We start from the raw sequence: 72,089 nt of genomic DNA, 5'->3' as shown, positions 1-72,089 counted from the left end.
AAAGATGTCTTGCTAATAACATATGAAAATTTTATTACTTTTTATAAATAAGTTATACATATGCATTCAGCATTTTCAAATTTATGATCTCACCCTCCATATTATTTTAATAAAAAGGAAAATATTTTATTTGAATTATAGTTCATTCACAACATATATGTAACGGTACATTTCTGTCAGTTAAGATTGTAATGCTTTGAAAATTTTTCATTAATTATTTCACGGCTGTGTCTATTGGTTCTTCAATGATCAGCCGATGATTGAACCAAAACTGAATTATGTTAATTTTTTTTTTCTTTCTTGGAATACAGCAATTGCTAATGAGAAGCGTTGAAACTTATCCAGACGCGTTTTTTAATATATTCTGATATTCAAGCTTTGTTTTTGGAAGAAGAGAGAACCATGTTTCAAGCACAAGTCATTGGTCACTTCAGAGATGGGTTCCTGAGCTTCTTATGTTTCGATAAATTTCTTAATATCATATCTCAATATGATTTTACCTCCCCCACCCCAAGAATTTTTTTTTTCTTTTTTTAGACACTAGAAAGGAAAATGGATACCCTAACGTCCAAAACTATGAGGAAATGGGAGGAGAAGGTAAGCTAAATGTACTAAAAATTTAAAGATAATTTAAAATATTCAATAATGCCACTGGGGTTTTATCTTGTCAATTGTCATCATCGATCGTTCAAATGGTAAGACTCTCAAAATATATTGAATTTATATATTGAGTGATGGTAGTTATATATTGTACGCATGTATGAGATACACATTGTAAAATCATGTTTTGAAAACACAATTTCATCATTTCACATTTGTAATTGAAATGGCGTTTTTAATATATGATTTAGCTTATATTGTGTAGGACAATGTATAAGTTAATGTGTGCAATAATAATTAACACTATATCTCCGCCGACAATCAAACATTGGTTGCATTACATACAACCTATTTATAAGATAATTCTCTTCAAACGAGGGGTCTATTCCCACTCATGTGAGCTCATAAGCTTTTGTTTGTCTTACTCTTATGTGTATCAGCCACCACCACAATTTAATGTTATCATATGAACCCTGATATCTTTTCAAAGAAATCTCAAAACACTTTCACATAAAATAAAATAAATAAATAAAAAAGAAATCTCAAAACAGAAATCCCATACCACTACGAAATCAATTATGCATGCAGTGCAGAGTCGTCCTTTTATGTCTGCTTTGCTCATGTACGGCTGACATCCTGATGCACACGTATGCAAAGTGCTAAAACCATAAAAAAAAAATTATACATTTTTGTCGCTACATAATGAGTTAGTAAGTTATAAGTAGTGAAGGTATAGACTCATATAAACCGATAAATTTTTCTTTGCCACTCATAACTTATCACGTTACAAATTATGAAAAAAAATTACGTAATTTTGTATGGTCCGTCATTGTTCTTGCCTTAAATTGAATCAACAAAATTTTGGTATTTTTATTGTGAACTCCATAGTGGAATTAGGAATTTAGGCATGATTATTATAATCCCAACTCCTAAGTGGGCCAAGTCCTGAAGTACAATGTTAGGGTGAGAAGAAACACAGAAGTAATGAAAATTTATCTTTGTTCCCTTAGTGGTTGCCTGATTGGATCTCTCTCAATGGAACTTTTCCATTTCACGCGGCTCATTTGGATTTAGATGCGTTAATGTTGTGTCTGTTTCTGAGTCTTGTAGCCGACATTTGGATGCACAATTCAAGTCTTTTAGGAATTTGTCCCCACTCGAATAAGCCCCATCAATTTCTGGGTTAGACCCATTGGTCCCATATCCATATCACACGTGCAATTCCTCTCATTGTTAGGGTGATTTCCCCTTGCAATTATTTTGGTAGGGACCAATATGATTCAAAGTCCTTTCATGTTTTTACTTGGGATTAAAGCCTAGAGGCCAACAATATAGGATCTAGATGAATTTTTATTTGTTTTCACATGGCAATAAAATCATAACTTAACAAAGTTGCCATTGGGGCTTGTAAAACTCAATTATATTGTCTGATTTTTCAGTAAAGAAAATCTAGAATCGAATCTCTCCCTCTCAGTTGTTATTATAAAAAGAAAACAAAAAACAAAAAAATGGGTCTCGATTTATAGTGATTGTGATCATAATATTCTTTCCACACAGAAAAAGGGAGGAAAGAAAACGATAGTTTACTTGTAATGTAATAACTGGAAACTGAAGTGATTCTTTGTTAGTAAGCTGTAAAAGCGCACTGAAATGGCATATGATGCTGAATCAGAAAATTCATGATGAATCATAAGTTGCCGGATATGTAATCTTCTGTCAAGCTCTAAACCATTAACAAAAAGATGATATGTGTCCATCATGTACAATGCACACGACTCACTTGACTGATTAAGATAAGAACAATTGTCATCTTTTTATTGGTGGTTAGAGCCTCAAACTCTAAGATTAAGATTTCAACGGATGAGAAATATGTTTGAAACCAAACTTGATCCAATATAAGATTTCAACGGATGAAAAATTTCCTGGAACCTTCTCCTATAGTGATTAGGTGATCACTGTTTAACATTTCTTTAATACCAGGGAAATGAGCATATAAATGTTAGGTTTATCCCGTATCAAGACTGGACTTTGAGAGTCCACGGGGCACTGTAGATTGTAAGACTTTCATGATTCATCGTCGGTAAAGTCAGAGAGGACGGTGATGACGGCTTTCATAATATCATACTTTCACGGAAGCATAAATTTCTCTTTCAAGAACCGTTTTACTGCAATAAATTGCTTTCATCAAATCTTGCCCTCTATCTCTAACTGCGATAATGATGGTGGAGATGGACCAGAGAAAGTTGAGGCTATTTGTCTCTCAACTTTTCTTGTCGTCACATAATTGTCCTCAGCCGCAAGCAACACTGTCTCCCAAGAACTAATTTCTCTCATCATCACGGAGTCTCAAAGAAAACCATGTACCAATGGAGGATGACAAGCAGAAACCAACAAGAAGACCACCAAGTGGTCCCAAAAAAATAATAATAATGCTTAATCTTAAAGGAGATGAATTGCTATTATGCTTTCAAATAAGGGTTGGGACTTGGGATTGAGTCCTGTGCATTGTCAATTGCACAAGACACGTAAAGATGTGGACATGTGTCCAATTTTAGACACGTGTCCATATCCCAACATATTCAGTGCACTAATATATTGGACACAAGCTGTGTCCTTCAAATAATTCCCAAGAAATTTGAAAAGGAATACTTCATTCATTTTCATTACATTAAATTCATTTATGAACTCCCAAATATAGAATAAAATATAAATATAAGCAAAGTGCCCCAAAAGGAAAACCCAATTTACCAAAAATTACAGTATACATGATCTTGATACTTATTGACTAAATAATAGGATACTCGTAACTTTATCAAATTACCATATCATTCTTGTTCCTTTTTTTCAATGAGAAAATTACCATATCATTAACAACTCAGGACTTCAAAATCTCCTTGAAGCACCATAATAAGGTCGGCACAAGTGAGGACCTCTAGTATGTAGCAGGGGTGGGGAAAAAATGTGGCTCTCAAGATTAGGTATGAGTGCCCGGCTCCTGAATTTGGAGTGATGTATTTGATAAGCTTGCTTCCAACTCATTTAATTCATCCATGTCCAGTTCATCATCGTCATCGTTGTCTTCAGCATCACCACAGGCTTTTGCTGAGCTACTTGGTCCATCTCCAGCAGAATTATCATTGACCTGAAGTTAAATCCAATTAAAAATAAGCAAAACAAGATGTTAACATGCATATTTATTTTATGCTTCAGCAGGCATGTGAACAAAAGAAAAAAGGAAAAAAGTTTTTTTTTTTTTTTTTGCCTTTTGTTTTAAACAGAAAAGTCATCCCAGCTTCCTGGATTCAGCAAATGATGCAATTTAGTATTGTATGACCTCAATGCATACATGTTCTTCACTGCTTGATTTAAATTTATGGGAAAAATTTGTGGCAAATAATACAATTTTCTAAATTCTTTGTGGAGTTTTCTCAATAGTTCAACCTTCATTTCTAGCATATGGATTAAAAAATATACAAAAGTATATAGCTTTAATTAATTACAAAATGAAAGTACTAAAAAATCATTTACAATATTTCCACAACCAAAATGTGACAAAATTTGATGTGATATTTGCTAAATATACACAACTATGATATTTGCATACCATGATCAAAATAAAGTACATGGTTGAATCAAAAGATACCCAAAATGCAAATACCAAAAAGCATTAGAATGGTATGTAGTGACTTTTACGCCTAACACAAGCAGTGCAAGGCACTGCAACCCTCATCATCTTACTCATTGACTTCATCTTAATTAATAGCCACTCCCTCATTAGGAATATGTTGTGAAATAGAACTTAAATCTGATGCCCTCCCTAGTGAAATTGCTCTTAAATCTCACATCAAATCTTTCTTCTTTTTGATAAGTCTCACATTAAATCTTTCTTCTCTAGCAACATTACGTTAAGTAATCATCATCAACAACAAGATCAGCTTCAACGCTGTTCATTGGGTTCTTCTTCTATTTTCCCAGTCAACCAGTCATTGCTAACATCTTTCAAAGAAATTGGACTGTGTGGTCCCTTCGATTTTAATTCCTCTTCTGGAATTTTTACTGAAGGATGGTCTTATGTGTAGTTATCATACCATTAGATTGGTATTTTTATAACAAATCAAGGACTCATATATATTATCCAATGGTAAAATTTAACAACTTATTTACCTTCGGAAAAAAAAAGGCAAACAAGAAAAGCTTTAAAATGTGCTTTGCTTTAAGTAATAAAAAGCACTTCAGGCTTTAGGTGCACTTTTGCCAACATGATGTGATGAGGACATTACACTGAAATCATGCTACATTGGCACCTATATGCTAAATTTCCAATATTTATATCAAAGCACATCATACTTTATCAGTCATGGGTTTCTTTTTTTACTTTTTTTTTCTTGATAAATTACTTAATGTTTTCCAAAAGTATAAGATTACAATCATTCATTCCAACAAGCACAGAGGATAAAACTCATTCTGAAAGATTATAAATTTGAACATGCACACGGCATTGATCAGCATGTATTCCATCATGTATGTCACCGTCCAAGACAACCATGACATGTTTGGTGTTGTGAAAAAGAATTATCTCTAATTGCTTTTGAAATGGAGAGGATCCATTTTAAGATGAAGATTTGGTATTTCATGACTTTAAAGATGAATTTGGTATCATGTCATTTTAAATTCAGTTATCATTTCTTTTTTGGTACAATAAGATTTAAATAATTGGCATCATGTATTCATAAAAATAAATCTTCAACATGAAATGGATCCTCTCCATTTCAAAGCAAATGGAAAGGAATGTGATCCTGTCCATGCCACTTGGGCAGCAACAAGAACAGTTCATTGCTAAACAATTTGGCACATGTGGACTCAATCATGTTCTCACCAGCAATGGTTTCTCTAAATTAATGGAATGAGACATGAATGGACCAAATAATTAGTATACCATTAAGTGTTGCTGATTTGGTCAAATTATACATTTGGTCTGTGTGCACTGTGCATAGAGATAGATAAGAAAAAATCTATATTTCGTCAATGAAATTGGTATCAAATATGTAAAATTCATAACTCAAAGCACCATACCACAGCAAGATCACCAACATGTGCAAAAAAATCATACTAATTCCGGCTTTGTAAAATGTAACCAAACTTTTGCATCTTCACCATTATAGAAGTGTAACTATGACTGCATGTTTGCATTTATGAGCAGAGCTTTATAAAGTGAGTAGAAATTTAAAAGCATAATATCAAAAGATATCATTTTCTTCACAAACAGCTTGTGAAGCTTCAGGAAATCCAGCAAAAAGATAAAGGCTGAGTAATAAGTGAAAGCTTCACCTTTTGTTCAGCGACATCAGATTCTGGTTCTCTTTGGTACTTGTCATATGCCTCAGCATCATCAACAAACAAGCTAGAATCTGAAAGGAATAACTCACGGCCACTGCAATGGAGGCAAGGCAAAAGTAAATGTTTAGTATATAACATAAAACTTACTGATCACCTGCGTTTTTGCCAAGTGGTAACCCTTTCCCTTTGAGGGAGAGGGGGGTGGTGGGGAGATTATACCTCATACGGTCATTCTTAGCCCTATCTGCCTGTTGTGCAGCCAAGCCTGCATCTCTTTCTGATATCTTTTTGTTCTTCCATTGCATAAACAACTCCGGAGTCATAGGAGTTGAAGATGTTAATTTTGCACGCTAAAACCAAAAACAAAATTTTAGTCAGATAAGGTAATCGCAAATAATTTTCATGATAGAATCAATAAAAACTAGATTATCCATAATATACTCAGACTTCTATTGGCCAGAATCATGTACTAAACTAGAAGTACTACTAGAGTGGTGGGGATGACATGGCTTGCTCAAGAAAATTTTATAATCACCTGATTTTCAATCTCCTCCTCAATAGGTATCTTTTCAGTCTCTTCCTCTAAGAGAGCTTTCATCTGAGATTTTAGAACATATCCAGGAGGAAGAGCATGCCTGTAATGGCAGTCTTTACCACCATTTGGGCAGACCCAAAACCAACCATATTGTTTCTTCTCCACTGCTTCCAGAAAGTATTTACAGACCTGCAGGGATGGAGAGAAACCAAAAAGAATCATTTTAAGTTCCAAAGAGCAAATGTGATGTGAAAGGAATGTCACGTATAAAAAAATCTTTGTTAACTACTTAAGATTGCCATAACAGCAGAATGTATATCACCAATCCCACTCAGATTATGGCCATGATTCCAGTTAATTGTAAATGATGAGGTCTCTCCTCGATACTCAAATCACTTTCATTTTCCTCTACTTGAATCCCCCACCACTGTGTGTAGCCCAACACTGGTAGGAAACAAATTTCCAATAACAATGCCCCCTTGCAGGGCAGGGACAGGTCCTCTATAATTAAATTTATAATAGCTTATCACAATGCTTCTAAATCTTTCCACTTAACTTTCTATCTATGGTTCTATGATGTTTCAGAGCTGAAATGTGAAAATTTCTCAATAGGTTGCCTTTTAGCTTTCCTATTATATTTTAAATGGCTTAATGTTTCCAACATTTATTTATTCATTTTCCAAAGAAAATTACATTACTCTGCCTTTTCCATTTCCACCTTCTTTCTGCTATTATGACTAATTACTAAACATGAAGTAGAGAATCAAAGGAATGGCCTTTGAGTGGGTCAACACATCCCCCCCCCCCCCCCTCCCCCCCCCCTCCTCCTCTCAAGAGAGAGAAGAAAATCAATCTCTTTATTTCTCAAAGGTATTTTTCTTTTTTATAGATATCTGAATTAGCTTCAAATAAGTAATGCAAAAATATTCATAATCCCACAATCAACACAAGTTCAACATTAGATTAACTTAGACAATAAATAAAAAGTTCCTTCAAACTTTGAAACCACCAATCTGATCATCCTTGGGCCAAAAACTCTATTCTTGCACCGAAGACCATTCCAACCATCTAGTGGTACTTAATGAAGCCAATTTCCTTGGTGTTGCTGTGGAAGCACTGTCTGCAGCACATGAGACCATACTTCCTGATCAACACATGGGGATTCCAACACACACAGCAGGCATGGGAGACAGGGCCGTAGTTCTTGGGTGGGAATTCCAGACGTTTGAGTGCCTCATGATTGGTTCTTGCTACTTTGTAAGAGCCACAAGGTGAGGCGAGAGAGAAGCAGAGCAAGAGCTAATTGAAAACCTTAGCACTTGTCAAAGGTAATTTTGTAGGCAAGGTTGTTTTATCACTTCTGTGCTTCAAAAAGTCAAACACTTAATCATATTAAAGAATATAAATTCTTTATTTCTAAAGGGTACTGTTTTTCCCAGACTTGTTTCGGACCGGTGCGTACAAGAGCTATAGAAGCAACCAAAACATTTCTGGAAATATTATTTCCCAATAACCAACATATATCTCTGTCTGTCTCTATGTGTGTGTGTGTGTGTGTGTGTATAGGTAAATAGGAAGGGAGGACTGGTAAGGTTCGAACCCCAGTACCCAGCACCACAAGTGGTGCTGGAACTACTAGGGGGTCCTCATACCCTTCCCAACCACCAATATTCTCCAGAATTCCTAATTTTGCTAGAATTATAGATAGAAAGGGGTAGCACAATTGGTGCAAGACCACACCTCATCAAGCAAAGGTCACTAGTTCGAATCTCCCTTCCCCCTCCCCTTGGGACCAAAAGTAACTCATAAAATAAAATAAGTCGAACAGATTTGACAAAAAAAAATTAATTTACAAGCAGTGCAGATAACAAAAGAGAGAAAACTCACAATATCAGTTGGCTTGTTCTGCTTATATTCGGTTTTCTTTGATTCAACAACCTTCTCTAAAGTCTCTTGATCCCAATCATCCATTGTTTCTTCAAAAAGAAAGAAATCACATGACAGTCACAATGAAATTAAACAACTCAAAGCCCATAATTGCGTGAACAAACTTTATCGAAAAAAATGTAACAAAGTCAAATGACCACTTAAGTTAAAAGGATACAATACCTTGGTCACGCTTATCGCTGTAAAGATCAATCTTCTCTCCCTTCCTCTGAATATTCAAATCATGTGAGAACTTGCATTTAAAACCTTTAGCACACTGACCCACTTTATAAAATTCACACAATATGGACTTGGGATCAACACCTGACCACAAACCCAATTAGTACTACATTGCATACAAGCGACAAATCACATATAGCTCAAACTTCCTGGATTAATGACATGGGAAAAACAACCAAAGAAATAAGATGATTACCAACTGGCACTTTGGGCTGACTGACAGCTATCTTGAACAAATCATTCAGCTCCTTATCTTTGGCCTTCTCTTCCTCCTTCTTCTTCTGTTAATTATACAAAGTCTTGTAAGCAGAATTCCACTTTACATAAATTCATAATCTATACTTTTCGCTACTGAGAAATTACATAACGAACACACCAATAATAACCAATTTAATACAACAAAATAAAAAATAAAAAATGAAAGCCTCATCCTAGTGATTTTTTTTTTTGATAAGTCTCATCCCAGTTAATTAAGTGAATGGTCATATTAACAGATGACCTTAGGAAAGTTTTAATACCACTTTCATGGAAAATATAAAAAACAGTCAAAAAAGTCTTCTTCTTTTTCTTTTCTTTTTTTTCATTTTCCATCAAAAGTTTCTAAAAATATTTCCTACGCCAATTTCCACATTCATTAACTTTTCCCTTTAACTTATTGCTTATGCACATCTTTTTAAACACACATGCTTTTGGATTAGCTATTTGCTGCAAGCTTATTCTTTTATTTGTTGAAAGTCGTACCCAGTGCAAAAAACTCCCACTTTTGCGAGGTCTGAAAGAGGCCATGATAGACAGCCTTACCCACCTTAGAAGTATCATACCTTAGTCGAGTTGAAACTTTCCTTAAAACAATGGAAAACTACAATTCAACAGCTTAGTCTCTATTCTATAGTAAATCTATTGACAATACATTTCCATTTTTAGGTCCATCAGCTTAGTGAGCAGTGTGTACAAACTTTTGTCTAAGGTTTTGGCTAACAGATTGAGGCGGGTCCTGGATAAACTTATTTCGGAGTCACAGAATTCTTTTGTTGGTGGCAGACAAATTTTGGATTCTGTGCTTATTGCTAACGAATGTTTAGATAGTAGACTGAAGTGTCATACTCCGAGGGTGGTGTGTAAGTTAGACATTGAGAAAGCGTATGATAATGTGAATTGGGAATCTTTGTTTTATCAGTTGGAGAGGATGGGCTTTGGGGATAGATGGAGGAAATGGCTAAAGACTTGTGTCTCTACCGTTCGCTTCTCTGTCCTGTTTAATGGATCTCCTATTGGTTTCTTTGGTAGCTCTAGAGGCCTTAGACAAGGTGATCCTTTGTCTCCCCTTCTCTTTCTTTTGATCATGGAGGTTTTAAGTCGTATCTTGAAGAAAACCAAGGAAGGTGGTTTCATTCAAGGTTTTTAAGCGGGTCCTATTAACTCTACTGGTATCCGTGTGTCTCATCTGTTATTTGCTGATGATACCATTCTTTTTTCTGATGCCTCTAGAGAGCATATTATTTCTATCAGACTGGTTTTGACTTGTTTTCAAGCCTTTACTAGTTTAAAGGTAAATGTGGGGAAAAGTAAAATTGTCCCTATTAGGGAGGTGCATAATATTCAGTCTTTGGCTAATATTCTCCAATGTAGGGTGGGTAGTTTGCCTATGATTTACTTGGGTATGCCATTGGGAGGTTTGTCCCTATTTATTTGGAACGCATTTAGAGGAACTTCTTGTGGGGTTCATCAGTTGAGTGTTTCAAATATCCTTTGGTGGCTTGGGAAAAGGTTTGCTTACCGCGTGAGTTGCGTGGTTTGGGAATTCGGAATTTGGTGTCTTTTAATTAGTCCCTGTTAGGGAAATGGCTGTGGAGGTATGGCCAAGAAACCACTCATTTGTGGCGAAGGGTCATTGCCATGAAATATGGGGAGAGAAAAGGGGGTTGGTGCACTAAAGCTTGTAGTAAGGCCCATGGTTGTGAGTTATGGCGGAGTATTAGTGAGGGGTGGGAAAATTTCGCTAAGCATTTCTCTTTTGTGGTGGGGGATGGTTCTCGTATTCTTTTTTGGCATGATAAGTGGACTGGGGATGTTGCTCTTAAAATTCTTTATCCTCAATTATTTTTGTGTTCAGCCAATAAGGAGGATTGCATTTCTGATGTGTTAAGCACTTCACTGGGAGATAATGTCAGAGTGTGGAATTTCCGATTTTATAGGGAATTTAATGATTGGGAGTTAGCGGCTTCCTACTTCCTCCTTCGTTTCATCCAAACCCAAATTCCTAGGGGTGGAGGGTGTGATAAGCTTCGTTGGGATCTTAACGGGATTGGGAAGTTTGAGACTCGGTCTTTTTATCATAAGATTCGAAATGCAGCCCCTTCCACTTTTCCTTGGAAGGGCATTTGGAAAGTTAAGGTTCCTAAAAGGGTGGCTTTTTTTATGTGGTCAGTAGCTCATGGTCAGATTCTTACCTTGGATAAACCTTATGCTTCATGGTCGCCCTTTGGCGAATCGTTGTTGTATGTGTTGTTGTAATGCGGAATCGGTGGACCACCTATTACTCTCTTGTCCGATAGCTCATTCCTTGTGGATGTATATGATTCGGTTGTTTGGGATCGATTGGGTCATGCCAGGTTCAGTTATGGACTTATTATTTTGTTGGTATCATTGGCTTGGGAAGCATAGTCCTGATATTTGGAATCTGGTTCCAGGCTATTTAACGTGGACTATATGGACCGAACGGAATCGGCGGTCTTTTGAGGATGAGGGAAAAACTATGGTTCAGTTATTAGAGTTTTGCCAGCGGACCCTCTTTGATTGGTCTCGTTGTTGGGGTCTATCGGATTGTTCTACCCTTACGGATTTTCTTTAGTCTATTAGAATAGATTAGGGGCTACTTCTGTATTTTTGTTTCTATTTTTCTTTTGTTCACTACCGTGAACTCTTTGTTGTTTTTCTTGCTTTTATTTATTTAATAATGTTCTTCTCTTACTTATCAAAAAAAAAAAAAAAGTAATTAGAATCTAATTTTATGTGGGGGTGGGGGTGGGGGTGGGGGTGGGGCCGCTCCCTATGAGATTTGGACTTAATCTCAAATACACTCATGAAACTAGGATGAGCACACAGCCGTAACATGCTAGCTATAAAAGCTCATGTCAACACCTGGATCATTATGTGTGAGCAGTAATACTTTATTTTCCTTAAGTAGTCATAGTTCAAGTCGAAGACCACTACTAACTCTGGAGTAGAGATTGTTGTTTCACTAAGTGAAGGTTCAATGCAGAGCACACCTTCATGATGCATAATAATCCCTCTTTACCCGGTAATCTCTCATTTTCCGAATTTAATATTAAAATGAGTGAGGGAATGTTAGTACATTTTAAATTAAATATGTTGAAACTCAAAATAACTGAAGATGAATAAAGAAATGAGTTACAATTTGTTAAAGAAAGAGTTACTTGTATGTAAGTTAGATTAAATAAATTAAGAGAAGTTTTCTAAATTAATAAATAACATGTAGGTTATGTGAAGGGTTGGAAGACTATATATATGGCTATGCTATGGACTAATTTCATATCAAGAGTGAATGAAGAGAAATAGTTAAAAGAAAAGAGTATTGTGTGAGAGAGTGAATTTAATAATATTCCTAAATATTTGAGAGATTTCGGGTCAAGGAAAAGTGTTCTTCTGGTGGAACTTTGGGCTTGAACACTTTGTACAGAAACTGTTCTAACCATACAACATTTGTTGGACTGTTGTATCTTAGGGGAGACAAGTCAGAAAAGGTCTACACCGGTTACAAGGATTAGCCAACCAAGGGCTTGAATCTCCTTGAAGAGAGCGAATGTTGCGCCTCAGTCCAAATAGTGTTATGTTCATCTCTTCAAATTAATAATATTTAGCGTATTATTCAGTTTCTCTTTGTGTTGTTTCTATTATTATTGTATTTGCACCAACACCATTGACTAATTGTTGATGGATCATTAACTTTATCCTAAGTAACTTTTTTCCTTCCCACAAACCAGTCACTTTACCACTTAATCTTTCAAAACAGATTTCAAATTTGGGGTCTATTTTTGCTTTTTATGCTCCTGATAAGTGGCCCAAAAATTGAAAAATGTTCCCTATTTTGTCTGTTTTTGTGAATGAGAGTTTTGGTTTATATAATTATTTGGAGTTATAAAAAATATTAATGAAATTTAGTGAAAACTAAACAATAAAATTTGTAATCTTGCTCTGTTTTAACCATTATATGGTTTGTTTTGCACCCTTAATTTTTCAAAAATTAAAAGGTAATTTCAAATCCTATAACACCACACACCCAGTTGGCCTCTTTAGTGTTGCATTGTGTTGTTGTTCTTATTCTTGTCACTTTAACGAAGACTGGCAGTGGTAGATTTGGGTTCTATAGCAATGATACCAAATTTTTAGTTTTCGAAAAGAAAACAGAGCACTCTGCCAGGGGACTGCCTCCATTTTGAGGCCTGAAGAAGAAAGGTTTCCCACATCAAAATAGAAATTCTAGTCATTACTAAAACTTAGCTAAAGCAAAAACGTTACCTAGAAAATATTTTCCACCGAAATAAATTGATAGTAAGCAAAGGTTAAAAAGTAAAAAGGATGTATGGAGAATTTTTCCTTTTTCTTTTTTTTTTTTCTTTTTTTTTTTTTATATTTTTTATATATGAAATATGTAGAAAATTTTCAGACTATGGACAAAGTTGCATATCATCAAAGCTAGGAAATGTGTACAGCTTTGAAATGTTTTAGTTGGAGATTATTACAAGTAGGAAGGACCTAATGATAGCAATTTTTAAGAAAGGCTTGACCATTATGGTTTTGCCAAGATGCACTAAGAACTGGATTTCTTTGCTCAATGAAAATTCGAAGAAAGATGTAATGGCAGGATTATGTGCTATTAGACAGAAATATCTTTCGAGTTTAGATGAGCTGATTGCATGCTGCTCAAATTTACCATACAAATGAACTGTACTCAACATTATTTCAATTGTATTTACTAATATCTAGTACCTCAAAATTATTGAGTAAGAACTTTTTCTTATCTATATATTGTTTCCTAACTTGACTTTTTCTTCCATTCTTTTCTAGTATCAAAATGCTACAGGTGTAGAAAGTCTAATCAAAATAGTATAAACAAGGGAGCAAATAAGCACATGGTGAAAAAAGCCTGAGCTCCATTTAATCAATACTGTTCTCAGCCACAAAGAGCAATAAAAACAAGCACAATCTAACAAGTTTATTGACATGAATTGAAAACAGGTCAACAGTAATTGGGTGTGGATAAGCTCGTAGGTCTGAAGTCTAAAGAGACCTTCACTCTTTTCTGTTTCTTCAACAAAAATGATGAGAAATCCACCCAGAATACATAGTAATTCGCAGTACATACATATATATCAAGTGCTACCTATCATATCCTCAAGAAGTTGTCCAATAGAGTTGAACGAAGATCCACCATCCATCAAAGCTTTTCTGGCTATCTCTCCCATCTCCTTCACCTTCTTCCTAACCTCACTATCGTCCATCACATGTCTTACAGCTCTCTCTATCTCATCAGCCATCACAAGATCACCACCACTCTTATAATCCAACCTCAGCTCCACAGCTAACCCCATCTCCTTCACCATTCTAAATGCATTAAGCTGTTGCTCAGCATATATAGGCCATGTTACAATAGGCACACCATACCACAAACTCTCCAATATGGAGTTCCATCCACAATGAGAAACAAACCCTCCTATTGCTTTGTGAGCCAAAATCTCCACCTGTGGTGCCCATCCACTACAAATCATCCCCTTCCCTTTGATCTGATCCAAGAAACCTTCTGGCAAGACATCATTGGAAGTGGGTGACCTCAAGCACCACAAGAACCTACGCCCACTACGCTCTAGCCCAAGAGCCATCTCTTTCACTTGGGTTCCACCAAACCTCCCCATGCTTCCAAAGCATAGAAACACCACGGATAAGGGAGGCTGATCATCAAGCCATTTCATGATGTTGTCACGCTCGGCCTCATCCAAAGCAGGATTAGGTGGACCCTTGAGGTCAAGCACTGGCCCAACCGAGTAGACTGGAGGGGTTTGACCATCTGAAAATGAATCAATAGCATATTGCTCCAATTCTTTGAGCGTATTTACTATAATTCCCTTGGTGTCCCTGAACCTTTGAGCAAACTTCATATAAGCTGTGTAGCCACCATCTTTGTCAAGCACAGCTGCAGGCAGAACACCTGTAGGTAATGGGTTGAGTATCCCTGGGATTAACAATTCAGGATCTGACTCACTAAATTCATTGCCAATTTGGTTATGACGAATTGGAAGGTAGAGCATAAAAGCAAGAAATCCTGCGTTAGAAGTGAAGAACAAATAAGATGGGAGATTAAGTTCTCTGCCCACATCAATCATGGACGTGCAAACGAAATCAAGAATTAACCCAACAACAACTCGGGATGAATCTGAGTTAGAGTTGGAGGAGACAATATTTGTTACAGTATCTTTGACATTAGAAATGTTATTTTCTATGTAGACAGATATATAGTTTAAACGTGATTTCAAAAGCTCTGATGGAGGTGGGTTGACTTGAGGGAGATGTATGAGTTGGATTCGAGGTTGTGAAGCAGTGAGTGATTTGGTGTATGCATCTGCAAAGGGATAAAAGGAAAAGTCGAACTTCATGGAAAGAATAGTGATGAAAAGTCGATCATCTCGATCAATTAGGCGCTTTGCAAATTCAAGTGTCGACACCAAGTGACCAATTCCTGGGGCTGGAATGACGATCAGCTCTGCTTTCTTCATATCGGCAATCTGATCTTTCTTTCTTCTTCTACTTTACCAACTCTCACAGCCTCACAGTCACATTATCCCAAATTTGACTTCCACTCTCCCACATTTAACTCCCATAAAAACTTCTTTTACTCACAACTTTTACAATTTCAGCTGCTCTTAATTTCTTTAGAAAAATTTATTGAAAAAAGAAGGGATCTTTAATGTATTTACTCTTCTTAATTGCGCATTCATGACAGAGAATAATTGAAGCTACTCATTCACTCAACCTACATCAACAATATCAAATCCATCAATTGGTTGGAAGTCACGAATCCAAGGGGTTTTAATGTGATTTTTTAAATGTGTTTAATCATTAATGTTGTTTTGAAAGTCATTGTTATTTACTTATTTTAATACTTTGTGTAGATGAATTTCTTGGTTGAGATGTCCACTCGATTGTGTTGGGACTCAACAATTAAGATCTTTATAAAGTTTTAGGTTTGTTGTTCAAAATTATTAAGGGTAAAATATTATTTTGGTCTTTAAATTTTGTCAGAAGTTTGTTTTTTATCCTTAAATTTAAAAAAAGAAAAATCATTTTTTTAATTTCTAAACTTTGTAAAAAAAAAAATCAATAGTTTAGAAACAAAAATAGGAATGAAAAACAAACTTTTGGTAAAATTTAAGAATATAAATAAAATATTTTTAATAGTTTAAAAACAAAAGATGAATTTTTTAATAATTTAGGGATAAAAAATAAATTTTTTAAAATTTAGGAATAAAAACAAAATTTTTGAGTAAAGTTTAGACACTAAAATAATATTTTACCCTTAAAATTATAAACAAAGTCAAAAGTGTGTTATGTTATATCTTGCTTTAGTCATTGATCTCTCACATTTTGTCTTCATTTTTTTTATTTCCCCCCAAAATCATTGCCTCAAATCCAAGGAATTTTTGCTATGTCACTTTTACTGTGTTTAATCATTACATTGTTTTCCAAATCATAAGTCGAATTTTAGTGAGTCTTTTGGCTAAATATTGCTAAAATTAAAACATATTTGCGTTATAGGTACTATTTGAAGTTATTTGTGGAAATGAGGAGAGAGATTGAATTTCAGCAACAATGTTGCTGAAATTCAACAAAAAGTAGGAGAGAGAATGAGAAAAAGGAGAAAAGAGAAAAGCCTAATGTCAGGAACAGTAAATCTTGAATTTCGGCAACAGTGTTGCCGAAATTCATCTGCCCAAATTTCCTACGCTGCGCGGATGTGTGAGAAGTGCAATAATGAGTGGGTGCCCAAAAAAAAAAAGTAATTGTGGCAATGGTATTGCCGAAAATGGTAAGGGAAAAAAAAAGTGAATGCGAAAGAATTAAAGAAAAATATATAAAGTGTTACGTACACAATATTTTTACAATATTTTCACAACAAATCACAGGTAACTGGTTATTATTAATTCAAATTTAAATTTAACATTGAGATTACTATTTTAATCCAACAATAACAATAAATAATAACCTAACACTTAGAATTTGTTATAAAAATATTGTAAAAATTGTGTGCACTTTATTTCTATAAAAACAAAAAAAAAAAAAATTCAATTGTGACAATGGTATTGCCGAAATACCATTGCCACATTTTTGGAAAAAAAAAACTTCCCACAATTTCGGCAATGGTATTGCTGAAATTGTAGTATTTTTTTTTTTTCAAAAATGTGGCAATGGTATTTCGGCAATACCATTGCCACAATTGAATTTTTTTTTTTTTTTTAAAGAAATGAAGTGCACACAATTTTTACAATATTTTTACAACAAATTCTAAATGTCAGGTTATTACTTATTGTTATTGTTGGATTAAAATAGTAATCTCAATGTTAAATTTAAATTTGAATTAATAATAACCAGTTACCTGTGATTTGTTGTGAAAATATTGTAAAAATATTGTATACGTAACACTATATATATTTTTCTTTAATTCTTCCGCATTCACTTTTTTTTTCCCCTACCATTTTTGGCAATACCATTGCCACAATTACCATTTTTTTTGGCACCCACTCATTATTGCACTTCTCACACGTCCGGGCAGCATAGGAAATTTAGGCAGATGAATTTCGGCAACACTGTTGCCGACATTCAAGATTTACTGTTCCTGACATTAGGCTTTTCTCTTTCCTCATTTTTCTTATTCTCTCTCCTCCTTTTTGTTGAATTTCGGCAACACTGTTGCAGAAATTCAATCTCTCTCCTCATTTCCACAAATAACTTCAAACAGTACCTATAACGCAAATATGTTTTAATTTTGGCAATATTTAGCCAAAAGACTTAATTTTAGTTGTATGCATTATGTTGTTATATTTATGCTTATTGCTGTAGATTTGTTGGTTTAGACATGCTTTTTTCTTTTTTATAAGAAACAAACACACACATAAGAGAGAGAGAGAGAAAAAAAAAATCTCTAACACAAAAATACATCACAACTCCACTCAAAAGTCATGGTAACTTTTAAGGGTGAGTAAGACAAGTTATACTATAGACAATATTCTCTTAAGCAATGTGAAATAATTACCTTTTCTTTTTTTCATTTTTCTTTTTTTAGAACCAAACACACACACACATGAGAGAGAAAGAGAGAAATAGGTTCTAACACAAGGGCAAAGAGATGCTAATGCAGGATATTAATACTTATGTAACAAATCCTCATATGGTTATACACAATACACTTATACCCACTTTCATTTCTCACTTCTCATTCTATTTCTACCCCCTATATTTTTTTCAATAATCTAAACTAATTCAATTTATTGGGTCTGTGAGAAATCAACTTCTAATTTAGAGAGTAAGGGCTTGTTTAGGTGTAAAAAAATAATCACTCCTCACTCCTCACTCAAATATTATCACTCATCACTCTATAACTCATTTTTTTATCACTCAAATATCCCCAAATATCTCCAAAGCTGGTTTGGCACCTAAACCAAGTTCTTTTTCAACCCCAAAAACTCAAAAAATTGGAACCCACACAGACATATACTACCAATGCACCAGAACCCCTACCCACGCTCTTTACTCCACTTACCCCAAAACCAAACGAGTTCTTTATTACAACTTTCTCAGGAAAATGGTCATGAAGAATAGAACGAATAGCATAGGCTTCAACTCCAACATTTTATTGCAAAGTATAAGCAAGGATCGTCCTTTACTTATTTTTGTTAATATTATTCCAAAATATTCAAGACCATATTAAGTCTTAAGATTATGTTGTCGACATTTTTCAGATCAACCTACTTGGGTCAAGTTATAATTTAGGCATCTTTGACATAAAGTAAAGGCATTTTATCTTGCATTTTGGCTGAAATAGTTACAACTGAGAAACTGAGCCAATGCCCAGTACCCACATAAAAATTGCAGAGCAACTGAGCAACAACTCTTTACTCCACAAAGACAAAAAGCACTCTTTGCACAAAGCATATTTTTGTCTTCCCCACTCCAAATCTCATATTATTTTACCTTACCCACAACCCAGATTTGCTCTGTTCCCCACTCCAAATCTCTTTCTTTTTTTTCTTTTTTTTTTCTCTTACCCATAGCCCATATTTCTCTCTTTCCCACTCCAAATTTCAGATTTTCTTCCCTCTTACCCACAACCCAAAAACAACAGATACAAACTCTCTTAAACATACAAACATAAACCCATAGATACCCAACCCGAAACCACGTCTATGTCGCCGAGATGACAACCCACATCCCGGAACCACGAGACCTACTGCCGAGACGGAGATGGAGACGGAGCAGAAGGAAGACTTGAGCATCAGCTGGAGTGGCAGACCGGAACTGTGAGAGTAATGGGTTGTGTTAATGGTAGATGGGTATAGAGAGAAGAGAGTTGTTTGGGAAGAGAAGAGGAAGAGGAAAAAAAAAGAGATGGTCTGGTAGAGGTGAGAGCTGTTGGTAGTCATTGGAGCTGGCAAGGAAAAGATAGGATATAGACAACAGGGCCCACCATATGAATATATTTACAAAAATGTCACCATCACTCTGTTTTTACAACTCAAAAACACCAAAAAGTTTTTTTCAATTTTGTTAATTCATCACTAAAAAATTAGAGAATTAAGTGATGGAAACAAAACTTGAAAACATAGCCAAACAGACTTTCTCTCTATGGGTCCCATCATTTTTGAGTAATGAATGATAAAAACATAGTGATGGGTGATGAAAACACCAAAATTCAAACAACCCCTAACTCACTGGCGAACTCTAGCAGCGGATGTGCAATTGATTTATGGAACAAAGGATTGACTGTTTCAAGTTGATGGGCTGCCACAAATCAGCAATGGAAGTGTTATTGGTATGCCCTTTAACTATAGTTTTGGAGGAATCACTTAATTATTGTTAGATTTTCGTTTTTTGATGTAAAATTTTTAAATACAAAGAGCAATTTATATTTATTTTTTTTTCACCAATGAGTTAATGGTGGAGATGTGTTCCAGTCTACCAATACTGATGCCGCAATACTTAAGAAGTTATTTCATCTCAAGTGATGAAGGGAAGACTTCAGCGAAAAAAGAAAAGAGAGAGAGCATTGGAGGAATGACAACTAAAACATATGCTTTGCTGTTTTGTGACAATGCAATAATAGAGAAGTTTTGTTGAGTCTATGACTCTATATCTATTAATAGTATTGGGGTTGTCATCCACCACATCATGGAATGATCTAGCAGCACTACATGTTTTTTTTCTCCTGTAGGGGTATTGTTGAAAGCATGGATTTGGGTTGTAATGCACATGATAAGTCTTCACGTGTGTGGAGATCTTAGGAAGTTAATCATAAAAGTCACAATAGATCTTTTGTTTTTCTTTTTGTACTTACCATTTGGCCTTTACTACCATTTCTACTCATATCTCTTAAGAGTCATGTTAACAAATCCTCTTAGGAAAATTATTAATAAACCATTTTGGAAAAGTTTTGATACAATTTTTATGATAAATATAAAAAATTGTCAAAAAAATTAATATTTTTTCTTTTTTCATAAAAAAATTCTAAAAATATTTCTTAAACTAATGCACATAGAGCATCCGTTAACTTTTTCTTCAAATTTATAACAAAGTCAAAGTTTAACTTCGTACCAATATAGAGGAACCTCCTCCAGACAACCAATGTGACTATCTATGATACTATCATATATATTATTTAAACAAACACACCATTCATTGAAAATGCTATATAAGTAGAACTATACATGGATGATCATTTCAATTGCTACATAGTGAGTTGGAGAAAAATTATTTTAAATCGGTTTGGAACTAAAGTGTTTACTAAAATAATATCTACATTAGGGAATAGATTGATTAAAGCAAAGTAACTAATACAAAAGACTTAATTAAAAACTAACTCACATGTTCAGAGATTCTTCTATTTTTTTTTAAAATAATAATAATTTTCATTCATCATAATTCAGAGTTGTTACATTTTCCAATAACAAAAATATCTAAGGGTGTGATGAGATATAGCACAAAAACTTTACACCCATAAGCACATAAATCTTATCACACCCTAAGTTTTTCAATAGGACAAAACTTAGGTACAGTACCTTAGATGTTGTTCCACAGATTCCTCTCTTAAGATTCAACCATGTCGCTCTATGTAAATTGAATTCCAAGTGTAAAATGAATGCAAGAGAAAATGAATTCCTGTAAGGAAAATGAAATTCGGGTGTTTGGCTCTACAATGGAAAATAGTCAGGAAAATGATTTTTGATATTTGGTAACATTTTAAAAATGCTATTTTCCCACAAATTTTTCACATTTTCTCAACCATTTTCTTAGTGTAAGGACTCAATTTGAATTGAGTGTTGGGTTTTCCGCCCAACAAGCCCAAACAATACATTTATAGAGAGTGGGCTGACAGGTTTAGGTACTGGCCGTTGATCACCAAGCCCAAACTTGTCTTTAAAAATGGCTAATTATTTTCTTACAAATGAGGGAATGCTCCTCGGCCTGTGGCCGAGGAGGTCTTTTTTCCCCCCCCCCTCCTCTCTTTGCTTTACTAGTTCTTCTTTTATAGTTTTAATCTTCCAATCTTTTGCTTCCATCTGTTGATCGCCTATTCGCCTTTTTCTCTGGTCGTCCATCCCATCAGAAGCTTTATCGATACTCAAGTGGCTCACTCTGATCAACGTTATCCTGCCAAGGGGTTACCTCTCCATTAATGCGGCCAGGGGGGTTAGCTGAGTGCATTAAATGCGAGAGTGACAGACTACCTTGGGATTAGCCACTCCCCGAAATCAATCTTGTCAGGCCGAGGACAAGGTGTCCTCGGCGTGGATTTAAGAGAATAGGCTTTCCCCCTTCTCTTCAGAAATAGCTTGCGCTCCTCGGCATGGGCCTTGGGCCTGCTATATGATGGACTGAGGCTATCAAGCCCACGGACCCCACACTTAGCTTTCAAACAAATTTTATAATAGAAAATTTCAAAATATACACTTTAACATAACTAAAAATCAAAATAGAAACATTTATTTACAACATATACATGATATACTCGGTGAGAGGGGGAAGAAAGAGTGAAAGATTGAGGGAAAGAGAGATAGATCGAGAAAGAGAGAGATCGGAGTGGATGGAGGACGGCGGGGGCCAGATTGGGTGGGTTTGGGGGTGGAGTGGAGTGGGCTGGTGGTCGGTGATAGCCAGATCGGCGACATTAAGTAAGAGGGAGAAGAAGAGTTGAGGAAGAAGAGAGAAAAAAGAGGAAGCTTGGCCAGAACGATCTAGGCAGTGGGGGCAGCACAATCTGAGCTTGGCTGGAGCTTGGCTGGGTGGCAATGGGGGTGGCACAATCTACTCTTTCCTCTCACTCTCTCTCTCTCTCTCTCTCTCTCTCTCTCTCTCTCTCTGGGTGTGTAGGAATGGCAATGGGTCGGGTTCAGGCCGGGTTTTTCCATACCCAGACCCGACCTGCGAGGCAAGACCCTAGCCCGGACCCAGCCTGTTTAGGCTACCGGGTTTTTTTTCCGGGGTTCGGACCCGTCCCAACGGGCCCCGCAGGCCCTGTTTAGGAATTGGGCCCAATTCGTGGCCCAACCAAAAAAAAAAAAAAAATTTTAAGCCCAGATTTTGCCTGCATTAAGTAGCAACACCAATACATTTTCGAATAAACAAAAGCCTTATTGGGGCAAATATTATTTTCTCTTTTGTTCAAATAAACAAGAGCTCATGGGTCTTTCAAAGACAAGGTTGCATCGACTAATACAACACAAACAATTAAAATTTAACCATGCACTCTACTCGCCAACACAATCACATGCTTCGAATTTAATTAGAGAAGAGAACCTAACAACACTGTAGAAACCATACCTAAGTTTTGCACACCATTTCTTATTACCATACCAAAGGCATTGATTCAAACAATTTGTTTTTTGATTAAAAAAAACATAGATCTAAGCAACAATGATCAATGCTATATTAATTGCAAAAATCACAAAACAAAAGAGTAAAATCCATGGTTGTGGCAGAACTCGGCAAAACTGAAATTAAGCGTGCTAATGGGACTGAGCTGTGACTGAGCTGAAATGAGGGAGCGTTGGAGTGAGGCGAGGGAGGCGAGGGACGGACTAAGCTGACTGGTTTATGGGAGGGATAGATTGAGCTGACTGGTTTATGGGAGGCGAGGGAGGCTGAAATGAGGGAGGGAGGCGAGAGATGAAGGGAGGCTGAAATGAGGGAGGGAGGCTGAAGAAAAGAAATGAGGGAGAGGGATTACCAAATTAGGGTTAGATTAGGTATATATATATATATATAGGTTATTTTCATAATTTAGGGTTCCGGGTTTTTTAACGAGCCGGGTTTTGAGCCGGGTCTCAGGTTTTTTGGATAAAACCCAAACCCGACCCGGACTCGCTTTGGGTTTTTTTTTTTTTTTTAAACCCATACCCGACCTTATTCCTAATCAGACCGGGTAAAACCCGGCCCATTAGGGTCGGGCCGGGCTGAGTACCTGCAGGTCGGGCAAAAATTGTCATCCCTATGGGTGTGTAGTCCGAAAATACATTGAAAGTAAAATAAGAGCATAAACAATTTTACAGCCAAAGGAGGGTCTTTTTACAGTCAAAGTGTAAAGCAATTTCTATTTGACCGTATTTACCATTGGAGCCAAACACACACAAGGGTGTAAAACATTTTCCTAAACTAGTTTTCACCTGAAACAAACGCAGCCTAAATGTAGAAAAAGCATGAAAATAATGGCATGTTCATACAAGAAATTAATGTGAACAAAGAATTTCTAGTCTAGACATGTTCATTTAAGCATTTAAAGGAAAACAAAGATTGTCATGTTATTTATCATCAACATAATTGCAAAGAAAATATATATATATATATATATATATTTAGGCATACCAATCATCCAAGCAATTATGAGAAGAACAAAGAAAATCACCCAGACATGTTCATCTAAGCATTATAGAGAAAATCATAATATTATTTAAACATGTTTATCTAAGCATTTTAGAAAAGAGAGTAAAACAACTACCTAGACATGTCCATCTAAGCGTTTAAGTGAAAATTGTGCATTAGCCTAGAAGTGTTCATCTAAGCTTGTAAAAGAAACATCAATGAGATATCTAGACATGTTTATCTAAGTTAAGGGTCATCAAATAGCCCACAGCCCATAGCCTGACCTAGAAACCCAACGGCCCACCGGGCTAATGGGCAGCCTGACTTGTTGTTATTAAGGTCCATGGATAGCCCACTAGCCCAGTGGGTCAGGCCGTGGGCCAGTTTTTATGCCCATAGGTACCCAGTGGGCTAGCCCAATAGCCCAACCCATTGCCCAGCCTGTTGGCCCAACCTAATAACTCATAATTCATAACAAAAATATATAGGAAGTGTATGAAGGATTGATCTTGAGATATTATAGAGAAATTTCTTAAGAGAACTCCCTCAACCACTAAGACACTCAAAGTAATTGTGTTAAACTTAGTTTACTAAATATATATATTTCAAGTAGTCTAGCAAATTTGAATTAACCATTTGACATTTTTTTTAATTAAAGATAAAAATAAAAAAACTATTTAAAGCCTTAATAAAAAAAATTTAAATAGGATTCCATCAGTAAAACAAAAAATTAAATAGATTTTACTGTAAAAAAATTTGTATTTAAGTATTAAATTGATTAATTCTTTCCTTTTAAAAAAATAGATTGATTATTCCCTTATAAAAAATTGATTCTTTCCTTATAAAAACAATAAAATAATATGCTAACACAAGCCCATGGGTAACCCATTAGGCCTAACCCAATAGCCCAGCTCACTAAAAACAAAATGGGCATTGCCCATGGGCAGGGTCATGGGCTAAGGTTTTCTCTTTCAACCCAGCCCGACTCGGCCTGTTAGCTAGTTAATAGCCCATTATGCCCAGCTCATTGTGGCCATAGGCTAAGTAAAATGGGCCAGGCCGACCCGACCCAGCCCATTGACGACCCTTAATCTAAGTATATCACTAAAAATTTAGAAAATTCAAATGTCATGTTTGTTGAGGTCTAAAAAGTTATAACATCAAGGCCCAAAATAGCGCAGTGGGTGAACCCCATATAAAAGGGTTGAGCCCACCACAAGAAAAAAGGATTGTAGGCCCAAGTCCATTAAAAAGATTTAAAGCCCAAAACCCACGAAAGGACAGGCCTTAGGGTCCATGAAACGAAGGGAAGAAAGGAAAAAGCCCAGCCTGTCAAGATCAAAAAAATCAAAGGGAGTCTAGTGGGAAGAACTAGACCGGGATACCCAAAGGCTACCAGGGGTTCGGGATCCTTGAGACGTGCAACATAGCTAGCAACATAGCTAGGATGAGATTGAGACGGCTCAAAAAGAGCACCAGGAAACACAAGGAATGAAGAACAGATACTGCTAGGATGAGATTGAGACAGCTCAAAAAGAGCACTCGAAAACACAAGGAATGAAAAACAGATACACCCTTCTTAATCACCTAATGATGCAGAAAGGAACTAGAAGGCTTGGAGAGTAACAATTCATGAACAATGGGCTGGTACATTGAGGAACCCAGAGAGAAGAACCATAAAAGGAAGTAGCTGGAAAACCTTCAACCTAGTAGGGATAGAATCGGCTCACTTAGGAAAAATGACAAAGGGGAAAAATGACCAAAAAAGCTGAGTCTGAAAAGATAAGTTTTAGAAGCCTTGAAGGAAGAGAGGTTGGAGGTCAGCTCTCTAAGGACGCCCTAGAATGGAAAGTCAGCAAGAGGCTTTTAGAAAAAAAGTACCAAAAGAAGAAAACTATGAGAAACAAGGAAGGGACCAGCCACCAAAGTGGTTGGCACAACATGGGCTCTGATACCCAGGAGAGTAAAGGAGGGGAATCAGTGGTACCCTGGAAACCTAGAATGACACTATAAAAGGGGGAAGTAGCCAACATTGAAAAGGGGAATTCAACAATAGTGAATCATAACGAAATCATTGAGAAAACTCTGAAAAACTCAAAGAAAGTAGTAACAGAAAGAGAAATATCGCCCAGTATCCCAAAACAACCACTATAGAACATACTTGGATTCAAAGGGATTCAAACTTTGCAAGTCTTAGAGGCTTAGATAGCCATCTAAGTCTGTAATTTTTGAGCTTATTTGGACCTCATTACACATCTTAGTGAGCACATTGTAATTTACAACTAAGAAAAGTAATGAAATATTTCACAGTGTTTTAAGGATCCTTAACAATTATTTTGTCTCTCTCTTTATTACATTGTTCATTTACTGTTTCTTGCTATTCAATACAAATATATTCTTGCTTGCTAGTATGTACATATTGTAGGACTTTTGCTCTGTGCATCACTTGGGTTGTAAACAGCCCAGTTAACTACGGTGAACCAAGCTCAGTCCCTTTAAACAACAACTAACAAGCCTAGGGTCCTTACTTCAACTTGGGCTTGGACACTTTCCAAAAAAAGACCCTCACAATGTGTCATAGGATTAGGGAATGTTATTAAATTAATTTCATGTGGAAACATATTGTATTACAAGAGACCAATTCAACATGTACATTTGTTAAAAATCAACATGTGTCATGAGAACAATTTCAACATATAAAGGAAAGATCAAAGATTTAGCGTACAAAAGGAATTTGAGTATTTAGCATGTGATGAAGAACTAAAATCTAAACATGTTGGAGGAAAAAAAGAAAATCAAACATATGATAGCAAACAAAAATTTGAGCATATGACTAAGAATGAATCCATCTATCATGTTGAAAGCAAATGAAGATGTTGGGGCATGTGGTCACAAAAAAATAGTCTAAGCACAATTAATGATTTAATCATGTAGAACTTCAAAGATTAGGGCATTTCATAGCAAACAACAATCTAAGTTTATGAAGAAAACCCAAATATTAAGCATGTGGTAACAGAGCACCAAAACTACATGTGTGAAAGATAATAAACATTAAGCATGTGAGACATCATGAGATGGTATTCAAAATTACATCAAGAGATTACTTTTAAGTTTGTAGAATATGAGAAGACACATAATTGTAAGAGAGAAACATAACACCATGATTGAAAGATATGAAACATTATACAAGAATAAAAAAGATAATCATGTATTAAAACATAAGCATGACTCCACGAAATTAAGAACATGAAGGACAAGATAAGTCAAGAATTTTAATGTTAAAATTAGTCCAAACACATAATTGAAAATTAAAGACAGATATTAGCATTATAAACAAGAATGGAATTGAAATAGGGAAATAATCACTAGAAGACTAGAGAGAAATCAAGAAGTACTAAGCCATAGCCAAAGTAAGAACAGGAACTATTTAATGGCTTTTCTTTATTGCTATCTCCATAGTTTCTTAGAGGGATGGATGATTAATGCATGAAAAATAAAGAAGATAGCATAAACAAGTGCAGAAGCTTAACAAAGAAGAAATAATAAACTAGTGCAGAATTTAAAGAACATAATTAACTACTTATCAGCATAAGACACAGATTAAAGGGGGAAATGATCACTTAGGGCAAAGGAGAAAGCACGGAAGTAATAGACTACAATCAAAGTAAGAACAATGGTTGCACAATAACTTTTCTTTTCTGCTTTCTCACTAGCTCTCTAGAGGGAATGGGGTGCTGAAATTGAAGAGGTCTTCTCTATTATAGGGGAAGTGATGGCTTAGCTTTAAAACTAAGTTGTTAGCTTTCCTCTAAAGCTAAGGGAAGGGATAAGCATATTCAGATAAGCTGGAACAGATTTGGAGTTGATCTCCATTTGAAATTTGAAAGGAAGTTGCAGATGATGCTGAACTTGTGTTATCTTCTGCACCTGTTTAGTGTTTTGGCTATAAATTTCTGCTCAAGATTCCAATTGATTCAATATTAGTCTCTTCTGAAAGGAAATTTAATTATCTACAACTCTTCCAGAAATAGAGAAAGCCAAATTTCAATGTTTCTTGGGCCAAAAATGCAATTCAAGTTGCTATTGAGTTGCTGCTAAAAAGTCGTAACGTTTTTCGAGCATTTTTTGAAGGGAAATCAGATTAATACCGAGAGCATTTTTTGAAGGGAAATCATATTAATACCGATCGGTACTATTCAAATTCAAATTAATTCTAATCAGTATTATTCAGATTCAAATTAATACTGATTGGTACTAATAAATTTTCAATTAATACCAATCGGTACTATAAGTAGGGGTGTCAATTCAAGTTAGCGTGTTGGGTTCGTGTCGTGTCAAGGTATAAGTATTCGACTAAATGACTCAACCCTAACCTGACCCATTTAATAATCGTGTCATGATCCTTCAACCCTAATCCGACTTGTTAATAAGGCGGGTTGACCTGACCCAACCGATTTGACACGCTTAATAAATAAGTCGTGTTGGGTTGACATGAATGTAACACAACCCATTTCAACCTGCATAATATTAAATATAAAATCTATCTACAAATAATTATTTTTACGTCCCAAAAAGCAGTGCATACACTTCAAGTCTTCAACCCACATTCAAAATAATATAATTCAACAAAATATAAAATTCATCTAGAAATAAGTTCTTTACACTCCAAAAGAAGTGCATAATGTAACACAACCCATTTCAACCTGCATAATATTAAATATAACATCTATCTACAAATAATTATTTTTACGTTCCAAAAAGCAATGCATACACTTCAAGTCTTCAACTCACATTCAAAATAATATAATTCAACAAAATATAACATTCATCTAGAAATAAGTTCTTTACACTCCAAAAGAAGTGCATACACTTCAATCCAAATTCAAAATAACAAAGTTTCACAAAATAAAATAACATAGTTCAACAAAAATATAATATTCTTGGAACTCGCCAAATGCTAAGTATCAATATTAAAAGAATTTGAGCAAACAGTAGACTAATCCTGACTATGGCCACGATTATTATCCATAGATTCTTTGTTGATGTCCAAATTCATAACATCTTCCACAAACTCATCCAATTTCATTTGTGTAAGTTCTATGCCACCAAAAAGAAGAAGAAGAAGAAGAAGAAGAAGAAGAATAAAAGTATTAGTAGTTCTAAGGTTTGTAAAGTTTCAATTTCCAATTATATCCCTTGTAAATTTTTGTAATTACTCACTTTTCTTCTTAAATTCAAAATATATGTTGGATATAAAAGGTATTTGACAAATATAAAATAAAATAAATATTTATTTGTTATATGAGTTAAACGGGTTGTGTTAAGTGGGTCATTTCGGGTTGACACAAATAAATTGGTGTATCAAACGTGTCTGTTGTAAGTTACGCGAGTTGACCCATTTCTTATCGTGTCGCTTTCGAGTAAAGCCGTTTATGACCCAAACCTATTAAGGCCCAACCCTAACCCGAAAAAACCTGTGTCGAGTTCGTGTCGTGTTCGCGGGTTGGGTCAAACATTGACACACCTACTAATAAGAAAACTCAAAGTATTGATCGGTAATAATTGGATTTCACCATAACTCTGTTTTATTGAAATTTTTCATGAAATTGACTTCTCCAACATATCTTTTTACTGCGCAAAATATCCAACTTGTTTTCCAAAAGATCAGATAAGGTGCCAGAAAGGAATTTGTCACAATCTAATTTAAATCTCAAATTTATTATCTTTTGTACAATGTACGCATATAAAAAACCCTTTTTTCTCTTTTTTTATTTAAAAAAATAAAATCCAATCAAAATTTACACTTACTTAATTTTAAATTAATTATTTTTGGAACCAATCAAAATTAAGTGTTTAAAATCAAACGTGATTGGGGTCCATTGTGTAGGTGCACCACGATCATTGAAAATTATTTTGATGATAACTTTTGATTGGGTAGTCCGATCAAGGCCCATGACATATCATTGTGACCATTAGAATGTCAAGATTTGTTTTATATCATAAATTTGAATATCTAATCGTTGAAATTATGATTATGCCCTTGGTGCAAAATTACTATTTTACCCTTAATATCGGTTAAATGTAAGTTGTAAAATTGGGTGTCTACAGTGGGTTGATTTTGGCTTTTGGTTAAGTTGTGGTGGTGGGTGGTGGGTTTGCATGGTGATGATTTTGGGTGAATACTTGGTGTGTTTGTATGGTGGTGATTTTGGGTGAATACTTGTTGGTGGGTTGGTGATTTATTTGAGTTTTTGTTAGAAAATCTGTGGTGGATAGCTTGGTTTTGCTAGTTTCATGTGGTAATTTGTGGTGGGTTTGGTGATTAGATTTTTTTTTGGTTTTCTAATTATATTTTGTTTCTAATAATGATTACCGTGTGCTTTTATTATTTTGGGACAAAATATACTTGCGGTGGCGGTGGTGGTGGTGGTGGGTTATGGGGTGGTACTGGGTTTTTTTTATGGTTGTTGTTTGCTTGAGGAAGATGGAGATGAAGAGAGAGAAATAGATAAAGAAGAAAAGAGAGAAATGAATAAATAAATGAGTAGTATTGGTTGTGATGTGAAAAATAAGAGATAGGATGTAGGGTGAGTTGTAAAATGGTGTGTTAAAGATCTTAATGCTCTAATAAATGTGAAAAATAAGAGATAGGATGTAGGGTGAGTTGTAAAATGGTGTGTTAAAGATCTTAATGCTCTAATAAATTTCGATTATACTTACCTCCTAACTTGCATCTCAAAGTTTTATCGTAAATATTTCAAAGTTCAATGATATTTCCAAATTTAAAATGCAGTATTATGTCTCACAAGAAGACATAGTTTTTGTTTGTGAAACTTGCCTTATTTTTTAATATAAGTAGTATATGAGGGACACTTTTCAAATAGGCACTCATACAGAAGTGCCAGTAGCTAGACGTATAATCCTGTAATCTGTTTTCTTTTAAATAAAATTCCTCTTTGCATCACCCAAAAAACAAATGCAGTACTGCGTTTTATGTACTAGCTTATTTTATATTTTATCCTTTATATTGGGGTGCTAAAACTCCCAAAATGCTATTTTAGCACCCCCAAACTAGGGATGACAATTTAAACCCGCCTCACCTACTCTTAATATACGGGTTTTGCCCGCCCTCATAATAAATGGAGTAGCAATGGGGGTTAACATTTTCCCCCATACCCACCCCATTTATATGTAAACAATCAAAAAAAAAAAAAATTAGAGATTTGTTTTATAAGGTATAATATGTGCTTTTAGCCTTCAAACTTTAAATTTATGCTGTTTTTTTTATTTTATTTTTTTATGTTATATTATTGAATTTATATTTTTATGTTTTAAGTTTTAAATTGTTTATATATTTTTTTAATTATTGTATTGTTATGTTTGAATTGTTTTTGTATTTCTTAATACTTGAAATGTACTAGTATTATTATGCTTTGAGAATATTTTGGAGATGTTTGGGAGAGGAGTTTGAATTATGTTGTTTGGGTATTTTTGATATACATATGAGTAAAAAAGTGTGTAAAAATATGTATAACATTATTTAAAATGTGAAAAAAGTTGCTAGAACTTATCTCCCAAAAACAAGGCTATTGTATTCTTAGAACTTTTTTTTTTTTTTTTTAATGTTTTATGAGGTTTAATATTACATGTATAAAAGACCCGCCCCATGCTATCCCGCTGCTATCATTCCAACCCGAACACCAAAGGGGTTTTAAATGTAAATTGCTACTAGCAGTAGTAGCTGCTAGTAGCAATTACTGTATCAACTTTGTTTAAAAAAATTATTAATTCTCTCTCACATCTCGTTTCTTCTCTCTCTCTCTCTCGCGCCTGAATCCTCCCCCATCACCACAACCACAGCCAGAAATGGAGGCACTCTTCGACTCAATCAATGTCCGCGATCTCCTCTCTGCCCGCGACCTCAGCGACCCATCGTCCCCGCTATCTGCACCGGATCTGCGTCTCCTCACCCAGCGTCTCGAATCCCACTCTCTCCAAATCAAATCCAAGGTCCAATCCTACATTCTCTCCCACCACGAGCACTTCGCAAACCTCTTCTCCATCTGCAACGACGCCGTTTCCCAGTCCGATTCCATCTCCGCCAACGTCGCCGATCTCTTGCGTTTTATCTCATCCGACCGTCCCGTCGATGTTGAGATTCGCGACCTCATCGACGAGGTCAATGCCAAGGTGAAGGAATCGAGGACACAGAGGGAATTGCTCGATTTGGTGAGGGCAATTGCGGAAATTAACGACAGGTTTGAGGGAGTTAGGGAGGCATTGAGGAATGGACGGTTTAGGTTCGCCGCTGAGGATCTAACGCTGTTGAAGAAAGCCTTGCATGTTGATGATGATGATGCTGACGTGGCTGACCAGACTGAAAATCAGCCTCTGGTGTACGCACTGTTGAAGAAGGAATGGTCCGATTGCTTTGAAGAGGTACCGTTTTTTTTCCTTAGGCTCTGTTTGGTTGATGAGAAAATTTGGGAAAATGGTAAAAAAAAAAAAAACTTAACTCATATGCATAGACTGATATAATAATTTTTAGTTTTTTTTTGTTATTAAATGTCGACTAAATGGTAAATAGTGCATTAGGTTATCTTATTTTTATTTGTATTGAATTTTAGTGAATGTGATTGATATGTATATTGGTGATTTTTATTGAGTTTGTGATTGTTTTTTAGAGGTCTTGGATTTGGGTGTGTAGATTCAAGAGGTGCTAGTAAAATTCATGGAAAATGGGGTGCGTTTTGAGCTGGAGACTAGAAGACTTCGCGTCCAATATCGGTTGAGTCATGACGGAATCAAGGGGATTGAGCTCCGAACAGTTTTCGAGGCCATGGATGTAAGTTAAATCAATGCATTATGTGTACTTTTGTATGTGATTTCTATAAGCTAGAGATGTCTGTTAGCATTTTGATAAAGGAACGATGTGGGTCTTATAAAATATTAGTACTATTGTGGGGTTGGTGGCAAGATGCTTTGCGATGAATTTGTTTCTCTAAGTTTGTTATGGGGCTTTTGTAGGCGGTTGGAATTTTGGATTATGGACTCGCTAAAGTAGCGGATTTGATAATCAAGCATGTCATAACTCCCGTGGTAAATCGTGGATCACCTATTTCATTTGTGGAGGAGGTAAATCAAGACTCCAAAGAAATGACCGAAGCAATATTGAAGATAGTACCATCAATTGATCCTAAGGTAATAATATTCATAAAAAATTTCTAACCTTATTATTGTTTAATGCAAGTAAATGTTTGTGTTTGCTCAGGTGTTATAGATTTGCATTGTTATACAAAAAAAAAAAATTACTTTATGCATTCACTTCTTTAACCATAGTGGTATTCTGAGTTTCTCTTGACATTTTGTGTTTGAGGTGGATTTTGTTAATTATTTCCCTGAATTTTCTTTGTTATAATTTTCAGATTGAAAATGTTGAAGGTGAGGCAATCTATTCAGGGATTATTCAGGTCGTTAAGTTTATCTACAAATTCATATGCTTTGAAAATGGTTCTTGGATTCATTCTCTTGGAAGATTGACATGGCCAAGGATAGCAGAGATGATTATTTCTAACTTTCTTTCCAAGGTTTGTGTTAGCTAATTTCAGTATCAGAGAGAGTTAATCAACATTTTTACATGGTTTATTTAAAAACTTAGTTGGATATACTCAATTAAAGTAGGATTTTATACGGGTTGAAGAATTAGCTTCTTTGTTAGATAACTTAGATTTGATAAGAATCATTTCTTTGTATATGTCATTCATGCCATTAGGATTACTTTTGGTAAATTTTCCTGCGTACAGCTATTTCTTAGATTATGGAATGTTTCTTGTTTCAGGTTGTACCTAAGGATGCTTCAAAGCTCGCCGACTTTCAGAAGATTATCGAATGTACATCTCAGTTTGAGACTGGTTTAAAGGAAATGTTATTTATTTCAGCATCTGATAACAAGGATGAAAGACTGAGCAACTTCGCTGAAAATGTTGAGGTTCATTTTGCATCTAGGAAAAAGGCAGAAATTCTGGCAAAGGCTAGAAAATTGCTTCTACATTGTGACTTTGACGTTCCTCAAGTGAGCTCTTTGGCCTGTTATTAATACATTTGTAGTTGTTTTGAGATGTTAGCTTTTGAATAACGAACTCTCTTTCCCTCCAATAGGAGTACACAAGGAAAGGTCCCATGTTGAAGAAGGATGGAATGGCTGTAAATTCTTGTGAACAAGTTGTAGATTTGCTTTTTTTGTCTGAGAGTTGTGTGGTGTCTAAAGCTGTGACTCAATTAATGGAGCTAGTGCATCAGACATTGAAGGTATATGAACTAAAGAATAAAATAATTTGATTCTCCTTTTGTTGCCTGTGAAATTCATTAAGTAGTGAAAATGTATCACAACACACGAGAAAGAATAATGGTCTTGCCTCTTGAGATGCAAACTAAGGGATACAAAAAAATTTATAATTTTTGGAAATTTTTTATTTTATTTTTAATTTAAATCGTAAGTGCTAGATAGTATCACAGAACTTGAATTGTATTAAAGAACTTAGTGGTTTAAGTGAAGGCACCCTCATGAGTTATTATCTTCCTTAAATTTTTTTGGTTAAATCACCAACCAGTGTGTATTATACTTTGAGAGCTTGATTATGATTAATGCCAATTCTGTGCAGGATGTTTGCCTGTCATCCACTAGAGTTGCTCTAGAATTCTATCATGCTGCTAGGGATGCTATGCTTCTATATGAAGTTGTCATGCCTGTCAAGGTTAGTTCACGCAGCAATAGCGTTAAATGATAGTTTAACTTTTATCCCTTTTTATGGCATAATTGTTGGGAATTGTTGTCTGACATTAAAGGTCCCATATGTAGATGCAAAATACAATATGTTTTGGTGATTTTTTCCTATTATAAATTTTTACCATTGTCTTTTTTTTTTTTTTTTTTTAACTTAATGTTATCAGTTTTAAAGTTATCATGTGTAATCTTCATTAAGGCAAGTTTTGTTAGATTAAATCCTATAACTTCTCTCCTATTCACCAGTGCATTTGGATGATGTCTCTTATCCTTTTCACGATCATGTGGATTACTAGGTTAATATTCTAATATTTAAAATTTTTTTTCTGACTTTTTTAGCTAGAAAGACAGCTTGATGGCATCAATCAGGTTGCTGTTCTCATGCACAATGACTGTATTTATCTATCTCAAGAGATACTTGGGCTTGCATTTGAGGTATTGACAAAGGGTTTCTACATGCTCCCCCCTCCCCCCCCCCCCCCCCCCCCTTCCTCTTTTACCCTCATGGATGCATATAAAAGGAATTTAACAAAAAATGTTTCTTATCAAGAAAAGTAATGAAAGAGAGATATAATCTTAACTTTCATATAGGGGTGAATCTTCTGTTGGCTCATTCATCTGAACTCTGTTGTTTCAGTATCGCTCAGACTTTCCAAATTCCATTAAGGAACATGCCATATTTGTTGATATGGCTCCAAGGTTTCAGCTTATGGCAGAAGAAATACTGCAGATGCAAATTCAACTTATTATATATAATTTAAAAGAGGTAAGAGTCTAATCTTGAATGTATATATCATTTAAATCTGGCTAATTTTCTATTTTATTGTAATCTTCTATTTTATTACTTTGTCAAAACTTTATTCTATTTTAGGCTGTAGATGGTGCTGATGGTTTCCAGAATACCTATCAGAAGCAACAATTTGAATTAGCAAAGTTTAGTATAGATCAGGTATTTCTATACAGTTAATGGATGCAATTTAATTCCCCCTTTTTTGTTATTTTCTTCAAAGCCTTTCCTTTTCCCTATTAGATGGAACTAAACATTCTATGAGCAGGTAATTTTTATTCTGGAGAAAGTTCATATCATATGGGAGCCACTCTTGCTGCCTTCAACTTACAAGAGAAGCATGTGTATGGTTTTAGAAACAGTTTTTTCTAGAATCACAAAAGATATACTCCTTTTGGATGATATGGCAGCAGATGAAACATTACAGGTAGTCTATCAGTCTTCAGTATAAGGATTTGTAACTTTTCATGTTAATGTGTTAGAAGCTATCTAACCCATCATTATAATGTTTCCAGCTTCAAAGACTGATTCATCTGATGTTGGAAAATCTATCTTCTTTGTTTGAATCCCTGAGTTCTGTCAGCCAAAAGAGGCCACGAGAGGACTCTACAGCCTCTCTTGATCATCTAATACCATCTTTATGTAAAATCCGTAAACTGGCAGGCATGTGTTTGTCTCTGATGCTAAAATTTTTCTCTTTAAATTGGTGGACAATTAGTCAATGTCTTGCGACCAATACCCAATGTCATTTATTAACCTCTATCTTTAATGTTCCCCAGAATTATTAGATTTGCCTCTGAAATCTATTACAACTGATTGGGAAAGAGGAGAGCTGCTCAATTGTGGTTTTACACTATCAGAGGTATGATTCGACTGATTTGGGCATAGATATTTTTGTGTGCTTATGTAATATATTATTATTTTATTGTTCTTAATAATTTTTTGCCCAGAAGCTCTAACTTAAATGACACTTCTCCCATAGGAATGGGTAGAGGGTGGGGCTGTGGGTGTCAAAACCCACTGTGCATGTGTGTAGCATAAGTGCATAACCAATAAAAAAGAGAGGATATATTGGCAGATAATTTAATGGAACTTCATCTATACTTCCTATTTAACTTACAAACAATGCTTTTATCAATTAGTGGGTTAACTTATGAAACTTATATATACATTTAATGGGTACCAAGATGTGATTATCAAAGATTTAACATTAAATATTGGTCAAAGAAGACTAAATGACAAAAGGTTATTCATGTGTCATTACCCTATTAGTTGGGAATGAGGCTTAGTTAAGTTGGTTATCTCATCTATACTTCTAAAGTTCAAAAATTATTCAAAATATATATACACACACACACACTGAAGTTCAATTTAAAAATAGAAATTTGGGGATGAGGGGTGGGGAAGGTAGAGATCATTCAACACTACTTTCTTTTCTCAATTTTGCATGTATTGCTGCGTTCTTACCTTCTGTATTTTCCTTCAAATAGTTCATATTGGACAAGTTTTAAGTTATTAAACTCTCCAAAGATGAACCAACTTATTTTACATGTTCTTTCAATCTATATCTGTTTAATAATTGTTTTCTTTGCAGGTGGAATATTTCATCAAAGCCATATTTACAGACTCACCTTTAAGAAAAGAATGCTTATGGAGGATAGAAAATTCCAGTTTTGAAAGCTCCAATCTATTTTCCTGAAAATTCTACTGGGAAAGGAGAAAGGAGTAAAATAAGTTTTAGAGATGATTCCTAACCGCACTGCAGTTCAAATTTATCCACACCTTTATGGCAATACAAGGAACAGAAAACAGTAGTTTTATCAATGGGTGCCTTGTCTGATTGGGAGGATGGAAAATTGAAATAATAGAAAAGATGAAGAGGATAGAATGGACAAAACGAAAGCCACAGCTCTTTTGTAGTTTTTGTTTGTAAAGTTCATTCTACTTGTAAAAAAAGAAACCTTCTCAGTCTTGGTTCCTGTAAACTTTTCCAGATCTGAAGTTTGTACGGTGATGTACATGTACGATGGATTAGACAGAAAATTTTGCAGTTGCCGAAATCAAATACCACCTATGAATGCTATATTCTTGTAGAAGCCAGAAACCTTGTTCGATATTACTTCCCGAATCAAATACCCCCTAAGAGCATTCACAAGAAGGGTGTCAAACCCACTCAAAAGCTAATTTTAGCAACTTACACCACAAAATCATGCTCCATCAAAGATGTCATATTTATTAAAAAAAAAAAATTAACATCATCACTGTAGCAACTGGCTATTATTTTTTAATGAACTTGCTATTACTTTTTAATGAATTTTTGTGGTGGTTGGTTGTGGTAGTTGGTTTTTGTGGTTATTGTTTTTATTATTTTAAGGAGTTGTTTATATTATTATAAATAAAAACTTTGATGTTGAATAAATTGTAAAGTGAATTGTTAAAATTGATAAAATAGGTTTTTGAGTTGCTAAATGTTATAATTTTTGAGATCCTCGACGTGAATGCTCTGAGTGCAAATTTTGCAGACTTATGTACTGTCAATGATAACAATTATTTAATGCTTGCTCTTAGAGCATATGTTAACCATTCATTTTAAGAAACTTTTTATTGAAAAGTGAAAAAACTATCAAAAAAGTTAATCATTCTTTCATTTTTTTCATAAAAAATTTCCTTAAATGGTGTTGATGCTCATTTTGGAAGCTCAATAACAGGAAGAATCCCAACAATATGGACAGAAAAGAGTTAGGAGATTGATAAAAAAACCATTAAGCCCGAATGGCAAGAATAATAGATTATAGGCCCATAAAGTAAATAAATGGGCCTTAAGGAAAGCAAATGGGTCTAGAAGAGGCCAGAGAAAGAAGTGGTAAACCCATAGGCATTATGTGATGTAAAAAAGTAAGAATGGGCCACAGTAAGCCCGAAGTAATGAAGTAAAAAAATAAGAAGTTGATGGAAAGCACATGAGCCCTAAAGATGAAGGATAAGATAATTGGGTCAGGAAAGCCCAAAAGAGTTAGTAAGAGCCCATAGGAATGCAGAATTAGAAAATGGGTCAAGGATGCCTAAGGAAAGAAAATGGACCGAGAATGCCCAAGGAGAAAGAAATGGGCCAAAGGAACCCACAAGCAATGTAATGGGTCAAGAAAGCTCAAAGTAGCATGAGTATAAATCCAATGACTATACTAGGTCATTGTAACCAATTGAGAGAAGAACATGCAACAGGCCCAAAAGAGGCCTAACAAGCACGGGTCAAATAATACTACGACAGGAATAGCAGAGTGGCATGGCAAGAATGACAAAAAAATTACAAAAGGAGAAAAAATGGGCTAAAAAGGGGAAAACCCTCAATCAAGCAAGGCCCAACCATTGATAGGAGCAAGCCAATAAAGAATGGAAAATCAGAAAACAGTTCATGCCATAAGAGGTCAAGGATGAGCGGTAAAATGCACAGATAAACCTCCAGACCATGGCAAGCACATGAACAATGAACAAGCTTTTGACATACATGAAAGTGGAGCATGTGCATGGCCCAAATACTACCAACCTGTACCCAGCCAATACAAGGGTGATGAGTCATGGGTTAGAGGTAAGAGAGGGTATGGTCTGATGGTGGGGAGAAGGGAAAACCTATTCTGGGGTTCCTGCTCAAATTCTTTTGGGAGAAATATCCTGCTTGGATGACATACCACCCAAAAGAATGAATGATGAATTGGAACCACTAAGTGCATGTTATGAGGGATAGCAAGAGAGAATACCCACATTGTGGTGGATAAGAATGCCATGATGAACAAGTAAACAAAACAGTCTTCTTTGTCTGGTAATGAGGAATGACACAACTAGCACATGTAAGTGGTGGTGGTTGTGCAATTAACAAACTAGTGGGTGGTTAGAAAGGACACCCTAATCCAGACAAAAGTAGTTAAAAGTTAAAATGGTAAAAACTAGTCACGACATGCAGTATATAAAGGGTCCTTGCCATGCACAGCAAGGGGAGATCGCAAGAATCAGAGTAACAAAGCCGAGAAAAAAGAGAAAGAGAGTGAAGAAGAAAGAATAAAGGGCATAGGATGGTAGACATGCATCAATAGGCTAATCTCTTCTCTCTCTCTAAAAGCCTACCTTCTATTAAGGATAAAAGATTTGCTTAGGCATAAATCATTCAGGTCTGTTCCTTCAAAGTGGATAATTTTTACTATAGGATTCCCTTGTGAGGTTGTCCATGTTGAGAAAGTGGTTCCCTCCTTGGTCTTAGTCCCGTAACACAACTTAACACGGCAAACTAATCTTTTCCTTCTTTGATTTAATTATCATTATTATTTCCCCTCTTATTTTTGCTTTACAATGTGTTTCTTGTTGTTGTGTTCTTCATTTTAATTAAGGATCCTTTATTTATTCTGTCTAACAGAAAACGTATTTCTTTTATTATTTTATTACATTTGTCTACCATAACTATGTTGTAATAGCTACGCCTGCCATGGACATGTGATCAAAGTTTCAGCAAAAAGTGGCATAGTTTGTGCACAAGCCAAACTAAGGTAAATTGTAATTGGACCAGCCTGATTCTTCTACCTAAAATACTTGGGTCTCAGTGCAGTAGGAAACAACCCAGCCCAACATCTCAAAAAGGTCCACCACAAATGGTTTACTAACGCACACTTTTAGGGCATACGTTACTAAAACTCAAGGTGATAATTTTATAAGATATTATAGAAATCATTTAAATATTTAGTTTTTTCTTTTTCATGACATGATGCTCCTCAATAATAAACCTTTAGATTGTTTGCGATGGTACTTTAACCTTGGACTTCCAAAGAAGGGAAAGAATTGGAGAACGTTCCTCATAAGTCGTTCGGAAGTAGAGCACATTCACTATGGGAAATAAGTCATTTAATATTGTAACTATAAAATGTCTCATGGCACAAACATATTGTTCGTAACATCAAAATCGTTCTTAGACTGAAATCTCATTCTTGTTTTCTAATATTCTGCTTCAAGGTGATCATCCATGCAGTATTGTGTTGAGACATTTTTTTTGAACATAAGGGTCATTTCGGCCGCAAAGAGCAATAAAACAAGCACATTCAACAATTTAGGCATATAAATTCCACAATCGACATGACCATGGTTAAATAGATGAATGTATGTAAGGTAAGCTCGCTAGTCTAAAGGAACTTCTCTTTTCAATTTCTTCAACAAGAATGATAAATCAACCCAAAATACAGTCACTCACAGTACATATCAACACGGATGGAACTAGGAATTTCGTCTAGGGGAACTAAAGCATGAACAAAAAATTCTTTTAAATTCAAGATGTACAAATCAACATATTTTTTAAAGTTCATCAGCTTGTTTTGATTGCACATATTTCACAATAATTGCATATAGCCAATAGTAAATATCTAGCTGTCACAGGTGAAGAGTAAAGTAAAAGTAAGAAAATTTCAAAGAGTCTTAAATATATAGTACTAGCCCAAAATTCTTGATAGTTTTTGTATTTTATCCTAAGTATTTTTTGTTTGGGTTTACTAAAGGACTTTAACTGCATAAAAACCAAAATAAAAAGAATAAATATTGTTAACAAAAATTTAATTTAGAAATTTAGATTAGGGACACAAGTTATAGGTTAATTGACAACTTTATTTTTCGAAATGTTACTTTGAGCAAATGAATTTTTTTTAATCAGTAAAACTTTATTGATAAAATAAATCTACAAGTGTTATTATCCCTAGTGACAACGCGGCAAGTGCACGCAGGTGTTGTCAAAGGACAAATTGCCAACAAAACACTCCAAGCAAAGCATCATCCCTATTGAATGTGCAAAACATTATCTCAACTGAATCTTTTTCTCTCAGCAAACGAGTAAATTTTAAACATTTATTATGAGCGGTGTAATATATCTAGTGTACAATAGAGCTGAACGTGGCTCTGTCCCTGAATGTCAGCTTGTGCCTATCATATCCTCAATAAGTTGTCCAATAGAATTGAACGAAGATCCACCATCCATCAAAGCTTTTCTGGCTATCTCTCCCATCTCCTTCACCTTCTTCCTAACCTCATGATCATCCACCACACGTCTTACAGCTCTCTCTATCTCATCAGCCATTACAAGATTGCTACCCTTCCTATAATCCAACCTCAGCTCCACCGCTAACCCCAACTCCTTCACCATCCTATATGCATTAAGCTGTTGCTCAGCATATATAGGCCACGTTACAATAGGCACACCATGCCACAAGCTCTCCAATATGGAGTTCCATCCACAATGAGATACAAATCCTCCTATTGCTTTGTGAGCCAAGACCTCCATCTGTGGTGCCCACCCACTACACATCATCCCCTTCCCTTTGATCCGATCCAAGAAACCTTCTGGCAAGACATCTTCAGCCAAAGCATTGGGGGTGTGTGACCGCAGGGACCACAAGAACCTATGTCCACTACTCTCTAGCCCAAGAGCCATCTCTTTCACTTGAGTTTCATCAAAGCTCCCCATGCTACCAAAGCATAGAAACACCACGGACAATGGAGGTTGATCATCAAGCCATTTCATGATGTTGTCATGCTGAGCCTCATCCAAAGCAGGGTTAGGTGGACCCTTGAGGTCAAGCACTGGTCCAATCGTGTAGACTGGAGGGGTTTGGCCATCGGAAAATGAATCAAAAGCATATGGCTCCAATTCTCTGAACGAATTCACCATAATTCCTTTGGTGTCTCTGAACCTTTGAGCAAGCTTAACATAAGCAGTGTAGCCACCATGCTTGTTAAACACAGCTGAAGGAAGAACACCAGAAGGTACTGGGTTGACTATCCCAGGGATTAAGAACTCAGGATCTGACTCGCTAAATTCAGTGCCTATTTGGTTATGACGAGTTGGAAGACAAAGCATGAGACCAAGAAATCCTAAGTTAGTAGTTAAGAATAAATAAGATGGGAGATTGAGTTCTGTGCCGACATCAATCATGGACAGGCAAAAAAAGTCAAGGACCAGACCGACAACATGGGATGAACCCGAGTTGGAGGATACAATATCTGTGACGGCCTTTTTAACGTTGGGTATGTTTTTCTCTATGAAGAGATAGATGTAGTTTTCGGCTGAGACGGATAGATCTAATGATGGAGGAGGGTCTACCTGAGGAAGATCAATGATTTGGATTCGAGGTTGTGAAGCAGTGAGTGATCTGGTGTACGCATCTGCAGTGGAAGTAAAGGGGAACTTCATGGAAAGGATTTTGATGAGAAGTCGATCATCTCGATCAATTAGGCGTTTTGCAAATTCAAGGGTCGACACCAAGTGACCAATTCCTGGCACTGGGACGAAGATCAGCTCTGCTGCTTTCTTCATCTTTGAGTTTTGAGATCCTTGTTGCTTTTCCTACCAAATTCCTAGGATGTTGTGTCTTGACTTATCTTTTCCCTGCCCTCAACTTCTTTGTGGTGGGGTTTTTGTAGTAAAATTAATTTCATTTTAATCATTTTTGGGTAGATGGGTCATGGGTGACGTCTATTAAATATTATTTATGTTTTAAAAATATATCTGGAAATATGAAAGCGGGCAGCTAGAAGATTTTACGTACTCAGATATGTTACATTTACAATAATTTTATAATATTTTTATAATAAATCAAAAGTTGTTAATTGTTATTGGTTCAAATTTAAAATTAACACTAAGATTATTTTTTTGCCCCAATAATAACAACAAGTAACAATTGTTGGAAATTTAGACCCCTTAAACACACAGATTGCGTAGCCTAGATTAATTAGCCAAGTTGCTACTTAGTCAAATTATGCAATTCAAGGTTAAAGCAATCAAATAATCATATCAAGATATAAAGCAACGGAATAATAAATAACACAAGATATGATCACCCAGGAAACCACTCGATAAAAACCTGGGGAGGATTTGACCCACCGATCCTCAAGGCATAACAGAATTCACTATGAAAGAATTGAAGTTCTTACAGAAGGACTACAAGCTCCCCGCTCGACTTCCTAATGCTACCCACCAGTAAAACTTCCTGACACGACCACGCGCAGGCTCCGAATTCATGGACTACTTCTTTCTTGAATTCTTTGCAAAACACAAACACCCACGTCTGTGACTTTGAGATCCCACTCAAAGGTTTATCAACACAAACTCTCCTGTTTGTGACTCCAAGACCACCCTTGAAGGTTTAGATCATCAACACCTTTGATGACTAGAGAAGGCAACAACTTCTACAATACCGGATCTTGAGATTCTTCAAGGAATAGCACCAGTAGAAAACATAAGAGAGCTTTTGGGTACAAAACCCTAAAAATTCAAAGAGGCACAAGAGGCACTCTAATCTCTCTAAAAATCTCTAAAAACCCTCCCTAGGGTTAGCTTATGATATTTTTTAAATACTGGAAAAAACGGCTCGCGATTTGGGCTTCAAACGAATAAGTTATGGCCTTTTTACGTTTGCTGATTTTGCTGATCCGCGATTTTCGATCAATCGAAAATTAGATTGGATCGATCGAACCAACCAGCTTGTAACTCATTTGTTTTTATCCTGAACTTGAAGTTTTTGTCTTGGGTTTCAATGTAGACCATTCTAAACTAATGAGACTTAGTTTTTGTCATGTTTTGTCATGGTTTGCCAACATTACAAACTCAAAACCTAACAACAATACAAAAGGATTTAGCCTTTAGGAAGGCTTCATTTGGTATTTAGGGGTGTTTGGTTTGTATTTTCAAACCATAATTTTTAGTTTTTAAGCAACATATATTTTTACACATTTTTCACCCACACGTATTTTTACACATGTTTTTAAACAATAATTTTCAGTTTTTAAACACATATACCAAGTGGGCTTTTAACTATTCATTTTTAGTTTTTAAACAATATTACACGTATTTTTATACATTTTTTTATCTATACATATTTCAAAAAAATACAAACAATATTACTCTAACCCTTCTACCAAACACGCTTAAGAGCATTCGCATCAGTGGGTTTAAAGTTATGTAAAATCATGTAAACATCAATTTTTACACATTTTTGCTCAAAAATGCACTCCATCAGCTCTTCTAAAATTGTATAAAAATGTGTATTTCTTTACACGAGCTACAGTAACCGTGTAAATATACACGGCTACTGTAGCTCGTGTAAAGAATAATTTATTCATTTCCTCCGCTCGTTTTTTTCTCTCTCTTCTCCGGCTCAACAAACTCAGTATCTCATCTTCCTCTTTTTCCTAAGATGCACACAACCAGACAAATCAACACACAAACACATCCAGACAAATCAAAACACAAACACATCCAGACAAATCAACACACAAAACAGAGATACACTTGCTTTAAAAAAAAAAAAAAAAAAAAACACAGATACACAAACACGGAGATCGAAGATCGGCGACGTAAATCGGAGATCGGCGATGCAGATCGGAGCTGTGGCGGATGGGTTTTGTGATATGGTGGTGGATCGGCGATGCGGCTGTGGAGATCGGTGATGCGGAGCTTCGATGGTGGAGATTTGGTGGTGGATCGGTGGCGTTTGGCGGTCGGAGCTGTGGCGGATGGGTTTATGGTGGATCGGTGATGCGGGGCTGTGGAGATCGTTGATGCGGAGCTTCGGTGGTGGAGGGTGGTGGATCGGTGGCGTTTGGTGGTCGGAGCTGTGGCGGATGGGTTTATGGTGGATCGGTGATGCGGGACTGTGGAGATTGTTGATGCGGAGCTTCGGTGGTGGAGGGTGGTGGATCGGTGGCGTTTGGTGGCCGGAGCTGTGGTGGATGGGTTGGAAGAGAAGACCAGAGAGTGGGTTGGAAGAGAAACCAGAGAGTGGGTTTAGAGAGAAAGAGAGTGAGAGCGTGAAAGAGAAACCAGAAAATGAAAGAGAGAGAGAGAGGGCGCGGGTATTTAAGAGAGGTAGGTAAAAAAAATAATAAAAAAATAGAGTATAATGAATATTTTATTGAAATAACTTGTAAAATAAATGAATTGATGTGGGTGTTTTGTAAAAGTGAATGTGTAAAATAGAAAAAGTAAGTTTTTAGTGTAAAAATGAATGTGTAAAATAAACACACTGATGCGAATGCTCTTAACAATTCAAAACTACTCAAGTTCAAATCTTAAGGGACCAGTTGGGGGATTTTGTTAGATTCTCTACTGACTGACCCAGTTAAAACTTAAAAAGAACATGCGTAATCCATTTTTTTAACTCTTTAGTGGTTCACCTAAAAATCGAACTTCAACCTACTCACAGCCAGCCATTTTCAATGTGAAATGAAAAGGAAATAAAATGATATGATCGTGTGAGTGGATCCAAGCACCATCATATGGGATGACACAGGTGCGCGAAGGATCACAGTGCATGAGATGCTCATCAGTAGACATGGGCAGAGCAAACAGGTCAAGCTCGATTGGATTTGAGTTTGATCCATCTAGAGTCAAGTCAAAAATGGATCTTATTTTCGAACAAAGTTTCTCTCTAAACTAGTTTGGAGAGAAACCCTACAAACTCATCATATATATTTATATTGAGTGTGAATTTTAAAAATCTAACCGTTAAATTGCATATTCTTATTACATTCTTAATGCTTACAAAATTTCAAGAAAATCAAAGTTCAATTGCTATGTCATCAAATAAATGTTATAATTTTAAGTTTTTGTAATCTAAAGTTGTATATAAAAAATAAGTTAATTGATTAAATAGTAAATAATATCTAATTTGAATGAAATTTGATATGCATGTTAAGAACATAAGAAACATGAAATTCAACGATTAGATTTTCAAAATTCACATCCAAAAAAGAAATATATGAAAATTTTGAAGAGTTTCTCTCCAAACTAGTTTGGAGAGAAAGTTTGTTGTTTTCTTAAACGGATTATAAAATGGGTTGTTTTGACTTTGGACATGTATTTTTCACATAATAATAATAAATATCAAACTACTAAAAAAAATTATATATTTCTAAAATTTTACACATCTTATCATCAACACAAAAGACAACAAAAATACTAGATGCTATGGATCATATTAAGTTATCAACCTCTCTTGATGCACTTGTTGCATATAAAATAATAATAGAAAGTTATATTATCTAAAACAATAACTCAACAAATAAAACCTTAATATGAATTAAATATTTAATATTTAATTCATAATACCAAGTAAATCCAATATTGCAGTAAATATTTAATATGAATTACACCTCCATCTACTCAATGTTGTAGTAAACTAGTTGTGCGCACTCGAAACTGAAACCCGCTGGGCTGGGCCTCACTTGGACTCACAACTTACTTGTATTGTGGGTTTGGATTTTCTACACTGGGTCGTTCTTAACGCTAAGACTTAATGTGATCGCTTTTCTCTCCTCGGGGGTCTGGGCCACTTTCTTACTCTGCTTTCTCTCTGTTTACACTCTTCTTCCAGCCTCTTTTCCAACCCTTGTCTTCTCAAAACTTCTTGTATTTATAGTCCATAGTTTAGTGGAGAGGTCATAATTACTTGCTAGTGAGTGCAACCGGCGGTCCAGTATTATCGATCGTAAGTGGGTGGTCAGGTGGGAGTGGGAAGTGGTGAGGGTGGCGTTGGAACTTGGTTCCCACCTCTACGATAGTTCTCGGCAGCGGTGCCTCTCCGAGGCACAGCCGGGTAGGTACAGGGCGGGGCGTCCCAAGAGTCGAATATTTATCACTGCTTGGGAAGGTGTTGCCGAGAAACGATGAAGAGGCAAGGCTTGGGCCTGCAACACGCGTGGCCCGGGGGTGGGCCGCCAGGTAGAAGGAGATTGGCCTTATGGGCCATATACCCAGGCCAGGGTCCAAAGCCCAATATAGGACACGGTACGGGGGCCGTACAATAGCCCCCCCTTGATTCGCTCCCCATTCCCGGGGGTGAATCAAGGATCACAGGGGGTAGATACCCATCTGGGAAGTCGAAGGGTCAGTGCTCGGCCGTTGATGGGCGCATTAATGCGTGTCTCAAAAGACGCGTTTGGAGTTAACTGACGGCCTGTCCGTCATTACTGTCTGACGGTTCGTGAACCGAGGTGTTACGCTTGTGGCAGTTGAAGCGATGGTCCGCGTGTTTTCCTGCCAGTGGATTATTTAATACTTCTCATTTTACTCCCCACGCTTATAAATAGTCCCTCTAGTCACTGACTCTCACTTTCGCATTCCTCATTTTACAATATCTTACTCTGCCGAGCATCCCTCCTTCGTGGTTCACCCTCTGGCCCAGAACACACTTCCTCCTTAGAGCCCACAGTAAGTTCCTTTCCATCTTCTTACTTTTTCTGTTTAGCCAGTTCAGTCTATTCTTTGATAATCATAGCATTTCTTTTCTTGATTTTCTTTAAAAAAAAAAAAAAACACTTGCTTTGAAAAATGAGTTACTCTCACCTCCTTTCTTCCGAACATGCTTTGGCTAGATTTAGGGAAGCATATAATGTCCCTAGTGACGTAGACATTGCCTACTGCAATATGGGCGATATCGACATCCAGAGGCGCCGTGGTGAAAACACGGTGTTCTTTCCCTTGATGGCCATTCTAGAGGGTGGGCTTAGGTTCCCGGTTGACCCTCTAATTCTGAGTATCCTTAGATTTTACGGCCTTTGTCCCGACCAACTCCCTCCCAACTTTTACCGGGTAGTGAGTTGCGTGAGTAGGCTGAACCAGTTGTACGGGTTGCAACTAAATCACTATGACATTAATCAGATGTATAGTCTGTGCGGCAATATCGAGTCCGACTATTATATAAAGACTAGGGATGTGAGGGTACGGCTTATTTCATGCCTACCAGATTCAAATCGTAACTCGGCAAAAGATTTCGTTCGGGTGAGCGGCAATTGGTTTGCCGAGGAGGTCCCCTGTGCGTTTTCGCCGCGCGACGTTGGTCGGTGACTAGCCTTTATTTACTTTGGTCTCTTTTGATTTTGGTCNTGTCGGTGCTGAGATCGTGATTTTTGAGTTGGAGAAGAAGAAGGAAGAAGGAAGAAGGAAGTAGAAAGTGGGGTCTTTGGTTTTTTAGTGCAAGAACTTGAGATCCCTCAGAAAATCGAGTTTTTAAGATATGATTTGTTAGCAATATCGAGTCTAACAATATCAAGATATTAGTTTCCTAAATAGTTTGAAAACTATGTTAACTATCAAAATTGTTTGAAAATGGTGTTATTTTCTCTTTCCACTTTCTATGCTTTGTCTTCTTCTTTTTTCTTTTTCTTTTTTTTTTTTTACTCCTATCAATAAAACCTCTATTGCTTTCCTCATCCTTTTTAGGAAGATATTCACCAAGAGTTGAAAATTGTTCTTTTTTTACTCTATATGTATTGCTTTTTTTTTTTTTTTTTGGTTCATACAAAGTGCGGGTTCATTATTTCTTCTATCCATCTAAATTGATTTTTTTTTTTATTTAAATTTGTTCTACGTGTTTATGTCAAGTTCTTAACTTCTACCGTTATTTTTTGTTTTATCACCACAAGTGAAAAAAGTAATACAACGTTTTTGGTAATTAAGATTTAAAATTCAATTACCTACTGTGATGCTAAATTCAGATGCCAAGGTTAATGATTTGATAAATGAGGAGATTATGCATGATCAAAGAGTACAATAGTTGGGGAAAATTTTTTGGCCTGAAGAAGCAGAGATTATTAAACAGATCCCTTTAAGTTAGAGGAAGCCTAAGAATAAGCTGATCTGGGCAGGCACAAAAGATGGCTGTTACACAATATGCACAAATTTTTATTTTTATTTATTATTATTATTATTTTTTTTTTTTGAGAAGGATGTGTTAAGACCTTAACTTTATAAGATAAATGTTGCCTTTACAAATCACGTTGCAAATCAATTAGGTAAGCATTAGAAAGTAGAGAGAGAAAAAGGAGACACGTAAATATTTAATAAGGAAAGAGATAATAAGGATGCTATTAATTAGGTACGCATGTAATGATGTAAAGAATGATGATGTTTTTTTTTGACCGTTAGATCTTTTGGAAATCTAAGACTTAAAAAATGTGTAACTTTTGTGGAGTTACAGCACAAGAGTTACACCTGGTATAACTTCAAAAGAGTTACACATTTTTTAAACCATTGATTTCTGTTAGATTTAATGGTTAAAAAAGACTAATGTCATGTCATTAAATCATTAAATTCTCTTTCTAAAAATAAACAAAAAGTCATTATCCTCTCTCTCTCTCTCTCTCTCTCTCTCTCTCACACACACACACACACACACACACACACACACATCTACCTAGACCTCTATGAACTCCACCAATGGATGCACATAACTCACAGTCCCAATAGAAGCTCTTCCTCTCATAACCCAAAATAAAAAAAGGTGTTCCAAGGTTCCATATATACATTGTAATGGTGTTCCTATGAGAACTAGATAACACCTTAACCTTTTCAGCCTAAAAACCTAAACACCAGTACCTAATTCCTTGTTTCTTAAATTTACTCTAATTTTCCTATAAGTGGCGGTTATTGAAGACCCAAAAGATGTAAAGGAACAGTCAATTTCTTAAAGGCAGTCTGTCTGGAAATATGAAGGATGGAATTTAGACATACAAGATGGTACCACAATGGTTATAACAATCATGATGAAGAGGCAAATTACGTTCTAACTGGTTACATGTACAATGATTATTCAGAATTATTTGGCAAAAATTTGAAGCCCAATTGTTTATTTGTGAACCACCTGATGGATTACAAGATTGAAAAAGGCTAGGAAAAATAAATTAAATTTAAGAAATTAAAAAAGCCAATTCCATGTTATTATTTTTTTTTTCTTTTTTTATTTGGGTTATGGGAGGAGCTTTATTTGGGACTAAGTCATGTTTGTCGACTGGAGGAGTTCATGGGGTCCAGGCAGATGAGAGAGAGAGAGAGAAAAGACAATGGTCTAGGGTAAAAGAATTTAATGACTTTTTGTTTATTTTTAGAAGAGAATCTAATGACTTAATGACATAACACTAGTCTTTTTTTAACCATTAAATCTAATGGAAATCAATGGTTTAAAAAATGTGTAACTTAAACTCATCTTTTATATATATATATATATATATTCCTTCATTTGATTTGATTATGTTAACAATGAGGAGACACAAACTTTATTTTTCATTTATTAGTTTGAATAAGGCTAGAGATACAAATATTTTTACAAAAAATTTTACAAACTGTTAATGTGATGAGTAGTTATTGGTAAATGAAAAAGTATTGTTAATGGTGGGTCTAGATAAAAAGCAATACGAAATTAACCACATCAACAATTTGTAAAAATATTGTAAAATAGTTTATGATTGTAGCATTACTCTTATTAGTTTATCAATCTCTGGCAAATTCTTGTTAATAAATGGTGAAATTTCGTTTTTTATTCTATGATTGATTCTTAAAGATGAAGTATTGATTCCACCTTTGATAAGAGCTTGAGAGTGCATTGTTCATAAGGCTCTTTTTTTTTTCTTTTTTTTTGGGGGGGGGGGGGGTTTGCTAAAAGGAAATTACAAATTTACAAACATAAAACATTCCCACACCATAGAGACACGTACAACTAAAAGCCCTTTCAAGTTACAACACTAGGTACTAGGTAGGATGAGAGCTACTTGGTTCCCATCCCCTATTGAGTATTTACCCACACACCAAAAAGAAAAAAGAAAAAAAAAAGGATAATTACAGTAAACTACCTGAGATTAGGCTCGTTTGCGCTTTGCCTACTCGTGGTTCAAAACTTATTACTTTGCCCACCTGTACTTTAATCTGTTACCCCCGTTACCCACCTCTGTTAAAATTAGGGGTAAAAATGTATTTTACTTTCACTTTTATATCTCTCTCCTCTAAAAACAAAAAATAACAGAGAAAACTCAAACAAACATGATCAAAGAGGGGTTTTGTAGCTTGGGTTCAAGAACACATTGCTCTTGGTATATACAGTCTTAAGCCAATCAATCCGAATAAAATTTTCATATTCGCACAAATCTTAAAAACATTTACAAAAATCCTACACTTGAAAGTGTTGTACTCTAATTTCACAAAAATCCTTTCAATCATTCACAAAAATCATACACGGCTTCGTTCTCTCTCAAATCTCAAACCAAAACCAAAGCAAACCCCTCTTCAAAACTCAGACCCACCACACCTAGCAACACAAACACAAACCCACTACACCCACAGCAAAGAAAATAAGATAGCAGAGAGAGAGAGGTGGATCGAAGTCACAATCGCTGGAGATGGAACCGTCTGAGTCAATGTAGTCGCTGAGTTGCAGTCGCAGGGATTTGAAGAATGCTGGGTTGAAGGGTTTGGCGAACAAAACACCTCCATATTTCAATTTAAATGTTCGTACTTTAGGGAAAGGACCTACATGGCTGCCCAAGATCGACACAGATGATCAAAAAGATCTTTTATTTATATGATTGTTTAATTTCAGCTTAAAAGATCTCTATTGTTTTATTTTGGCCTTTAGCCACATGTAGAACGAAGATTGGACAGCATAAACTCATAGTAGATTGGTCCAAATAACCATGGGTATGGAATAATGGTTTTGATAAGCCCATGGACAGGTGGGTCTCTTCAAGATTTCTTGGTGTTAAAGTTTAGTTTAGGTGCAGGGTGGCTAGAAGCGGATATACTTTTAAGGCTAACTTCAAAGTAGTTGGAGGTGCATAAGCCGAGGCATGTAACTTTAAGTAGCTGGAGGTCCATGGAGGTTAGAGATGAGAGAGAGAGAGAGAGAGAGAGATGACATGGTTGTTGTTGCATAGAGACACAAAACCCCATATTCCAAGCTCTTTCATGTTAGAAAAATTCAAATCCTAACTTTTTGATTCATGTTATGTTGTATATTTGGTTGTAAAAGATTGTTGTTCTATTCTACAAGCAAAGGCCAAAGGTGCGTAATCAAGATGGGTAACGAATTGAAGTACAGGTGGGCAAAGTGATAAGTTTTGAACCATGGGTTTACTGTAATTATCCAAAAAAAAAAAAAAAAGAAGAGGAGATGGGTAACTGTTGTTACATACTCTCTTGGCACACAATCAATATATACACAAAATTTGCATTAAAGTTGTGACTACTGTAGAATTATTGATTGATTTTATGATGTATTTAGTGCAAATTCTACTTGTACAAACTGACCAGATCCTATCCTTAGCTGACTACAAATATTTATGATTTGCATTAAAGTGGAAAACCCATTTTAATTGACAGTAGAACAAGAAGAAAAGCTTGAGATTACATATATGTCGTTCATGGGACCATTCTAATATTGAAAGTAAAGCTTGAGACTAGAAGTCTAGAAGTTGCAACTTGCAACATGTATAATATATCGTTTAAGATTAAGGGGGTGATTATGTAGTACACAGTCTTTTTATGGTACACAGTCCTTTTATATGTCATGCATGTACCTACCTATCTAACCTTCATCTATTATTTTAGAATACATATCAAATGCAAAATATTTTATTAATTATTAATATTAGCTAAGTATTAAAAACAATGAAAAATGTGTAACTTCACTATAAAAAAGAAAAAAAAAAAAAGCATAGTCATGAGGGAAACCTATTCTAATATTTAAAGCAAGCATAGTCTATGGAATCCAACTCCATTGATAGAGTTGTTGCCCATTTTAGTCTCTTTGATAGAACTAAGAACTAATCAAAAGTATAGACATTTCTTTGTGAGCTACTAATTTTTGGAGTTGGCTCAAATCCTAGTCCTATGTGTTAATAGACATTGACCAAAGGGTTTTATGAGTTGAAATTGAGCAAAGTGAAGCTCGCAAAGTCACTCATGACCAATTAATTAGAGTTTGTTTTGCACCTCACTGTGGGTATTTTGAGAATTTGGATTGCATAGGACAGGGCCGGTCCCTGGGTAAGGCCACTTAGGTCATTGCTTAGGCCCAAAATAGGCTCAAAATTTTTAATTAATAGTTTTTTTGAAAAAAAAAAAAAAAAGAAAGAAAAATTGGTGAGTTTCCTCTCTCCAAGAAGGCCTCCAAAATTGTGTGACAATAAAATTCAACTAATTTGAAATTCAAAATTGTTTAATAAAAGTAAAATTATTTGTGTACAAAATTATCATTAGTAATTAATTTCCAGTAATGATTTGAAATCTCAATTTTTTGTCTCTTTCTCACATAGTAAATCAACAATTTTAGTCATCTAGTCTTTCACAAGACCTCTCTCTCTTCCCCCACCCCCCCCCCCCCCCCCCCCTCCCAAAGAAGGCCCCAAGGGCCCCCGACACTTTTGGCAAATTGAGATTGTTTGGCGATTATATTATGAAATGAAGTTATAGTACCTTTAATTGTTAGGTGACAATTTTAAAGAGAAATCTATACTAGAAATATCACCTGGCTATGAAAAACTTAAGAAACAATGAGAGAAGAATAGAAAAGTTTAATTGAATTTCATATAAGATCTCTTAATAAATCTGTTTATTAGGTTTATAACATAAGATAAGTTGATATGAAATCTCACAAATTAATAAATAAAAAGAGTTAGAATATAATGAAAAATAACCACGGAAAAGATAGTTTTTTAAAACTAAAGTTTTTTTTTTTTTTTTTTTTGAGAAGGAATTTAAAACTAAAGTTGATAGGTCATATATATAAATATAAAAGCACTATTATAATCTTATCATATAGTGGACATAATCACATAGGCACACGGCTGAAGCATGTAAATTCTTACGTTGATTTCTCTCTTCTCTCATCTTCAATCTTTGCATAAACTGAGTTTTCATAGCACTAATGGATGACCATTACCCACTAAAAGACAATTCCCTTTGTTAATGTTAAGTCCTTGCAGCCACACAACTTTCATCCATATCCACAAAGAATTGCCTTTGGCTTTGACTACTGGGAATGGGATCCCTCTTGAGAAAGTTTTCCAGGTATACCCAGATTTTAACATAGCTGGCCTCATGCTAGCCCAATTTTGCAACGAGAACCTTATTGATATCCTTCATCCTCCGAAAACCCAATCATCCGTTTCTCCTTACTCTTAGAACGCTCATCCCAATATTCAAATGACACAAAATTGTCAATACACAACCAGAAACCTTCCTTCGTAGGCCATCCAGTTTGTTGCAAACTAAAATAGAATCTTGAAAAATAACATATTGTTTTCTGAAATAGTAGCTAGCACTGATTTGATCACTGAAGTTATTGCCACTTAAGATAATAATTTTACCTTCCAACCACTTATCCTTAAATCATTCATCACCCTCAGAGAATGAAGTTAGGATTGGAGTTGAAGATGTACGCCTTTAAATCAGCAATTAATGACTAGAAAACAACTAATTTGATTATCTACATCACTTCAAAAAGATGGATAGCGACCACCGCGTAGTGTGGCATAGTAGTAGAAATTCTCATATTGCTTCAGATGATGTTTGGCAAGAGTTGAGCGGTTTGAGTAATGGTGCTCTAGGAAGTACGGATACTTTGTTTAGGGTGTTGTACTTGTGTCGTATTCGTGTCATATTAATGTTTTTAGAAATTACTCGTGTTACAGTACCATGTCTGTGTCTGTGTTTCTTAAGTGGCGCTTCAATGAATGTATTGTGCCCATAATAATAGCCCCATCAAGACCCTAATGGTACACATCAAGGTACTACCCCCATTGCCATCAATCACATAGTATGGGATCAATAAGCCTATACCGAAGGCCCCATTTTCTATTCAAGAAGAAAGAAGAAGAATGGGCAGCGCTTTTAATTCAATTTTTTTCTTACCATCAACATGCAACCATATATCTAACCCAAATCATTGTATTATGTAGTACATGTCTAAATCATTTGAAATACTGAAACAACAGTAACAAGCTTATATATTATACTAGTCCTCTCAAACACTGCTAAGAAGCTGAAGAAAACGGGATCGTTTTGTAGAAAGAAGAAATCGGTTAAGGTAGTTAAGAAGAGAAATATTAAAGCACGTGGTTCTCACATGACACAAAGATTAGTTAATAAAGGCCAATCAGATGCAGACACATGTAAGGGAGGCCTCAACTAATCCTAATCTCTGTAACAAACTCCTTGATCCACGGATCAATTAGTTAAACACGTGCAGTAGTTAGTTTTTCTGTTTTGATCTTTTTCTTCTTTTATGCTCAGCTTGTACATAAAAAAGTAGAGCTCCTTGTATTCATTTCATTACCTTTTTCATTCAATAACAAACACTCTTCTAGTTACTCTTTTCCTCTAGAGAGAGGGAGTTTTTGCATTGAGTGTGAAAGTTTTACAAACACAAAAAGGCTAGAATTCGGCCTGTTTGCAATAGTGTGAGGAAAAACTCTAGCAGGAAAAAACAACACACAAAAATACAACTTTTAATCAAGGGAATAATTGGGTTCATTTACTTGAAGCACTGGCAACCAAAAGAGGCTTGCCCTTGAAAGGTTTTTGATCTTCAATCATCTGATTCACATGTTCCTTTTGGTGTTTATCTGTGATACAACCTTCTTCCAGTTGTATAGTTCCATGTCATATCACTCATCAAGCAGAAATTGTGGTATTTCAGGCCCACGGAAAAGCCATAGTCCCTTCACCTTGAGTGCTAGGTCCATCCTTTAAAGAAAACCGCCAACCTTGTTTAGCGTTGCAAAGGAAAGAGTGTTCTCGTCATTGTACTTGTAATCATAGAACCAGAGAGAGTATCCCTCAGGATCATACATGTCCCAGAATCCTGAAACAAACATGAAATAAGGATGAAGAGAAAAAATTTCATACAACAAGTGTCATAAATAGAGAACAAGATCATATGGAACAAATGGTGGATTCAAAGGTTTTAAAATAATAAGGATGGCCAAAGTAGTTGAACTGAATGTTTAAAACTTATACTACCAATACTAGCGTATAAGCCAGTCAATTTTTCTCAAGACTACGAAGAAACAAAGAAGGCTTTGAAACAATTGGATGAAAGGGTGTGTTCAATAGACGCAAAGCTAGAAGATTTGTTTACTATGTGAGAAACTTTGGATAAAAAATCTTGATAGGATGACAACTTATCAAGAACTACGAGAAATTATAAATTAGACCCAAGTTTATCCCCACCCTATGTGGAAAACATTGCACATGTTATCCCCTCAAAATCTGATAGATATGGCCTTGCCAATTTGCTGCCACAGCAACCTCAATTAGGTAATGGTTCAATGCCTCAAGGTGTGGTATAATATATAAAGGAGACATAAACTCAGTCTTATGATTCAACACTAGTCCAACTTCAAGAACAACCAAAGGAATGCATCACAAGGACAATAGTGACCACAAAGGAGTGAGATGAGCAAAAGGTTGATAATGGAAAAGTCAAGACCAAGAAAGATATTGATGTTAAGTTGAAAAGTCTTCCAAACATTGATTTTATTATTCCAAATGAATTTACCAATACGGGGAGAAAGAAATATTACTTAATCCTACTGCTTACAAAGATGATTGAAGCATTGGTACAAGTGTCAAATTGAAAGGTTCATATATTTTAACACTTTAAAACTTGGGAACAAGTTTTTTTCCAACTAGTGGAGAATGATGAAACCATGGAAGATTGATTTGATTTGTTACTACTTCGCAAATTTGGTCATTCAAGATTCATTTTATAAGGTCCACATGGGAAGTCCAATTGAAGTGAAAGTTGTGTGCTTTTAAAGGTCTAGTTAAGTAGTTTTACACGTCCAAGGGTTAAAACAATTTCTTATTTGGTTTTTTAGGTGTTTTTTATTTTATTTTTTTATTTATAAATAATTTATGGTGAATTTTGTATCCTTGGGTAAAACTATAATTTCCGCAATTCTTGCTATTAAGGGTATTTGGTATTGAGGTACATTTGTCTTTTTCTTTTCTCCCTTTCTCTTTTCTCTTCATTTAACTGTTCATACAACCCTTGAACACCATAAAATCATCTCTTTTCCTTCTTCCTTACAACCTCAAACCAAGCTATTCCTTTTACCTATCAAAACCGTAAAACTCCCCACTGTTACATTTACCAAGTAGCCATCAAATAACTAATCAAAACTACCTTTAACTCCTAACACAACCCATAACCCTTTCTCTGACAAATTCTAAACCCTAGATCCACAACTACAAATACTAAACCACCACAAGAACATGCAAACAAATCCCCCCAATTAATTTGTCCTACAAAAATTGCCAACTAAAACCCCCTTTTAACTCCACAAAGGCTTATTGGAGTAAGATTCATCTTACATTGACCAGAGATTTGCTACTCAACTTAACGATCCACAGAGGCTTATTGCAGCAAGGTTCATAAGTCTGTTTTAACTTAAATTTCTCCTATCTACCCTTCCTCCATCCTTAAATTTTATCTTTATAGCAAAAGAACAACTGAAATCAATCTTATTATTCATCAAAAAAAAAAAAAAAAAAACCCACAAAAAGAAAAGAAAATCATATATATAATACTCTGCAGCACAACTGCTTTTGGTTTGCTGGGACTGCACTGAATAAGTGCACAAGAAACACTAATGATAATATCCCATGGCAAACATCTTCATTTGTTCATGTTAGACCCTTATACCGCCCTACCACTTCGATTCATCCCACAGGATTTATTCAAAAAAAAAAATTCATTAATTTGCCAACCCAAAAAAAAAAGAAGGAAAAGCTGCAAGAGTTTATAAATTGCTTTCAGAAGTAAAAAAATAGGTCAAATTTTACCTACATAACTCATTAACTTATTTAAATAACACACATGAACGCTAAATTATTTGAATTCTACGTAGTTGGTTGAGGAACTCCTGTCCCAAAACTTAAGGATTGTTATTACTAATTAGCCAGTTGATTTATATATGCCTAATCAAATTTCAGCTGCACCAACATTCACTGCAATAGATTGACTGAATGATTCAATGATTTGTGTCACCATTTTATACAGTAGACAAGAATTTGCATAAAGCAGTGAACCTAAATTTCTTTAATTTTTAGGCTACAATAGCATAATAACACTACCATTAAATATTCACTCTGTTACTCCAACATGTAATTTCTCCAATAATTTACAGCATACCATCTCAAAAGCTAGACTTTGAGGAAGAGTCATAGCACATCAACTAATGGTACTAACAAATTATTTTTTTTAAATGCCCAAAAATCAAAATAAGAGAAATAAACCTGCCGTGATAAATGTGTGTGTTGGTCGACGGTGAAGTAATTGATGCCGGAGTTTTGTATTTCCGCCGGACGATGATGCCACCGGTGCCTCCGTGAGTGGAAGAAGTTAGAGAGAGAGAGAGAGAGTTGAAAAAGAATTGAAGGGAGGAAGGGAGTAATGAATGCGTTAAGAATAAAAAGGATAACGTCTCAACTCTCAAGTCAACTGCCCGTCTGCCATTTCCATTAGCTTAATCCAAAAAAACAAAAAATCATAAACACTATTTTAACAAATAATGTTTTAACTGTTTCTAAAAAAAAAAAGTTTTAACAAAGGGTTGAAGTTACAAATATTTACAAGCTTATGTCTCAGTCCACCACTTATAGTAACTATTTACAGTCGGTCCATATTAACCGTTTATAAAAAAAATTATAAGTCTAATATTTTTCTTAATTTTTTAAAAATAATTTGATTATTACAGCTTAGGAATTTAAATTCTAAATATTTAAGTTGAAAATACTAAAAAAATACTAATTAGTTGAGATACAATACTCTTTCCAAGATACTTTAAAGTCACCAATAATAATAATAAGAAGTAGAAGAAGAAGAAAATACAAATTAGAGGAATACACGTGGTCAAGAAAAAGACAAAGTTGAAATACATGGGACCAATATTTTATTTTTATATAATTGAATTTAAAATTAATTCTATAATTCATCACAAAAAAAATTAATTCTATAATTTAAGAGTATAATAGATTAAATGGTGTGATTTCAAATGTAAAAAAATTAAACTCCAACTTTTCAAAGGGTAATAATTTTTGGTAAATAGAAGCTAGAAAAAAATGTACAGGCCTCTTAATTAAAAAATAATTTTCCCTTTAGTAATAATAAAATAACAACATGTTGTACAATGAAGTCTTTTAATCCCAAAATTTTTCAAGTCACCTCCTTTGTAATAGTAACTAGTCGCTAATTCGTACTATGCACGAAAACATACCTATTTGTGAGGTAGACTAAAATAATTTTATAAACATTTAAGTAATTATACCATTGCATGATTTGTTCTTGTATGACTTCAATTTGTATTACAATTTGATGAAAAAACTATTGCTTGAACATGCAATGGCTTACAAAAAATTTGGCTCATACCTTTACTCGAATTAAAAAAAAAAAATATATATATATATATATATTGAGGTTTGCATTGCTTTTATAGTAACTATTGCTTGAACATGCAATGGCTTACAAAAAATTTGGCTCATACCTTTACTCGAATTAAAAAAAAAAAATATATATATATATATATATTGAGGTTTGCATTGCTTTTATAGTGTTCATGATTAATTTCGCAAATTTTGAGATAAATTATCAACGTTTGAGTTTGAGTTTAAGTTGAACTTGTTAGAGAAATAGAGTTTTACTCCTTGTTAAATTTGAATTAAACAAAAATAATTTTGTTTTAAAAAATGATAATGATGAGTTTGAATTTAAGTTGGACTTATTAGAAAAATAGGGTTTCACTCCTTGTTAAATTTGAACTAAACAAAAATAATTTTATTTAAATAAAATGATAATTTTATTTTAATATTGTGCTGACATGAAAAATTGTGAGAGTTTCAGAAGTTTCGGTTATATATATATATATATATAGATAAATTATCAACGTTTAAGTTTGAGTTTAAGTTGAACTTATTAGAGAGAGAGAGTTTCACTCCTTATTAAGTTTGAACTAAACAAAAATAATTTTATTTAAATAAAATAATAATTTTATTTAAATATTATTTCAATGTGAAAAATTGTGTTAGTTTCAGAAGTTTCGGTTATATATATATATATATATATAGATAATAATAAAAATTTACCTCCGCAACTAGTTTGGGCAATCTCTAACTAAACTCTATTTCTCCTTAGGCCCAACCCTGACCAAAATTACCTCAGGCTTAAGCCCTTTTATGTCTTTACCCTAAAGCATGTGAGCCCAATTCTAAGATTATTCTTGGGGGCTGTAATTGCATAGTCGTGAACTATGGGATCTACCTCTTTGTGAGAGAGGAGCATAATTCGAGACTATACAATAATTTTTCATTCTTAAGGCTTCCTAAAAAAAAAGATATATTTGTTGAAAAAAATGTTATTAAAAAAAAAAAAAAAAGAGAGAAGGGGAAAACCAACAAACATTAAACATACCCGGGAAACTCTACGTTCTGTGTCTCTCTTTCCTCATGGCCATGGGCACAGTATACACAAAAAAATTGTCTTATATTCACAATTGGAATTCGGATATTGATTTGGCCAATTTATATATATGAATATAGAACAACTCATAGCATAATATCAAATAACACAAGTACAGCCCAATAAAGGTGACTTGTCCGGGTCTGCTATTGGCAATCCTGGACGTGCTGGTGGGGGTGGTGTGATAAGGAATCATGAAGGAAAATGGTTGAAAGGTTATGCTCGGTCTCTTGGGAGTACCAATAGCTGTATGGCTGAATTATGGGCCCTCCGTGACGGGCTCTTACTAGCAAAGGAAATGGGGTTCAACAATCTCATTATCGAATTAGATGCCTTAAGTGTGGTTACTCTATTGAATAATAACTCTACCAATTTGACACTAGAACCTCTACTTAATGATTGCAGGAACCTTGTGTGGGATATTCCCAACAAGCAGATTAGGCACATCTACAGGGAGGCCAACTGTTGTGCGGATGCTATGGCAAGATTGGGTACTAGTTATGTAAACTCGTATGAGGAATTTTTGTATCCTCCACCTATGGTGGAAAGAATTCTAGCTGATGATAAAGCTAGTGTTAATATTATTTCAATGTGAAAAATTGTGAGAGTTTCATAAGTTTCGGTTATATATATATATATATATATATTGATAATAATAAAAATTTACCTCCTCAACTAGTTTGGGCAATCTCTAACTAAACTCTATTTCTCCTTAGGCCCAACCCTGACCAAAATTACCTCAGGCTTAAGCCCTTTTATGTCTTTACTCTAAAGCATGTGAGCCCAATTCTAAGATTATTCTTGGGGGTTGTAATTGCATAGTCCTAAACTATGGGGTCCACCTCTTTGTGAGAAAGGAGCATAATTGGAGACTATACAATAATTTTTCATTCTTGAGGCTTCCTAAAAAAATATATATATTTGTTGAAAAAAAAATGTTATATAAAAAAATTAAAAAAAAAAAAGAAAAAAAGAAAAAGAAAAGGAAAACCAACAAACATTAAACATACCCGGGAAAATCTACGTTATTTGTGTCTCTCTTTCCTCATGGCCATGGGCACAGTATACACAAAAAAATTGTCTTATATTCACAAGTGGAATTCGGATATTGATTTGGCCAATTTATATATATATGAATATAAAACAGCTCATAGCATAATATCAAATAACACAAGTACAGCCCAATAAAGGTGACTTGTCAGTTGAATTTTCCACGTTGACGAAGAAAATCAGTCATTTGGAAATGATGTCTCAAATAACACAAGTACCCAATAAAACTGCAGAACCTCATCACACAGTACTGCAAACAAGCAGAGACTTATTACAAGTTACAACATATGATAACAATAATACAGAAAGGAAAAGCTGCAGAACCTCACACACTTCAAACACTAGTTCATGGTACCATATTTATAACAATCCAACAGAAACCAAAGATGGAATTCTACATGAGCACAACTTTTTTTTCTTTTTCTTTTTTCATGCATGAACGTAATTTTTCTTAGCAAGCCATGGTGGTACTGAAAGCGAGGGAAGTTGGACCCATAGCGATTTGAGTGCCGCTGCTGGTATCACCATCATCGCTGGTAAAGCTGACACTGACAGGCGCTTGGGCTTGACCACCACCACCACTTGAATTATTACTTTTACGTTTGCGTATTGCAAAAATGAGCACAACAATGAGGATGAGGAGGTATACAATTTGCCCGGCAACTTCAAGCGGCAATAGCAACTTTTCTTCACTGTGCATACAAAAAGAAATTGTATCATATAAAGAGGGGAAAATAAAAATATAGATATGGTACAGAAACCTGAATAACTTGAGATTTTGCTCATTCTTACCGGTTGAGACGAGGATCAGGAAGGTATGAAAATGGCTTAGGCATGGAACGACCCATTTCTAATTGAATATGAGAGAAGCTAAGCAAGCTTCTTCTTCTTCTTTTTATTTTATTTTTTATTTTTTTTTTTTAAGAGAAGGTAGTGACCATTTGAATGGAATTGAGTGTATATATATGAGGGAGACAGAGAGACAAGAGGAGCACATAATAATGTTCTGTGCACCAATAGTTCCCACTTATCCCCCAAGACTGGCTTTATTGACTAAAACCCATTGCCCCAGTAGCATCGAAAGTGAAAGGCTTGGAAATTTTGAGAGAAAACTTTGACCTGCGTCTGTTAGACGGAGACGGAGATAGCATCAAACGCGTAACTAGTATACCCATTTCTCATGTAGCAACATCCAAAGCGAAGCGAAAGTATATGCTTCCAAATTTCTAGCCCACCGACCTTGTAGCATTAGTAGACATGCAATCCTAGCAACGAAAGCGAAAGGTAAAATGCATTGAAATTTCCAACCCACTACTGCCCCTGATAATAGTAGAGGACATGCAAATCTTATTTGCAACGAAAACAAAAAGTATGCAGGCCAACTACTATTGTAGCATAGAAAGCGAAAGGTGTGCGAACCAACTACTCTTGTACAAACCTATTTCTTCCGTAGTTTGGACAAGGAAAAAGTTTAGCATCGAAAGCAGAGGTACCGTCTAAAGCAAAGGTATCAATTTCTCCTGTATCTTCGACAATGAAAGGGATGCAAAATTATATAGCATCGAAATCAAAGGGTTGTGTGCAAGCCCCTTTCTCCTGTAGCTTTGACAATGAAAGGGATGCAAAATTTAGCATTGAAAGCAACAAATTTGAAATTTTTTATAAGATTAACTGATGTGATCTACAAGAAATTTGGTCTTTAGCGACAACATTTAGTCGTCGTTAATGCTTTAAATATTGTCCCTGATGATGTCGAAAAATTGTCAATAAGCCACACGGTCTTCACGTGCTCCTGACAAGAACCTGCACAACACAAAAGTTGAAGATCTTAAGAGGAAAACCAGTGTGTTACCGGCCAAATACCCTCTGACGGTCAAGTTAGAGAAATCTTGTTCACAACTCTAGAGTACTAGAGCTGAGGTGAATTATGCGTACCTTGGTTTGTGAGGGTATTGAGACTTTTATAGTAGTAGAGGGTTGACATCTCTTCCTTAGATTAGAAGTCTTTTCCTTATAGGAATTCTTATGAGCGTATATTGCGGAATCCTTTACTTGTAGGAGACTAACACCAAGCGTGGGATACAGGACATTTCCTTATATACTTATACGTGGTAATCAAGTCGGGATTATGTCAGACCCGTAGGCTTTAGTGGTGTCAGCTTTCCATCCTCTCTTCATTGGCCTTGTCAGCTTAAAGTCGTAGACTGCCTTGTTGACGGACATAAGTAAAGCCGATGGGTTCTTTTAAAACATCATTCTATGCCTTCCTTTTGGTGAGCACAATTTTATCCTTATCAGTTGCTAATTTTATATTGGCGACAAAAAATGTCATCGCTAACTTTCGTTAAACAAAAATGGTAACAAAAAAGATTTTTAGTGACGATATTAATATCGTTGCGAATACAATACTATTAACGATGACAAAGTTGTCACTAATAATGACAATTGTTGTCATAATTTGTCATACTCCGAACTCCAAATAGTCCAAAGCATGAGAAAAGCAGCTCAAGTCTATGTAGATTTTTTCTTTTTGACAATACAATCCAAATAAATCATATCAAGTACCAACATCAAGAATTATCATAATAATTCCATTAAATATACTTCCAAAGTAAATTAGAGTTTTATGCAATAATTATAACGATCATTGGCCACAAAAAAATAGAGGTCTGAATAAATAATTACATATCACCAACTTGTCCCATCAATGGGATTAAAGTCACAACCACTATAATATACAAAAGAATGAGTCAAGCCTATTCTAAGATGTACATAATCTAATATCTTCATCACAAAAGTTTAGCCTCCATCAGTAGTTAGTCTAACTACTATTAGCCACCAAAAAGCTGTCTCAAAAGATTTTGCCTACTCTGAAAAGTTTATAAAATAATGGAATGAGACAGAGCCCAGTAAGTAGCATAATTAATGGGGGTGGGGGAAATTCAAGTTTTATTTTCAATTATAATAATATAATATTACAAGAATGATTGAATAATGAAACACAAAATTTCTCAAAGTAAATACCTTGAAACTATATACTATGATCTGTGAGCACTAGCAATATAATTTCCAAAACCATAAAATCTAACATATGGTAATTTATCACAAATATACCACACTATCACATAGATCGGTCAGGGGATCCACCTTTTCATAACTGACATGATATTGTACTCTCTGGTATGCAGTCTCTTAGTCCTATGGACAACTGCCTCACTCATATCCTTAAGGTTTTTTTCTCCTCCCATGGGCAGTAAGGAGAATACATCAAATAGAACCTCTTTTGCATATGGTCTTTTGGCCCCATGAACAGCAGTCTCACCCATACACAATCAAGGGATTTCTTCCCCCCCCATGGGTAGTAGGGAAGAATGCGTCATCTAAAGTGAAAGGGTACTGACCTGGATTTGGTTCCGTTGTTACAAAGACTACGGAAACCAAATCGGGCGATCACAGGAAAATCACACATGGTATAGGGCTAAAACCACATAAAGCTCACAGGATATATATACTTTCAAATACATAGTTTGTATCTAGATAATTTTAGAAAAACCTTAAAGAATCTAACTTCTACAAGGTTTGTAAGACTTTCAACTTTATTCTTGTCAAAAAATTTTCTATCAATTTCCCAAATAACAAGTCAAGATAAGCATCTTCAAATTTTCTAATATAACATGAAATTCAAGATTTCCTTGTCAAAGATTAAATAAAAGATGCTTATTTTTCCATATCAACAATTCATGCATTTCCCCAAATGCAATACCAAATATGATGCATTTTCATATATAATCATATATATATATATATATATTAAACAACATTTATGCAACATGGTTATTTTTTAAAAATTCCGTTAAAAAGCTACTTGCCTCGCAATCGCAAAAGCCTAATTCTCCAAGCTCCAAGGAGATTAGCTAGAACCTAAATAATATTAAGTAAACCTATCATAATAAGCGTAGAGCTTAAAATTGTAACTAGCTACAATTTAGGAATTGCCAAATAAGCACTTAATTAGGCAAGCCTAGTATTTAACCTCATCAATAATAATATATTTCACTTCCAAAGTTTCTCAACAAATTGATTCACAAGGCATAAACTCCAATTTATAAAGTTAACCCATTTAATATCATCTCCAACATTATGACTAGCTTTCATAAAATTTACACTACATCATTAAGAGACCCATGGAAGCAAAATCAAAATATCCTCCAAGACAAGAAATTTAGAACTTCAACTAACTCCAAATAAATCCAATAGCAATGGAAAAATTAGATTTATCAACCATCACATGTTATAACTCAAAACCCTTAAATTTTGCACCATACATAAACCTTAGGTAGTCATCATTATCACAAACGATAAACCCACTTATAAAGTAATTCCACCAAGACAAAACCCATACATATAAACACATAAATATTACTTTCAATGCTCATAAATCACATGGGTATCATTATTAAAACTTAGATAAAAATAACCTCAAGCAAAAGTGTAAAGCCTACCAAAAAGATTAGAAATTTTTACTACAAAAAAGGATGTAAATGTGCTTATAAGTTCTTAAAAAATTTCCAGAGATATTGCCGGAAAAATGATGGTGGAAGTGGTGATATGGAGGTACTAGTGAGAGAGGATATATGAGTGATAGAGAGGAGTGTATGAGAGAAAATGAAAAAAGAAAAGAAAAGAAAGGAAATGAGTGGGCCAGCCAAAGAGAGGAGATAAGATAGTGTGAAATGTGTGGTGGGGGTTAGAGTGTTAGGTGGGGCACGTGAGACTTAAAAAAAAAATGATCGATCTTTACCTTTTCTTTTTCTTTTTCTTTTTTTTTTTCTTTTTTTACTGACTAGGACATTACATAAATAACTCAAGAACCCAAGACAAAATATCATCGCTACTAGCTCATTAGTAGTGACGGATTTTTTTGTTGTTGCTAGTAAATTATTATTAACGACGACATTTTTGTTGTCGCTAATATGTCATTACTAGCGACGATGCTTGTTGTCATCATAGATAATAATATATTAGTGACCACAAACATGTCATCACTAAAAATTGCATATTAGGGATGATAATGTTTGTCGTCACTAATGATATGATAAAATATTAGCGATGATATTGAGTGCAATCATAACTTTCTCAATTTTTATTATTTTATCGATTTCAAGTTTCAAATGGGTAACATTATGATTTGAGAGTATTTTGAAGCAACAAGCCCTCCATTGTCTGATTTTTTTTTTTTTTAAATGAATTTGAGAGTTTTAAATTATTTTGGAGGATTCAAGATTATTTTGGTCATTATATAAGTTTGGGGGTATTTTGGTCATTTTGACGAGGTTAATGGTATTGTAATCATTTCAAATATTTTAAAGGGATCTATGTCATTTTAAGTATTTTAAGAGGCATTTGGAGGATTTAATAAATAAATAAAATCATATTATATCAAAATTATTTTGGCCACATATTAGTCACCACAATCTTTGTCTTCATTAAAAGATCCCTTATAGAGACGACCTAATTCGTTGCTAATATATAATCTACTTCCCTCCAATATTTCCCACCACTTTTTTAGAGTGAAAATTTTCCCCTTCATTATATTTAGGTAGATATATTTGCGACTACATATTGTGTCGTTGCTAAAAGGTAATTATCACAGACGGCAAATTATATCGTCGCTAATAGCCTTCTAATAGCGACTACCAATGTGTCATCGCTAACAAATAAGGCATATATATAATATATTTACTATATATTTTAGGCCACATATCTTTGACGAAAACACAAGGTCGTCATTAAAGATGATTATTAGCAACGATAGATGTCATCGTTAAAATAAATCTTATTTTAGCAACATAAATGTCGTCGCTACAAAATTTATTGTCATTGCTAAAAGTTTCCCTCCATTTTCTAAAAATAAATAAAATTCCCTCCATGGCATTAGTGACGACTTATTAGCGACTACCTTAGTGTTGTCACTACTATAAACTCATTAGCGATGACTATATATTACCGTTGCTAACGTGTGCCTAATAGTGGCCACTTTTTGATCGTTGCTAAAATATTGGTCGCAAAAAACCAAAATTCTTGTAGTGATCAAAATATAAACTAAGAGTAATGATCAGACATTATGGCTGTCTATAGTAGGGATGGGAGTTAATAAAATTTTGATATTGAGAGATAGATGAATTTAAGTAGTTTCGAATTTCATAAGGATAGAGTATAAAATCCACGTTCTGCACTATTCAATAAGTGTTGGAATATTTTTACAAAAATTATTATAATTTATTTTAAATACAATATAAGTTCTTATTTAGATGAATTAATTTTTCTAATGATATAATTTAATTTTGTATTTCACATGTATTAGATACACCTAAGGCTCAGATATATGGACAAAGGCATCTACTTTCTCTTCTTTTCTTATTTTTGTGAAAATATTAGATTAGTGGCCGTGAAAGATTGGATAAGGTTTTACAGAATAACATTCCATTTTAGTATGATTGTTTCTACTCCGTAAGTTATAACCCATACCCATTTTGCTTTGTATCCGGTCAAACCAAACATGCACCCGTCCTGACTCCCGACATGTTTGTTAGGCCTAAATGCTTTTTTTAAAAGGAAATTTAGGCCTAAATGCCTAATAGAACTGGTTTAAAAAGAAAATGGGCAACATATTTGAGACATTAATTTGGCTAAATTAATGTCATGCATCATATAGTACTTAGTTTTAAGTTAATATTGTAAACGTGGATTTTAGTTAGCTAAATGGGAAAAGTTTTTTGTTATTGAATAAAAAATTTGTGATTTGAACTCCGCTTATATTAAAAACGAATTAACATTTTGGCCTAACAATAATATCTTGTAAATATTTAACTAACTATGTTATTCATTCATATGTAAATATTTGAACATGTACTTATATATAAAGCATAAAGAAGTTGTTAGGACATACGTGTTTCACTTGTTAAGAACATATGTCATTCTTTTATGTAATTGGCTAATTCTTTGACAAAATGCACTCAACTTGTAATTAGGTAGTTCTAGGTGTTTTTAATACTTCAAGAAACAAAGTTTCAAGATCAAGTATTGAACACATCAAGTCTGTCTAAGAAACAAGCTGAAGAAGTGCACATTCATTAAAGCTAGACACCTGCTCGATAGCTGCTCGACACCTTGCTATCTGTCAAGGTTTATAAAATTATAATTACTGATCTGATTTATTGGGATCCGTGAATGTGTCTTTAGGCCTTCTTTTCTCGTAACCCTAAACATATAAAATGATTGTTTTAAGGGCTGTCAAAGTATTCACAAGTTGCATAAGCATTGAGAAAACTATGTTCAAGAAAACTGTAACTGGAGACAGGAGACAAAGTTTTACCCTAATTCATCTCTTTTGAAGAAGTTACTGTGTATGTGCACTTTTGGGTTTTGTGACCAAGTATCTTGTTGATCTTCATCGTGGATGAACTGAAGAATTTTGCAGCTAACAACTTTTTATAGTTGGTGATTAAAGTCGCGTACTGGGATCCACGCATTGGTTAGTCACGTACTTGGGAGCTGTGCATCAAAAGGGGAAACTGTCAATACAGAACAAGTTCAATTGAGTATTGGGGTAAGGGTTCAACTGTAGATTGGTAAGGTACTTGGGATTCCTTTACTTGTAATTACTTATTGTGATAATAATGGAGTTTCGGGAATGGTGATCTGAAAATTACCCGATGGGGTTTTTACTGTCAGGTTTTCCCCATTCGTAAATAAATCACCATGTTATTTATTTTTCACTGTATAATTAGTTTATTGGTGATTTGTTTGTGCTACCATGCGTTTGCATGTTAAATTGATTAATTAATAACTTAGTTAATTACTTAATTAATTAATTTAATCACAAGGAGTCAATACGTTTTTGGCCTATCAAAAATAACACATTTATTTAATATATATATATATATATATTAAATAGACTAAATATTCTGATCCAAACTGGTATTTAAGAACCATTAAGCTTCTTTATTCTAGTATATGTCCCTTCACACTAAAAGAAAAGGAAAACAATGAACATTTTAAGTAACTTTGAGCTATTTATCTTAAAAATTTGTTAAGCCATGTTAGAGATAATATTATGTCCCAAGAGACCCAAGTTTATTCTAAGTTCATGTACTTGTAAAAAAAAAAAAAAAAAAAAAAAAAAACCTAAGTAATCATAATCATACTTTTAGTGCAAGTACTATGATTTGAGGATTTGTTCAATAATGACCAAATTATATTCGGTCTTGTTTTTACCTTTTTTGATTTTTCTAGACACAATTTCTATATACTGGATCTTCCAAAACTTTTGGTAACACAACTGAAACAATGATGGGTTCTCTACCCCTTCATGGATGGAGCGACAAAATTTTTGAGAACTCAAGAGTCAAGTGGTCACGTTGATATATAAGACTATTCAATTTCGCAACACATTAGATTGTTATAGCCTTAAAGTTAGAAACAAAGTTCAAAAAAGGAAAGCCTTACTATGGATACCTAGGCACCTAGAGACAAGGAAGAAGGTTAATCTACAGTTAGCTATTATATATATCCTACATTAGGTTAATTGTAACACATAGATCATAATAGTAATAAAAATGTTGCTGCTTAAGGTTTTTTGTTTTAGACATATGTCATAAGGCCAAACCATACTAATTATACTTCTGCTTTTTATTTCTCTATTTTTTATCTCTCTCACTCACAATTTCAACAAAAATTTTAATATGATATCGGAGTCAGCTCTATTCAAGCCACCAAAGCTACCGCTTTGAGTTTCTTTCACAGCCACAAACACACACATACACATGCTCCTGTGTGTGTATGCTTTGCCAAGTACTTACTGTTACTAGTAAGAAGACATATCACGTACAATTCTGTTGAAAGCTTCTTTCATGCACTTATAGAGCAAAGTTCCAAAGAGAAAATCATCGTTCATTGTTCTTATTAGGTCTCATAAATGGGTTAGCAAATTATAATACCGAAATATATCAAATTTGGATTTTGTCAATAGAATTGTGTTAGGATTGAGTATAGGCCAAAAGCTGCTAAAAATGACTAGATTTCAATTTGTTCAACGATGATGAATTGATGATATTATACCCATATTTTTTGCATCATAATGAATTTATGAGTAAAACTTATTTAATTAGAAAGTAGCTTTCTTAGACTTCCAAACGGATACAAATCCAGTGTAAATTGGATTTGAAATGAGTTAGTCATATCCATTTAAAGTTGGCACAATTGTGTTGAATATTTGAGAGTTTTGCTCAAGCAAAATCGCTAGGATTTGCAATATGATTTTTGTTAAAAGAGGGGCTTTTATTAGGTTTTAACCCGTGTACTTATATAAACCACCTATTGCGCATCTTTTAGAAAGAAAAAATGCTACTGTATATCAAAGCAAAAACCCTTGGATCTTGAAGCCTTCTTCCTGAGCCAGAATAAAGAAAAATTTTCCATGTTCCTAGAGCTAGCAGAAGCAAGAAAAACAGTGCGTTTTTTACAACACCTACACTTTAAAGCTTTCTCAATTGAAATCACAGAGATTCTTACCAGTGAGTTCACTGTAAGAATTTTCAACAGGTTCTTGGAAAGAGATGAATTCTTTAGATACAATTCCTTGTCGAAAATGAGTATTCCTATTGGAAAGCAGATATGATGAACATAAAACATGCATTCCTTCTTGCGCACCTTTTCATGAATCAATCCTATAAATTAGTAAGATCTTTGAAAGTGTTCTATGTGGGCCTGTATCGCCTCTTTAGAAATTGAATTTGTTGAGACTTGCACGGTGATGTTTATTAATTACAAGAACAAAAAACACAATGTTTATAGCTTAAATTAATACTCTAATGAAATTGATGAGAAATATTTTTGTATGTTGTTCTATACAACAACACACAGCAAAAGGAATAATCACGTGCCATTGGTACAAATGAGCCTTTACCCTCTTTATATAGACACATATTCACCCCTTCATGAAATATCACAACCCTCCTAACACTAACAGTTGCAACATTTGCTTTAGCCTTCATTAAGAGTCACTCATGTTCACCAAGAGTCACACTCATACACGAAGGGTAAATTCACAAAAAGTACAACTCTTCATCTTAGATCGAATTGTGTCCGCAGTGGGCACCCATTAAAGTTCAGCTCAGCCCAATATTTCTAACAATTCTTCCATCCCATCGCCTTCAATTCGAGGATGTCAAATCAACCCCACTTCAAAACTCAGAAGGAAGAACTATAGATTGAGGAGTGAAGTTGATTAACGAAGGCCCCCATGGGCCATGGGTGCAAATTCTCTAACAGTGAAGTTAACGGTGACCCATTACTAGAGATCAAACCAAGAGTAGT

The 72,089-nt window shown here is 34.9% G+C and overlaps 4 protein-coding genes and 1 pseudogene across 4 annotated transcripts; 1 reads left to right on the top strand and 4 right to left on the bottom strand.

Moving 5' to 3' along the window:
* Positions 1 to 3,234: 3,234 nt before the first annotated feature.
* LOC112022359 (zinc finger CCCH domain-containing protein 11) lies at positions 3,235 to 9,424 on the bottom strand. Its single transcript, XM_065761054.1, has 8 exons — positions 9,380 to 9,424; positions 8,835 to 8,919; positions 8,582 to 8,722; positions 8,360 to 8,448; positions 6,473 to 6,661; positions 6,157 to 6,287; positions 5,929 to 6,031; positions 3,235 to 3,742 (listed from the first exon to the last, which is right to left on the bottom strand). The coding sequence occupies exons 1-8, from the start codon at positions 9,422 to 9,424 to the stop codon at positions 3,575 to 3,577; spliced, it is 951 nt and encodes a 316-aa protein (XP_065617126.1). The 3' UTR covers positions 3,235 to 3,574.
* LOC112022363 (small ribosomal subunit protein uS14z/uS14y/uS14x-like) lies at positions 7,291 to 8,352 on the bottom strand (annotated as a pseudogene).
* A 4,368-nt stretch (positions 9,425 to 13,792) lies between the features above and the next one.
* Positions 13,793 to 15,699, bottom strand: LOC112004821 (UDP-glycosyltransferase 71K1). The gene has a single exon (XM_024037052.2). It carries the CDS (start codon positions 15,427 to 15,429, stop codon positions 14,032 to 14,034), a length of 1,398 nt encoding a protein of 465 aa, XP_023892820.1. The 5' UTR covers positions 15,430 to 15,699; the 3' UTR covers positions 13,793 to 14,031.
* A 15,769-nt stretch (positions 15,700 to 31,468) lies between these two features.
* Positions 31,469 to 37,448, top strand: LOC112004794 (centromere/kinetochore protein zw10 homolog). The gene is made up of 14 exons (XM_065761062.1): positions 31,469 to 32,221; positions 32,490 to 32,627; positions 32,810 to 32,983; positions 33,208 to 33,369; positions 33,621 to 33,854; positions 33,941 to 34,090; positions 34,444 to 34,536; positions 34,905 to 35,000; positions 35,203 to 35,331; positions 35,437 to 35,514; positions 35,621 to 35,779; positions 35,868 to 36,015; positions 36,132 to 36,214; positions 36,947 to 37,448. The coding sequence occupies exons 1-14, from the start codon at positions 31,649 to 31,651 to the stop codon at positions 37,049 to 37,051; spliced, it is 2,322 nt and encodes a 773-aa protein (XP_065617134.1). The 5' UTR covers positions 31,469 to 31,648; the 3' UTR covers positions 37,052 to 37,448.
* Positions 37,449 to 41,007: 3,559 nt separating this feature from the next.
* On the bottom strand, positions 41,008 to 42,794 carry LOC112004817 (UDP-glycosyltransferase 71K1). Its single transcript, XM_024037047.2, has one exon. It carries the CDS (start codon positions 42,689 to 42,691, stop codon positions 41,291 to 41,293), a length of 1,401 nt encoding a protein of 466 aa, XP_023892815.1. The 5' UTR covers positions 42,692 to 42,794; the 3' UTR covers positions 41,008 to 41,290.
* Positions 42,795 to 72,089: the final 29,295 nt, after the last annotated feature.

The sequence above is a fragment of the Quercus suber genome, unplaced genomic scaffold (genome assembly GCF_002906115.3).
Source record: "Quercus suber isolate HL8 unplaced genomic scaffold, Cork oak 2.0 scaffold_394, whole genome shotgun sequence".
In the NCBI taxonomy this organism is placed as follows: domain Eukaryota; kingdom Viridiplantae; phylum Streptophyta; class Magnoliopsida; order Fagales; family Fagaceae; genus Quercus; species Quercus suber.
Note: the sequence above shows the minus strand (reverse complement) of the source record. Positions and strands in the feature narration are given on the sequence as shown.

Bases quoted from the DNA above. Each gene is read 5' to 3' on its own strand.
- LOC112022359 (XM_065761054.1), bottom strand. From the start codon at position 9,424: ATGGCCTCTTTCAGACCTCGCAAAAGTGGGAGTTTTTTGCACTGG. The intron at 8,449-8,581 runs GTATTGTATCCT...TTCTTTTTGAAG, and splicing joins CAGCGATAAGCGTGACCAAG to AAACAATGGATGATTGGGAT. The intron at 3,743-5,928 runs GTGAAGCTTTCA...ATTTAACTTCAG, and splicing joins CTGATGTCGCTGAACAAAAG to GTCAATGATAATTCTGCTGG.
- LOC112004821 (XM_024037052.2), bottom strand. From the start codon at position 15,429: ATGAAGAAAGCAGAGCTGATCGTCATTCCAGCCCCAGGAATTGGTCAC.
- LOC112004794 (XM_065761062.1), top strand. From the start codon at position 31,649: ATGGAGGCACTCTTCGACTCAATCAATGTCCGCGATCTCCTCTCTGCC. The intron at 35,780-35,867 runs GTAGTCTATCAG...TAATGTTTCCAG, and splicing joins CAGCAGATGAAACATTACAG to CTTCAAAGACTGATTCATCT. The intron at 36,215-36,946 runs GTATGATTCGAC...TTTTCTTTGCAG, and splicing joins GTGGTTTTACACTATCAGAG to GTGGAATATTTCATCAAAGC.
- LOC112004817 (XM_024037047.2), bottom strand. From the start codon at position 42,691: ATGAAGAAAGCAGCAGAGCTGATCTTCGTCCCAGTGCCAGGAATTGGT.